Source organism: Staurois parvus, unplaced genomic scaffold (genome assembly GCF_062004578.1).
Source record: "Staurois parvus isolate SC_StPar_1 unplaced genomic scaffold, SC_StPar_1.0 ptg000123l, whole genome shotgun sequence".
Classification (NCBI taxonomy): domain Eukaryota; kingdom Metazoa; phylum Chordata; class Amphibia; order Anura; family Ranidae; genus Staurois; species Staurois parvus.
In genome coordinates, this window is record NW_028317919.1 from 339,159 (window position 1) to 411,247 (window position 72,089).

The following is a 72,089-nucleotide window of genomic DNA, read 5'->3' on the forward strand; positions in this document are numbered from 1 at the left end:
TAAAAACCGGACATATCGTCAGATTGGCCACAAGAAGGCGAACAGTTTGGTAGGTCTCGAATACATAGGAAAGCCGAAAAGTAGATCTTGTGAACCGTTCAGTGTATAATTTCATAATTCATATCTAATCAATTCTCAGACGTATCTGCCTAATAATCTACCCGCAGGTGGAATGTCACTTGTGCATAGGAAAAGTTATGAGCCAAAATATGAGTTATGGGAGATTTTGGCTCTAGTTGAGGTATCCGCCCATACCTACATGCCCTAAACGGGGTATTGGTCCTTGACTTCAGAGACACCCCCTGCTGGGGACTACAAAATAGGCTGTCAGGCCTAAGAGTGGAAGTTGAAGACGTCTCCCATTTTAACATCAATACCACCTGGGGAGACCCATGCCCTTTCGCTCTGAAACTTGGATCTGCTAACCCACCTCTCTCTGATATTGCTTTGCTGTGCTGTTAGTCTCTGTATATTTATATATATATATATATATATATATATATATATATATATATATATATATATATATATATATATATCTTAGTTACATCTTTTCTGTATATATGTTTATTGCACCTGTTTGACCTTTTAGTAATAAATCTTTCCTTCTGAAAGTGTTGAACTGTTTCTATAGCGCTTTATTGCAATTTACGAATTCCTGCCTCTAAAGAGACTGTGTTTGTTTAACTCTCTGCATAATCGGCCTGCCGTGACCGTATTATGCAGACGATTATCTCAACCATTATAGTGTTTTAGCTGATATTGCCGAGTTTCCTCTTTCTCTGTACAAAAAGGAGGTGGTGGCAGTGTGAAGGGTTAATTGCGTAATTAACCTGACCCAGTAACAATCGCTCAGGCTGCCGGTACATCGATTGTGGTCCAAATAGCTGGAAAATCGTTGTGCAGGGTGCAGCTGGGTGTGGCATTGTTACGCACGTGACATCGTGGTTTTAGATCGGCTAGTCCTTCGGTCACGAGTTTGGTGAGAAGGTCTGGGGTCTGACGCCGCGATCTTGACAACATGCAACCTCCAAAAAACAAAACAAAAAAAAACTCTCTAGCCATACACACCAAATTGAACATGTGCAGAGTGTCTTCTAGGACTGTGTACTATCAACATATGGATTTGGGACTGTGGAAGAAGGTGAGGATCAGAGAAGACAGTATCAAACTGCTTTTTTTACACAATGTGGAGGATTAACCCCTTAGGTTCCACAGTGAGTATAACAAGTATGGTTTACTGCATATACAGACTGATTTTATTGTAGTGGGTTTTGTAACACTTTAAGTTTGGTACCTTGTAAAAAAAGAGCTAACCAAACAGTGGTAGTTCTGTGGGTCAAAATAACAAACATAATTGTAGGGTAATAACTTTAATATCTAACTGTAGGCCAAAAGAAGTCTTGTGCTTTAAAACATCCAGTAGCTTTCTATACACTTAACTAAAGCTAGCATCCTAAGACTAGTCATTTTCGAAAAGTGTCCCTTTATTTGGTCTAACTGCACAGTAAAAAAAAAATAAAAAAAACTGAATTCTTACATGTACCTTGTTTTTTAAAAAAAAGTCTTCCACACATTCTTTTAAATGTGTTGCTCATGACCTGAATTTGTAACAAGAAATAATAAAAATAATCAAATAGATTTAGAATTTAAAAGGTTATAATGACATTTTCATTTCCTTTGCAAAAACAATTCATTTGCACTACTTGCACTATTTACTTTATAGCAACAGATGTTTTTAAATCCCAAAATAACTTCCAGTTTAAATCCGTAAAATATTTTCCATGTTCATTAAAAAAAACGGTGTGCAAATTCTAACCATGTTTTCTTACACAGAGAACACTTGCTGCTATGTGAGAAAACTGTGGTCTCTAGAGAGTCAGTCCTATAGTTTTGTAATCAGCTGTTTAGCATGCTCTAGATCTGACTCAACAGAGGGTGTGCTGGACTTCTGCAGAAAGACCACTGCTTCCCCACACAGTGCAAGGGTACTTCTGTACAGCATACTGGTAGGAGACAAGCGTTTCTACTCAGGTAATGTCTGTCTTGGCTGCAGCATCACTCTACTCTTTTCCTGCTTTCACAGGAGATACTGAGAGCAGCAGGAGCCATAGACTCCCACTTCTGTCAGTCATACTCCTGTGAGGAGGGAGTGATCAGTAAAAACGTGGCTCAGCCACTTGTTTTTATTGCCCCAAAACACAAGTGTAATCAAGGCTTAGAAAGGCAGCGTGTTACAACATTTTGTGGACTGAGTGTTGTCAGCCCTTCCCAGTGTCTTTTGCTAAACTACTCAACGCTTCCACTCTCAGATTTCTACAACATCAAGGTTTATCATTCTGTAGTTCAAGATAGGAACTAGGAATATTCTCTTTGAGATAATGCAAGAAGTGTGCAGAGGATGCAGGGCAGCTTACATACACTGATTTGGCACCCCTGGCCAACCTACTTGCAACATGTTAACATTAATCATTTAAAACATGATATAAATTAATAGCCAGATCAACATTTTTATTTTTGTTATTTTTATTATTATTGAAAAATGAAACACAAACAAAATGTAAAAAATGACCGTCCATTTTACAATAAAATTATTGTACAGGCATACATATAAAATGCATTTTTTTTTCTTCAGATTTCTCTCGCAGACTTCATAAAACAAAGATTCTCAGCTGTCTGTTACAGTCACTGATAAAATGCTTATGCCATTCAATTACAGTAATACAGAGTTAAAATATATTGTACTTCTGCCATTTTATCTTAAAACCACTGCTATTCCTGCATGTAGGGCGAGCTCTGCCGACATGACAGCTGAATGCGGTCCTCGTGATGAAGTGATCAGACACAGTCATAGTTCATGTAAACTAAAACCTTCATGTTCGAAGAACAACCATTGTTATAAGACCTGTAAGACAGAGAAAAATAACGTGCTTTGCTTTAGGAAACCAACAACTTTAATTAATAAATACATTTAAATTCATTTAAGAAAACAAGGATATTAAAGGCTTGCACTTAAGTTTAAGGTGATCATACTCTAATCAATCTGATTAGACAAACTCTTAGATGTACCGTCACCTATGTATGCAAAGGTCTACCAGTTTTATTATAAATGAAATTAATTGTTTAGGTTTGGTAGGTTTAAAAAATATTGTACAGAGATTGCACAATCAGATTGTATAATGTATGATCAGCTTTCACTCAGGTCAAATATGAAAGTGTTTCATTTAGTCTGGTTCAGGAGAGGCAGCCTTCCTTCTGCAGGGTTGTAACTTTAAATTCATTAGCCCTAAAACATGTTAATTATTGCACCAGCCTTTCTCAGTCATGTGTCAGTGCAACCTTAAGGTTCTTCCAGAGGTAGCTAGGAGTTGCTTAAACAGTGGTAACTGACCTCCTACTTTATGTCGCCTATATAGTTTTGGGGCTAATGTCACTTTGACCGAAATACCTCCGGGCGCAGAGAATGCTCTCCAGGATTTAGATACTGATGGCTTAGGAAGTCCACTAGCCATTTTTCCACACCTGGAATGTACACCATAGAAAGGGCCAGAACTTATTCTGATTATCCCAATCCATTCACACAGAAACAGAAATGCTTTGGGAAAGTGTTGTCTAGCTGAAAAATCTAACCGAAGGGCACCTGGTTCCTTAGACATTCACTTTGCCCAAATCAACAAAACTTGGCAAACTCCTATGGAAGCAATTAGGCTCACAGCCACACTAAACAGGAAAAAAAGAGGGTTTCAAATGTTATTTCCGCAGGGTCCTTAAACAAAAAAAAGTAACCCGCAGGACTGTAAGATGAGACACCATGGGGTCCACAACATGGACCATCCAATTTGTTTTTGAAGCTTTTACTTTCTTCCATCAGATATTGTTGCGTGAACCATTTTGGAGGTGCAAAAACCTTGTCCAGGTAAAGTCAATCCTCGTAAAATTCCTCTTCAGTATGAGGGTGTAGCAGAAAGGATTTGGCTCAGAGGGCTCCAGCAATGACAGTTCTTAAGGACCACCTCGGTGAGGGTTCCCAGGGGTCTTTTGGGCCTGAGAAATGTTTGAGGCTTCAGTTCTCTCCGGTGAGGATTTGCCCACCTCAGAGTAACCTATTTCCCAGACCCTCCCTCTTCCACTTCCTCCTCTTCCAAACCTTAGAAGGGTGGAAGGGGGAGTTCACAGAGCAGCTCCTGTGGAGGCAGAGATCTGGAATGCTTACATCCCCCTTTCTTAAATCATGAATATCTGCCAGATGTTCCAACACAGTGGACAAAGCAGAAGAAAGTTCTTGCTTGGATATGAAGATACCTGAGGAAGGAGCCCCTAAAGGAGTAAATGAAACACTGGATGCTCCTTGAGATCCAAAGCTGGTCTTTTTTGCCCCATGAAAGAACTTGAAGAGGGGAAGATTGACACCAGCACTATGACGGACTTCAATTCCCAAGTTAGGCTCCACCACAGCAGACTAAGGCCACAGGGTCCACTGTGTGTAGCAGCTTCCAGGTTGTTCCAGTTCTTCTTCCCGGGGTCTGCCAGGATTTACAAGAGTACCAAGAGCTCACTGGCTGAATGCAAATTTGCTAGAAGATGAAAACTGTACTACAAAAGGGAAAACTTTCTCTCCAGAGAGGCATGTCCATCATCTAAGGACACTACCAATGCTGGGAGTGGGAAACATTATGCAGGGTTGAATTAAACTTTGCTATTTGCCAATGTCCAATCACCTGAGAGTACAGCATAACCCACAATGGTCTGAGAATTAGCCATTTCCTGTGTTCTGTGATGTATAATTAAGAAAATATTTTTTCGTTTATCAGCATAAATTAGGTCTCATCCAGGCATTCATCTTCAGTCTCTTCATTGATAAGTGAAACAAAATGCAAACCCCACCTCCTCCCTATCCCCCCTTCTTGCAAAGCCCTCCTTCCATAAGTTCAAATAATTGTTAAGATAGCCTGCTACATGCATGAAACTGAAGATGTGGAAGGACCACAAGGAACATTAGCATTTCCCATTTTCTTTTAAGTGCATTTGCTGAGGGTAATACCTTTTATAGTCATCTATGGTACTCTATTACATTTCACTTATGTATGCTGAAGCTGTGAAGGTAGGTTGTTGGGTTTTCATATAAAATTATACTTGTTCTTTAAGAAATGTCAAAAGGAACCATTAAGATTTCTGACAGAAATACTGTGAGGTGCAGCACTGCTCTCTTTGGAACAGAAAAAGGTGGGGGCCATCTGTCAAGGGTACCCTGATGCTTAGAAAAGGGACTGCACTACAAATGAAATGACAGACCTCTGAATTCCCAACTGTCAGAAATTAACTGTGGTGGTTGTGAGCAATCTTTACTGAAATCTGGAACTGGTTAACATAAAACTAGCTAGGGAACAGGTACAGTTTCAATGTGCTGTCCTTGGTTGGCCCATCATGCTTGTCATGCAGTGTTTTACCTAGTACTGGAACATGTTACACCCTAAATACAGTAGTAAAGGATAACATATTCCTTAAAGCAGAAGTTCACCTTTGGATAAAAAATAAATAAATGCACATCTTTTTGCAGATAAATAATTTTGTGCATTTATTTATTCTTATTAGAAGCCTGTAAAGCATTGCACCTTCGATCAACAAATTGCAGGTGCAGTCTCAGGCTCCTGCAGACTAGCAGTATGGCTGTCTGCCCATACCTTGTACGGCTGCTGCATCAGTAACATGTTACATGTTACACCCTGAATACAGGTGTAACATGTACCATGTTAGGAAAGGTGAACTTTTCATCTTAAACACTTAAACCATCGGTGTTGCTAGCACTGGAAACCCAGGGAATGTGCCCTGTACCTCTTGTAGTGTGCCCTGGGTTCAAACAACGCATCAGCCCAACCCTACAGTATTTGTAGTTGCTGACTTTTAATTTTTTTTTTTTAACCAGCAAATTAACAATGACTTAATCTACCTCATCATAAAACAGCATACTTAATACCCGATAGGCACTGAAAGTGTCCTGTGCTGTATCTTTACACTCTCAAGAGTGAGATCTTACTGCCAAGAGAAATTTGATTTGCCAGGGTGGCATCTACAACCTTAGTTTTACAAATGCTGTGTTTTTAGTGATCTGCTGTTGCATTGACATGACAAAACTAGATCAACTCTTTCCGCCCCCAGCACAACATTAGGATATTATCCCGTTTTCGGTGATATGTGATATTGTTTGAAAATGTGGAGCTGTTGAAATCGCTAAATAGAACTGGCAAGCATTTATCTTCTATCTTTGCAATGGGAGAGCAACTAATGCATCATAGACTGTGTCTGAATTTTTCTTTAAAGTTACGTCCACCCCTTCCAACACATAATGCTAAACGACTTACATAGAATAGGAGACACTCGTATTGCATCATCATGGGAACTGACTTTTTTCCAGGTTAAAGAGACTGTAAAACTTTGAATGTTTTTAATTGAAATAATAAACATGTCATACTTACCTGCTCTGTGCAGTGGTTTTGCACAGAGCAGCCCAAATCTTCCTCTTCTGGGGAACCCCACCGCTGCATGCCCCCACAGGAAGCCGCTTCCTATGCGGGTGCTCATGCATGCTCGATCCTGAGCTGGGCTGTTTACATCTATTCAGACACACAGCCCGACTTGGACACATCCCCTGCTGTCTGCTCAGAAGTTTTAATTGAGAGCAGCAAGAGCCCATGACTCCTGCTGTTCTCAGCCCAGCCTGTGGGAGTCGGGAGAGGAAAGAAGAGGGAAGTATTTGGTGGGGGTGGGTGACTACGTTAATGCAGAGAAAAAAAACTTTACTTTTACAACCACTTCTGAAAAGTGGTCATACATACTGTAGGTCTATTTTTGTGATACATTATTTAAACAGTAAGATTTTCTCACGGGAATTATTGTTTTCTTCCAAAATTTCTATTAAATTATGTTATGTGGGCTGTTTAGATGCAAACAAAGCTATGTTTTGTGGGATGTATTGTATTCACACTGTCTGGACTGTAAGGAGACAGTTAAAATATATCAACATAGAGTTAATGAATGGTGCAACTTGCCAGACTATTACTTAACCACAAAATCATGGATTGTTAAACTAACTTTATAAGCAAGATCAAACAGGTCTGCAAATAACCTAACAACCTAACAATTACGTGCAGCCACTGCCAGGCCTGTATCCTAGCATGGTAGGTTACACATAGATTATATCAGTGATGATGCCAAGATCTGGCCTTCACTTTACACCTGAATGCCCTGTGCCCTGACCACAGTCTGTGTTTGTACTGAATGTGTTTAATTGAAACATGACCTACCTAACTAAATGGAACAGAATGTGAGGACTTGTATTAAGAAAGAAAACCAAGTCAACAGCAAGTCTACCCACATCTTCCTGACAGTAACAGAGAAGGGTCTAGGACATGTGCTGCTTTTATGATATAGTCTACTGACTCCACATCTTCCTTTTGGTTATGTGTGTGTGTAATATGTACAAAGTAAAAATGTTTCACAAAGCGTATATTAACTGAGAATAAGAGGTTTCAGTGCAGCTACATGGGCTTTCAAAGTGCAACTCCATCCAACACTTACTGAATAAGGTAAGGATGCTTAAGAACCTCTTCCAGGTTTTTATTTATGTATGTGTCCTTATTCTTGATATTTCCACTCACTTCCTAACCCGTGATTACACAGGGAGAGAGAAGAATATCCCAGGTAAGGGGTGTATTTCCTGGAATTTATTGAGGGACACAGGATTTGGACAAATGGGTTATACGGTCACATACAGGAGAATCTGGACACAAAATCTGGGCAAACAAAAAAGTGACCAGTCGGTATAAACATTCATAATCCAAGCATGCCTCAGTTTTGTAGAAAAGCAAAACTAGAAGTAAGATCAGACACCTGTGTCCTTCAATGAGTTCCAAGAAATGGATTGTAGGGTAAATGCAAAAAACAATATATGTCTCATCACTAAGAGGCACATGGTTCAGAGACAACTGGGGTGTCCAAAAGCTCAACTGAGAGGTGTCCAAAAGCTCAACAGTAACAAAAACAAATAGGTTCACATAACAAAAAATCCAAACTTAGGGCTGCCTGAAGCTCAAAGAACAGATGAATATCACAGCCAATATAGGTTGAAATGCAGGGCCAGCCAGAGAAAACAAAGTTTTGGAAAGGCTCTCCAGACAGGTACATCTTCTACAGGAATTGTTAATACTTTTTAAGACAGGATAATGCCAGGTCCATAGTAGGCTAAACTTTGGGTACTCACAAACTTGCTCTGCTGGATGCAGGAAAAGTTCAGAGAAGTTCAGAGGTGACCAGGTCACTGTAAGCGGATAGCAAAGACCAACCCAGGAAGATCCCAGTGCCACTTACGACAAGTAGCGGTACCAGGAGGTGTTTCTGAAGAGGAAGAAGGTATTTCTGAAGAAGAGTGTATCATCGCTCAGTCCTTCAGCATTGTTTTTTTTGATGTGAAACAACACAAAAAGGGATAACTAATGTAACTCCCGACGCTCGGCTCATATGTCATACTCTCAAAGTGAGTCTTTAAAGACAAGTTCACACCAGAGGATGTGTTAAGGCTCTGGACTCGAAAAGCATTCCACAGCTAATTAACACAGTACACTCAGGTCTGGAAAGTGCCACAATGCAGAGCCCGGTGCCCTAAGGTCACATTTTAGGCTAGCCCTGCAATTGTCCAGCCCAGTGAAGTCCAGGTATGGCCTCCAAAGCTACAGCTAAGGCTATACCTATTAGGATAGCTGCGTATAAAGATCAGCTAAAGCAGCAGGAGAAGGGGAAAAAAGGCATGCTGGTAATGGAAGAAGTTATATTGGCTGGTCACTGATTTTATTTCTGCCAGTGTCTACTGCAGCATACCTCAATTCTCTCTGAATCCTGAGTCCCTCAATGAGCAAGTAAGAAAACCTGACAGAGCTAACTATTCCCTGTTCTAATAAAAAAACCGCTTACACTTTAGGATGGTATTCCTGAGGCTCTATTCACATCTATTAGTTTTAGTTGTGTTGTGGGTGTGCTGCTTTGCAAAAAGTGTTGGTTTCAGCAATGCATGTAATCAGGGGCCTATAACACTCAGCAACAGCTATGTGCCACATATGGCAGATTAAGGCCTGGTGTGTATTGTTTACCTTTTACCACTGTAATATCCTTACCTAAAACATAGGCAGCTACTAATTTCTGATTCACACTTAAGTGGAGGTAGAGAGGCACCATAGATTCCATTTCACCCATAGTGGGCATCATCAGTGCAGCGATGCAAACCATGCCGAGGAAGATCATCAGCAGACTGGGCCCTGAGGAGGAGTTTCTGATATCTGAAACAATAAGGATAAAACTGGTCTATTGCTTTGTGCATTTTTTTTGTGGAGAGAGTTTAACACATTTGATTTCTTTACAAAATTCTCTAAAGAGAAACAGCATCCCTGCTGATATAAAATTACAATTAAATGATGTGCCACAGAATCTAAACATACTGATAGACCTGTATTAAGAGAAAGGACAGTTATTGTGGCCATAATCGGCATGATCACACCCTGATGTTAATGAGCCACTGCAATGCTTGGGTGAGGACTAGGTCATTTAGGGCTACCCTAGGAGGAATTAAAGTCACAAACAGAGATATGAAATTCTGAAACGTTTCTGATTATCTTTTAAAGCAATCTTGTTCCAGGACTGTGACTGAAAGTACTGAAACTAGGCAGCTAGCATTTTAAAAGAGCCAGCAAGGGCACCTCCCACACTTTTTCATGACAGTCATTTTAATAAGCATTCCTGATTCTTGGAGTGTTTGTGCTACTTCACCTGATACATTAAAGTGTCAATTATTTCATGAAGGAACATGTTAGCCATCTCCTGCCCGGCTTATTGCTACAAAAAAAAAAAAAACACGGCCGAGCAGGAGCACTGTTGTCCTGGGTGGACATATGATGTCCTCCAGATGTACACTTCCTGCACGCTGTGCTGAGGCTCAATCTGTCACCCATTGTATCCACCAGACAGCGGATGGCATCTGTACCTTGCGATTGCTGTGACCAATCACAGCAATCACATGTCAGTTGCACACAAAGAAAGGCTTTCATTCATAGCCATTCATTGTGTACTATTGTGATGATCTCTGTGATTGGTCACAGAGCCAATCACAGTGCATCTACACTATGTGATAGTGGTCGCCAGTCACAGTAGTACACACTGTCAATCTATGAATGGCTTTCATAAAAATGATTGCTTATAACAGCTATCATTACTGTTATAAGAAATCATAGTTTCAAAAAAAAAAAAAAAAAAAAATGATCACCTCCCCAGAGTAGTACAGCGTCACCATGGTAACACTGCACTGCTCTGGTCACGGTATGTAAAAAAAGAAAAAAAATATAAAAAAAAGAGATAAAAGTAGAAAGAAATATCAAAAAAGTATTACTTTTGTTTTACATTCACCAGTCAGTATCCCTGATCACCGCCACACCAGTCATATGACGATGCTGTACTGCTCTGGTGACAGTATGTAAAAAAAAACAGTGAAAAACTATTTTTTTTTGTAAACCTTCCTCTTGTAAAACAACCAATTCAGCTTAAAAAGAAATGAAAGGCAAAACATTTGTGTATAGATATAAAAAAAAAAATTATATGCACCTTTTTTTCCTTCTTTGTGATTACCTACCGTCTGTTCTCAGCTGCATAAGAGGTGGGGAGGAGAAACAGCAGCACGCTAATCTGGCCAGTGAATGGTTAAAGGGGGTGGGGGTGTGTGTGTGTAAATAGAAGTCTGATCATTGCAGGAGAGCAGGAAGAGCTCCCAGCTAGAAAACTGGCCACAGTGTGTTTTCTCGCCTAGTGTAGTCTGTTTTTAATAGGAAAGCAGAAGGATTGGCCGGAACACCAGGGATTTCATACAAAGAGAACAGGATACTTTTTCATACAAGTACATCCTAAAACAGGCACATATCCGGAATATGAAATGTAGGGTTTACATATTCTTTAATTTTGTAATTTTCAAAAAAATTGTAAAAAAATTACAACTTCCAAAACTTCACCATGACTCTCAGTACATACCTTGGTCTATCCACTTTCCAAAAAGTGGTCATTTGGGTGATATTTGTACTGTCCTGGCATTTTAGAACCTCAGGAAATTAGATGGGTAGTCAATACATCAGGACTGATTAATTTTCAAATATATTTTATGTACCATAGTTTATAGACTCTATAACTTTCCTACATGCAAAATATTATACACTGATTTGAGTTATTTTTACCAAAGAAATGTAGCAGCATACATTTCGGCCTGAATTTTTGAAGAAAGATTATGTTATTATAATAAAAAAAAAAATGTGGGTTTTTTTTCTACATTTTCAGTATTTTTTTTGTTTTTGTCCAAAAAAAATAAAATACCCATAGGTGAATGAATACCTCCAAAAAAAGCCCTATTTGTCTCAAAAATTATAAAAATTTAATTTAGGTACAGTGTTGCATGACTGCATAATTGCCATTTATTGTGTGACAGTGCTGAAATCTGAAAGTCGGCCTGGGCAGGTAGGGGGTGAGAGTGTGTGTTATTGAAGTGGTTAAGCATATTATATTTCACCATCATTTGTACCAGAAATAATGACAAAGAGCCAAATTAAAAAAAAAATTATAAAAACTGCAACAAAGAGAGTAGTCCTCATAATGGCCACAGCACGTGGGCTGAGCCAGGAACAAAGATCTCATAAACTGCATCCCCAGAAGATAAAAAAGCCAGGGGTTTAACTCCCCAGTATCTACCAAGAAGTAGGGTGGACTGACCCTTTAAAAGGCACTCAGGTACACGGAGAGTTTCTCAGTACTAATTTAGGTGAGAACAATAGGGTAATTCTATTAAATGTGTCTTAAAGTTAAATATATAAGGCACATAACTTCACTGACCTGGCTGGCAAGGTGCCTGCTCAAAGAAGACACTTTCTGCTAGATGCTCCTTGAACCTTTTTTCCTCCTCCTCTTTGTGCTGTTGCTCTTTAGCGGACGGAAGCAGCATTGCTATTACCTCTTTACGCCCCAGTGCTTTTCTCTGGCTTTGTTCGGACACCTGAAGGCGAAATTTATCGATAACCCCAAAGTGACTGGCTCGGACATCTTTGTGCCGGATAACACTAAAGCACAGAGGAAAGATTGTACAAAGGTTAGGAGAATGAATAGCATTTTGGTGGCAATCAGATTTTGTTAGTGTGTTTTTTTCAATATAGATACAAATACACAAGCAATACATAAAGACAAATACAATCCATTACAACTCCAGGTCATATAATATACACTAAAATGGTTTGGCAGGTCCACAGCCATTATTATAGACCTAAATCACCCATATACACAGAGTGAAAATCTAGAAGGCGTCGATTATGAGGAAAAAAGGCTTGTTTTTTTTTTATGTTTATTCAATCAAATCTTTAATGGAGGCAGTACAGGTTCACTTAAAGGTTTAGTGAGCAAGTCTTCATACAACAGTGCATTAGGCAGACTATTTCTTTCTTCCCCCCAGCCCGGACACCACCCCCCATTGATTTCTCCGTCACGTCCAACAACGCTACCATCAAACCCGCCCTGCAGGCCAGAGTACTGGGTGTCATTCTGGACTCCAACCTATCCTTCCAGCCCCAAGTCCAATCTTTAACAAACTCGTGCAGACTCCACCTCCGCAACATCGCCAAAATACGCACGTTCCTAACCCCAGAAACCACTAAACAGCTCATCCACTCCCTCATCATATCACGACTCGACTACTGCAACTCCCTCCTCACTGGCCTGCCTCACCGCTGGCTATCCCTGCTTCAGTCGATCCTGAATACGGCTGCCAGACTCATTCACCTTTCCAACCGCTCCATTTCCGCCACCCCCCTCTGCCAATCCCTCCACTGGCTTCCGATTGCGCAACGGATCAAATTCAAAATCCTAACGCTGACGTACAAAGCTGTCCACCATACTGCCCCGAACTACATCACTGACCTAATATCCAAGTACCGCCCAGCACGCACACTCCGCTCCTCACAAGACCTCCTTCTCTCTAGTTCCCTGGTCTCCTCCTCCCATGCCCGCCTCCAGGACTTCTCCAGGGTGTCACCCATCCTCTGGAACTCCCTGCCCCAACCCATCAGATTATCACCTACTCTCCTCTCCTTTAGGCGCACCCTGAAAACCCATCTCTTCAGGGAAGCCTACCCCACCCCCTGCTAACTTGCCGACCTCCTCCACTCTTCCTACCACTCCATCCCCCACAGCTATCTCCTCCTGTGCCACCACCCCCTTCCTCCTAGATTGTAAGCTCGAAAGAGCAGGGCCCTCAATCCTCTCATGTTTTGCATTGTATTGGTATTGTTCTGTCACATGTTCTGTCCCCCTTTGTAATGTACAGCGCTGAGCGAACTATTGGCGCTTTATAAATACTGTATAATAATAATAATAATGTTCCCTGCCAAACATTTCAGAGATGTGGAAGAAGCAGAAAGTGATCGCTGTGGGGAACCCTGAAGATTGACACTTCCAGGAGTGTCAGTTTCCCAATGGAGTTAAGAGGGCGAATTCTTAGATTAGAGAGCAGTGTTTAACCCCCTCATGCCTAAGGGTAAAACAAATCTAAATGCCTAAGCACAAATTTGCAACGTTGACATGTGTTAGTAAAACCATACATATCATCACAACTACTTTGTACATCCAAGTGAATTATACCTTGTTTTTTTTCAGGACAAATTGGGCTTTCATTTGGTGGTAAATGTTAATAGATATCTCCTGATTTTTTTTTATTATCAAAGGAAAACTGGCCCAAAATAATAAAAAAATATATATTTTTTAAATTTAGCTGTGTGTTTCTTGTTACTACCATAACCTACCACCAAAGAACAACCCAAAATAAATTTTCCAGCTCTTGATGATCGCAGTGATACCATATATGTGTATGTTATTTGTTGTTTGTACTCATAGTACAGCCCAGAAACAATAGTGTGCATTTTGTTTTGTTTTTTTAACCTAAAAACACACACTGACACCAACTGACATTGATACCAATTTTTTTTAAATCCTGACCTTTGACCCTGACTTTTTGACCCAAACACTTACCCTGGCACTGAACTAGATCAAACCTTGATGTAGGTATTTTTTAATTTTATTTTTAAATATTTATTTATCTTTTTTTTTTTAAGCAAACATTTTTTTCCCTCTATGCCAGGAGTTAGAGAGATAAAATGTATCTCTCTCCTCCATTCATAGAGAGAGAAAAGAAAAACACAAGGGGGCCGGGCTCTACAGTGACTGATCACTGTGACAGCCAATCAGAGGCTATCACAGCAATCATGTGACCTGGAATCGGGAGTCCCGGATCCCGATTGTTAGAACGGGACCAGGGCTCCCAGTGACACCGTGGTCTTTGCACTGGGAGCGCGCTACGCAGTGCGCTTCCAGCAGAAAGATAGGTACGCAAATATGCGGCCCCACAGAAAAAAGCCCAGTTCTGTGAGGCCGCATATTTGTGCTACGTCGGCGTCAAGGGGTTAAATGCCAGAGCACGCAAGGTAAGTATTTGTTTCTTCTTTTCAGGTATGTAATTGCTTGACCGTCTTTCATTATGTGCCAAGGTCACTTTCAACTATTTGAGAGTAATACTTACATGTCAACACAACACTGTGGCTTCACTGCGCCTGCAGCATCAACAACAGCGTACTTGTTTGGGGACGTACAGAGAACTGGAGGAGGAAGAAATAGCATGATTAGTTCATTTATTACAGATATTTAGCACTGACAAAAAATAAACAAATTAAAGAGAAACTATAGGCAAAACTTTATTTTTCATTTTGGATAGAACAAGGGAGGGTTATAATCCATGTCAAATGTTTTTTCACTATCTGTGTCCCATTGTGGAGATTTCTCCTCCTGTCCCATAGCCAAACAGGAAGTGAGAAAAAATTCCTTCAAATTAAGGGAATTCCTTGGGGGCCCCCAGGTCACCAGCATTAGTGTCCCCATTAGAAGATTTCCCCTCTATTACTTTCTGAGACAAGCCAAAATTTGGGATTTCCTTTTACTTTCAATGATAATGGTAAACAGAACAAATAGAGAGGGTGAATCTCCTTAATGAAGGCACAGACAGCAATAAAACTTGCCAGGTGTTCTAACCCCTCTGCACTCTATCCAAAACTAAAACTAATACTTTAAACATTTTGGAAAAAAAAAATCATTATTTTTATTGAAAAAAAAAAAATATCAGACATTGCACTGACAAAAATGAATTGCTTCCAAGTTCAATTAAACAATTCTGATAGAATCTGAAAAAAAATGATGCCTGAAAAGACAACATTACCCTGTCACTGCATGTGACATACAAGCTGATCAGATTTTATCCTAATCTTTAACTAGTTGCCGACCACAGATAGCCGAATGACGGCTACACTGCGGCCGGCCAGTTCTGAGTGGACGTCATATGACGTCCTCCCAGAACGCGCTTTCCTGCGCGCCCCAGGGGGCGCGCACCCGGCGATCTCCGTGATCGCTGTGTCCTACGGACACAGCTGATCACGTGATGTGGTAAAAGGCCAATCACAGCGGCCTTTTACCACGTGATCAGCGGTGTCCAATGACACGCTGATCAGAGGGAAATGCAAGTGCCGGTTCTCGGCTGCACTTTCCTCACGCTGTCAGATCGTGAGGAAAGTACTGCCGAGAACCGGCAGTTGTCAGAGCGGGGATCGGCACCGATCATCAGGGCACTGATGATCGGTGCCCAGCAGTGCCACCCGCAAGTTCCGCCCACCTGTGCCCAGCAGTGCGCCCACTAGCTCCGCCCACCTGTGCCCAGCAGATCACCCACCTGTGCCCAGCAGTGCACCCACCTGTGCCCAGCAGTGCACCCACCTGTGCCACTCTGCAGTGTCACACACCTGTGCCCAGAAGTGCCACCTACCTGTGCCCAGCAGTGCCACCCACCTGTGCCCACCCACCTGTGCCCACCAGTGCCACCCACCTGTGCCCACCCACCAGTGCTGCCCACCAGTGCCACCCACCAGTGCAGCCCAGCAGTGCTGCCAGTCAGTGCCACCAGTCAGTGCCCAGGGGTTGTGCCAGTCAGTGCCGCCAGTCAGTGCCCAGCAGTGATGCCAGTCAGTGCCGTCAGTACCCATCATCAGTGTCACCTATCAGTGCCGCCTATCAGTGCTGCATATTAGTGCCGCCTATCCGTGCCACCTCATTAGTACTGCCTATCAGTGCCCTTTAGTGCTGCCTCTCAGTGCCCATCAGTGCTGCCTCATCAACGCACATCAGTGAAGGAGAAAAAATACCTGTTTGAAAAATGTTATAATAGAAACAAAGAAACTTTTTTTTTTTCAAATTTTTTGCATATTTTTTTTTATTGCGCAAAAAGTAAAGCGCCCAGTGGCGATTAAATACCACCAAAAGAAAGCTCTATTTGTGAGAAAAAAATGATCAAAATTTCATATGGGTACAATGTTGCATGACCGCACAATTGTCAAAGTGCGGCAGCGCTGAAAGCTGAAAATTGGCCTGGTAAATAAGGGGGTATAAGTGCCTGGTAGGCAAGTGGTTAACCTGCCTTTCTTCCCATAAGGAGGTTCACTCTTTTTTGCCTTAGAAACGACAACACTGAAGTAAACAATGAGTGCTTGAGTGAGCTAATCCACAGCGTTCTCCCTACTCTGACATCTCTGCATTCCATTAGGAGCATGTTCATGGATCATGTGATGCTCATGCACGTGAGCACAAGTGCAAAAATATTTACTGACTCAAATCTGTTCTTCCAGCCAATGAAATGTGTAAGAGTAGCCATACACAGCCAGAAAGTTGTGACAAATATGAGCTTAAGACGTATTATTTTCCAGCAAGAAGCCAATCATAGAACATTCTACTTATTCTAACTTGCTGAGTGTTATAGTGATGGCTGCAAGAACAATAACTGCCAATCAGCTGCTAGCTTTTTTTTTTATTTAAAAAGCACTAAAAAAAAAGGGAGGTAAAAGAAGTATAGATATCCTGATATAAAAATTAGTAGTAATAAAATACAATATAATATTTTAGTGATTTTAATTACATTGTTTAACATAAGGAAAAGTTTAAAGTGACACAAAACTCTAGTTTAACCACTAGCCTACTGGGCACTTATACCCCCTTCCTGCCCAGGCCAATTTCCAGCTTTCAGCGCTGTCACACTTTGAATGACAATTGCGCGGTCATGCAACACTGTACCCTTATGAAATTTTTATCTTTTTTTTGAGACAGATAGAGCTTTCTTTTGGTGGTATTTAATCACCTCTGGGATTTTTATTTTTTCTTAAATAAAGAAAAACGTGACAGCTCGAGAGGAGAGAAATGCCGATAACCGGCATTTCCCTGTTTACATGTGATCAACTGTGACTGGACACAGTCGATCACATGACCGAGCCGACATCTTCAGCTCTTTCCGTGATCCGTGTCTGAGGGACACAGTGCACCGGCAATCGCCGCACTGCACATGCGCGGTGAGAATGGAAGGACGTCATATGACGTCCTATCAGAACGAGAGAACCACCTTGCGCCCGTCATTGTACTATATGGCGGGCGGAAGGTGGCTAAAGAGAAAAAAAATCTATTCAAGTATGTATGTATATGTAGCCCGGGTTCACACTGATGCGGTGCAAAATTTGCAACGTTTTCTGTGCGAATTCCACATCACACCACAATCGCACCCCATTCATGCAAACCGCTGAGGGTGTGTATGTTTCGTTAAGAACACCCCGAAGTCGGTCCTCAAAACGCGGTGCGATGTGCAGAATCGGATTGCATGGGTGTGAATACCCATGCAATCCGATTCTAGTGCGGACCAAAAAAAGGGTCCTGCACCTTTTCGGTGCGGTGCGATTTGAACCATCTAAAATGTATATCTCCAATCGCACCGCACATAGTTCACATGTGATTTGCACAGGAATGCGGTGTGGTTTCTGTGTGAATCACATGCGATATGCCGCACCGCATCAGTGTGAACCCAGCCTTAAAGTGTTAGTTCCCCTTTTCATTTTTTTCTGAAAAGGTGAGTTAACACCGTACATCTTTCCAACCCCTCTGAAAATAACAATTTAACCTAAAAATGTACTTTATTTTCCTTTTGGTGTATTCCAAATCTCCAAATTTCTTACTTTTGTTGCTTCAGTGATCCGACTTCCTGTTAGAGGGCAGCTACGTTCATTCTCCATGGTCCCATCATATGTTGGAATGCAGCCACCCTCTCCTGCTCTCTCCCCAAATAGATTATGGACTATGGAATGTATAGTGTGTGTAGAGTAGTGTACTTGACCCCAACTAACATGCACTCGTTTCAAACAAAAGGAAGTGAGGGGTAAAAGGAGAGGTTTGAGAACTCCCAGACAATGTTACAAGGAGACAGAACAACACAGTAAGGAATGATTTCATGAAAAATAGATTACAGGGCCATTAAGTAGTGAATGTGTAAGGATTAGTTTTAGAAAATAAATTTATCATTAAGGCTATGTTCACATCTGTGCGGGTGGTGCCAATGCGGATCCGCATGAAAATCCGTGCAACCGCACCACCCGCACAGAAAAATGCGGACCCACGGGCCGCCGCCCGCACTGGAAAATGCAACTGTACCGGGAACCGAGGTTCCCGTGCAGGCTGCGTTTTCGGAAGAAGTGCAAGGACTTCTTCCATACGGGGCACGGGAGTCCATTCAAATGAATGGGCTCTTGTGCCCGTCCAAAACGTGGCCCGCATGGCCGCATATATGTGAACTGGGGCTTAGTGTTACTTTAAATCATCTATTGCATAAAATGTTTGGCAACAGCAAGCTGACAAACAAGGGGTGTTATTCAAAAGAGATAACTCACCCCATTTAACGCCCACCCACCCAATGTCTGGCGGAGCTACGTAGTGGGATATGGAGTCCCTATAGAACTGTGCAGCGACGAAACTGCCTGACCACAGCCCAACCAGAAGGAGGCTTGCAGTGCAGATAAAACACTTGTGTGGCTGCAACTTCAGAAGCAACAATGAAGTACTTACAAAGCAAATGGCACAATTCAAACAGAATTCAAACAAAAGTGTGCGAGTGTGTGTATGTGAGTGTGTGTATGTGTGTGTGTGTATGTATGTATGTATGTATGTCTGTGTGTATGTGTGTGTGTGGGGGGGTTCTGGAGGCTTACAATAACTTCAAACTGCAGTACAGGTTTAATGATGAAATATTGGCAGTTTAGCATTTTTGGCTTCTTTAGACCCATTTTACTATACGTAAAATGAAAGATAAAAATAATAGGTTAACACGGACAACAGATCCACCCCAGTGTTTTTGCCAATCCCCCTGTTTTTCCGTAGGCTCACTCGTCCAACTACGCGGTCTTCTCCTTTCGGAAATCACTGTACCCTCCTATTCTTTAAACTGGGCACACTAACACTCAAGCTGTAGAAACAAATCCCATCTAGAACTGAAAACAAATACACCCCTCCTTTAACTCTTTCCATGCCATGATGTTGAATCTGCTATTTATTTTGCAGCTTACAGCCGCGTCAATGTGAAAGCTCATGAAAACATCTGCACAGACATCGGAGACGGCCGATCACACTTACCTTTAAACTTTAAGGCAAACTCATAGGGGTTGTATAACGTTAACACTTGCTTGTGTGTTGACTGATCATCGGCATAAAATATTAGTTCAGTCGGAAAGACAAACACAGGAAGGTTTCCTTCCACTAGTTCTGGCTGTCGTTTCTGTTGCTGCATTGGCACAGAGTCCGTATTTCCTCCTCAGCTCCTTTTGTCTCCTGGACTTTCAAGATTTCTTTTTTGGTGCTGGGAAGACCTCTAGTGCATCCTGTCAGATCTGCAGGAGTAAGAGAAACATCAGAACTGCAATCTCTCTTATTTCACACAGCAGATGCCATGTCACTCTACCACTGCCAAAAGCCTGGAACTCCAGTTACCAGACTAGCCTGATGAGCCATTCCAAGCAGTTTAACCCTTTCCTTGCTGCCCTCTCCGTATGCTGCTTAATTCCACTGTGATTTACAGAAAGCATTCAGCTATATAAACTGACCATCGCTAAGAAACTTTAAAGTGTATTTCCACTTGTGCGGTCAAATTTTAGAAATCCGCAACCCCTCTATGTTATATGTTCCCATTCACACAGCATGCCTAAAAATATATATATTTTTTAAATATTTCTTACATAGTTAGTCTGGCTGAAAAAAAGACAAACGTCCATCCAGTTCAACCATTAAAAAAAACAAAAAAACAAAGTTATAATGCTATACCCACAGTTGATCCAGGAAATCTTAGTTTCTTAGGAGAAGGTGTCATGGCTGACTGCAAGAATTTCTCAACAATTTTAGAGTGAGTCTGTCCCAATAGGAAGGCCAAGGACAGGATAAGCAACCTCTGTTTAGAGCTGAAGTTTACTTACGGATATTTTTGCACAGCTACATTGGTCAAACTTGTACCAATGTATGTGCCATACCTGTGGGATCCCCGTGGAAGCTGGAAATTACTATGGTAGGCACCACTAATACAGTGATCTCTACTAGCTTCCAAGTCCTGTGCCAAGTGGCTGATCTGCAGCTTAGTGAACACAGGAGGTCACTCACTTGGCATGGGCTCCATCTACAGAACAGTTTGGATTTTCTCAATGATTGCAAAGCTTTCTCTGATCAGACAAGGTGGAGAGGCAGGGTGACATCAGAGACCTTTCTGCTTTGCATAGTGCTCTCAGAATTAAACTGTTCTTAAAAACTCTTCCAGAAGAAGAGAGCATAGGAATGACCTTTTCAGTCTGCTGCACCTTTACTGTCCCCTTCAATGGCCTACAGTAAGTCCTTCACTAATATGTACTGACCAGGGGTGGACTTACAACTCATGGGGCCCCCGGGCAATAGGGGATCATGGGGCCCCTGTGTCCTTGCCCAAACTCAAAAAAGCCTATGAAAAAGGTACCAGGGGCATCTCATGGGGCCCCATGAGATGCCCCTGTTACCATTTTCATAGGCTATTTTGAATTTGGGCAAGGACAGATTTTTTAAGAACAGTTTAATTCTGAGAGCACTATGCAAAGCAGAAAGGTCTCTGATGTTACCCTGCCTCTCCATCTTGTCTCCACCCCGAGTTTCCAAATGGTCAGTCTACCCCTGGTACTGACTACATGCAGTATAGAAAACTGGGGTCAGCGACCTGGAAGTTGACTCTGGCAGAGGTACCCGTATTACATGGCTGGACAGAATTACAAATCCTTTGGTAGATGAAATATTTCACATGTATGTATTTCAACTGTGCTTTTAGTTTTCTGCTAGGAGTTCAGCTTTAAAGGGTTTGCAATGTTATACATAATAGTAGTGTAAAAAATAGCTGTTACATTATATACAGTAGTAATAAAGCAGATTAATGAAATAAAATGAATAATTTCATTATTTAAGAAATGTTATGGTATTTGATGCCAGTGCAGAAACACAACAGTGTCACCAATGCACCACCGGTATCAACAATAACAAAAAGGGGAGGCATAAAACAGCATATTTTTCAGCTAATCTAAATTTGTTTTTGTCTCTGTCCCAATAAAAAGATTTTGCATCACTTTCTTTCCCTGGGAAAATGAGGGGAAATCTTCCCAATTGGGACACCAATAAAAGCCTTAGATAGGTTTTAATTCTTACCCATGCTATCAAAAACAAAAAAAGTTTGGAGTCAGGCTTCAATGGCATCAGCAGCAATCTTGGATTAGAATCGCATTTTTTTTGCAGGCCGTATCATATATTTTTTATATGTGATATACAGCATCATGTAACCCAGCTCTTTTCCAGCTCATCTGCAGGGGAATATGTACAAAAACATGGTGTCGGCTATCTAGGGGGTGGTTCTGCCAATTACAGCCTGTTTCAAACCATTCCAGCCTGTGTCTATTGTTTGTGCTTAGAATTACAGGGAGGTGATGTCTCCATCAATCAGCATATACACAGTGTTCCAAATTATTATGCAAATTCTATTTAAGTGTCACAAAGATGAAATATTTTGTTTTTCAGTTTAACTCATGGATGGCATTGTGTGTCAGGGCTCTTTTGATCACTGAAAACAATCTCGGACACCTGTGATAATTAGATTGGTCGGTGAGCCCAACTTAAGGAAAAACTACTAAAGGAGGGTGTTCCACATTATTAAGCAGAGCACCATTTTCAAGCAATATGGGGAAGAAAAAGGATCTCTCTGCTGCCGAAAAGAGTGAAATAGTTCAATGCCTTGGACGAGGTATGAAAACATTAGATATTTCACGAAAACCTAAGCGTGATCATCGCACTATTAAGAGATTTGTGGCTGATTCAGAGCACAGATGGGTTCGTGCAGATAAAGGCACATTGAGGAAGATTTCTGCCAGATCCATGCATCGGATCAAGAGAGCAGCTGCTAAAATACCATTACATAGCAGCAAACAGATATTTGAAGCTGCTGGTGCCTCTGGAGTCCCACGGACATCAAGGTGTAGAGTCCTCCAGAGTCTTGCAACTGTGCATAAACTTTCTATTCGGCCACCAATAACCAATGCTCACAAGCAGAAATGGCTGCACTGGGCAGAAAAATACATGAAGACTAATTTTCAAACAGTCCTGTTCACTAATGAGTGCCATGCAACCCTGGATGGTCCAGATGGATAGAGTAGTGGATGGTTGGTGGATGGCCACCCTGTTCCAACAAGGCTGCGACGTCAGCAAGGCAGTGGTGGAGTCATGTTTTGGGCCAGAATCATGGGAACAGAGCTGATCAGCCCCTTTAGGGGCCCCCGAAGGTGTAAAGATGATCTCTGCAAAGTATCTGGAATTTATGACTGACCACTTTCTTCCCTGGTACAGAAGGAAGAACTATTCTTTCCATAATAAAATCATCTTCATGCATGACAATGCACCATCTCATGCTGCAAAGAATACCTCTGCATCAATGGCTGTTATGGGGATAAAAGGAGAGAAAGTCATGGTGTGGCCTCCATCCTCCCCTGACCTCAATCCTATTGAAAACCTTTGGAGTATCCTCAAGCAAACGATCTATGAGGGTGGGAGGAAGTTTACATCCAAACAGCAGCTCTGGGAGGCTATTCTGACATCTTGCAAACAAATTCAAGCAGAAACTGTCCAAAAACTCACAAGTTCAATGGATGTAAGACTTGTGAAGCTGCTATCAAATAAGGGGTCCTATGTTAAAATGTAACGTGACCTGTTAAAATGTTTAAAAAGTTAAAATGTTGTTAAAAGTTTGATTGAAATAGCTTTTGATTTCAGTAAATATTCTGCAAACACAACAAATGACAATTTTCAGTTCTTTACAACCTATAAAGTGTTTTAAAACTTACTGTGTGTAATAATTTGGAACAGTGCATTGGAAGTTTTTCATGTTTAAAAAAAATACTGTTATCATTAGGAGGTTTGTTCAATAAAATTTGAATTGTACTCTTAATAGTTGGTAACATGAGAATTATGCTGACTGTTATTTACATCAATTATTTAGGTAAATGAGAAAAATATCATTTGCATAATAATTTGGAACACGGTGTAATATCCCACCCTTATAGTGTTTAGCTGTTTAGTGGGCACAGAGGAGGAGAGAGGGAATGGGCTGTCATTCATTCGGATTGTACACACCCACATGTGTGACTCTACAGTAACATGGGATACACAGATTACAAAAAGGAGGAAATGAACTGCTTAGAAGGGAACTGAAACGAGAGCATGCTCAGTAGATGAGGCAATGACTAGTCTACACAATATCAAGCTGCAGCGGAGACACAGGCAAGGAGGGAGGGACAGTGAACAGCAGGATCAACCAGGTTTTTGCAAAATACAGAAAAACAGTCCCAGTGACTATGAACAACATGTAATAAAGCATGTACTGAAAGTTTATAATAAAGTGGGTTTAAAGTGTTACTAAACCCACAACAGTAAAATCAATCTGTATATGCAGTAAAGCATGCTTGTTATACTCACTGTGGAACCTAAGGTGTTAATCATCTGAATTTTGTAAAAAGGCCATTTGATCCAGACTTCTCTGCTCCTCCTTTTGTTCAAATGTCCACGTCTTATCTCCTGATATGAGAGGTCGAACCTGTAGCCATTCTGCACATGCTCAGTTTAATGTGTATTGCTACAGAAGTTTTTTTTGCCTTGGGAGAGTGCATGTGATCAGCACAGGGCCAATCAGCACTGTCCAGACAGAGGTTAGGGGTTTTGCATCCTCCTAGAGCAGAAAGAAAACTCCTCCTACAAGCTTTAACCAGTGCTCTGCTGAACACTGATAGCAGTCACAAGACTGCTTTAACTGCTGATGAGAAAAGGTATTTAACAGTTTATATTTAATAAAATAATTGCACTTCCATGTTCTGTGTACTGTGGAAGACCAGATATAGTGAATGCAGGGCCCTGGGTTTAGTAACACTTTAAAAGGCAATCTAATTTTAAATTTGTGTCCCAGTAAAGCCTGGACACTTTGGAAGATCTTCCATTCATTCATTTATTGTAGAAGGAAGTGTTTAATGGCAGCCTCCATATTTCTCTTATGGCAGGTATACTTAAAGGGTTATTTTTCAGGGTTAGGTTAGATGTTAAAGATTTATTAAAAGGACATTATAGGGAGGAACTGGTTAAAGCCATTCTGCCCCTAAAATGTATCTGTGCAATAAACATCACTTCTGGTATTGCGGATTTCCTGATCCCCCTGTCAGGAATGGACTGGCCAGCAATAGTGGGACTCATCTGCCTTATGAGCTGCAGTACCAGGGCTGGCCAGCGGGTGCTCCCAGCAATCAGAGACTCAACCTTGCAGCCAGTCAAACACCTGGAACTAATTATACTGGTGTATTTAAGGGACATTCAGACCTGCAGACTCTGCCTTGGTGTTGTGTTTTTCCTGGGCCCTGTATCTTGTTCCTGCTCCTGTTCCTGTTCCTGTCTTGTTGCTGACCCGGCTTGATTCTGACCTCTGCTGACTTCTCCTGTTCTGATCCCTGGCTTGTGACCCCGACCATTCTCTGCCTGACCCCCTGTACCTACCTGCCTGTTAGTTGCTGTACCCTGCTCGTGACCTGACTATTCTCCGCTTGCTCCCCCTGTACCTACCTGCCCGATTGATATTGACCCAGCCTGCCTGACGACGCTTGCACTATATGTACTGTTATCTGTGGGTGGTTTGGTTTGGTTCGTTTGCACTGTGTTATGTTTTAGTATTGCACTGCGTTTATGTTTGTATTGTTAGTGTTAATAAATTGTTTATAACTTATCTGAAGTCTGCATTTCCCTGCGTCAGTCACACACCTCTGGTCACACCCGGGAGCCCTGACACCCCCTCTGCATGCTGTGGTCCCTTCTATCGGCCCCTACTTTAATACAGGATACAGGGCACAATAGTAGCAGAGGGGTTAGTGGATCAAACCACTTAATGTAGGGGGGGTAGGAGAAGAAGAACCAGACACTTCCTTAAGTGTCAGATTCTGCAGGATCTCCAAATGGTGGTTTATTATCACTATTGCAGAAAAAAGTGGTGCAAGCAGCAGGAGACAGGAGTATTCAGCATCTTCTCTGCAGGGAGACTTTTATTGCACAGACACATTTTAGTGATAGAGTCACTAATTGTTTGGGGGATAGTACGCTTGTAAGAGGAAGGCGGAGGATCACAGGTGCCTACAGTTTAGGTTTGTTCTGGGCATCTAAATGTAACATACTTCACAACACAATAGAAACACAGACTACTGAGACTTACAAAGCAGATGGAAATAAACACATGAATAAAGAACAGACTGGTAATAGAAACAGATGTTTGTAACACTTCACTTACGTATTATATTCTGATTCTGCTCTGTGCTGGTAAACACAATAAAGGGTGATGTGAAGGAGGAATCTATTATATATACCTGGCAGTTATCCTGTTGTTATTGCACTGCCATAAAGATAGGTAAGTATACAGTACTCTTCCTAGGTTTACAAGGCTGTCCTACTACTCTTTGCTGCAGCTGTATTGTTCAGTGGGCCTGATTGTCATGTTATGTCAGCTGTTATCTTCTGAGCTTCTGGAAAACAGCACATATCTTTTTTTTTTTTAAGCAGATGCCTCCATTGTTTTAGACACATTCTGAAAATATCCTGGCAATAAACCTGATTAAAATAATTCCGAGACAGGCTAGCAGTGAATAATTATCACCAGCAAATTGAGTTAATTAATATGAACTTGCATTGTTTCTCATCCATAAAGTAGAGGGATAGAAGGGATTCCTCTGATGCCAACCCAAGATCGCCATCATGGATATAGCAGTGTCCCCCGGGAGCCAAACAAATAGCAAAGCATCAGATGAGACAGACAGCAAAATTCAGTAATACTGCCAACAGACAGATTTTTTTTCCCTATGGAAAGGGTCAATGGAAAATTAAGACCCACCTCTCTATCTGGCCAACAATAACTGAAGCACGCCACTGCCTGCGCTGATTGGTCAGCTGCTGACCAATCGGATGCCATCTAGCCCAAACTGTCATCGCTGCAAGGAGAGGAAAAAAAGCAGCGGGGATTTCAAATCCCCACTGCTTTCTCTCCTCTCCTACCACTGACACTCAGCATGGGATGCCTGCAGGATGTTTCCCGCACCGCTCTTGTGTGAACTGGGGCTAGGACAAGCCTGGGTTCACACAGGAGCAGTGGGGAAACCGCATGCGATTTGGACAGGCATTGCATTCCTGTTCAAATCGCAAGCTAATCTTTGCGCCCATTAATGCAAATTGCACCGCAAAGTATCGGTTAAGGGATTGGGAGTATTTTCACGTGTACGAGTAGTCATGAAAGTACTCAGTATCGGCACCAATGTCGATATCGGTATCGGTGCATCCCTAAATGTAACTATGTTCTTAGATTGTAAGCTCCAAGGAGCAGGGCCCTCTTGTATTGAACTGTATTGTTGCTGTATTGTCTCCCGTTATATTGTAAAGCGCTGAGAAAACTGTTGGCGCTATATAAATCCTGTATAATAATAATAATAATGTAAAAACATCCATACCTGGAATTCTTTACATTTTTTATGGATAGATAGTTCATAACTGGCAAACAAATATTCATGGAGTCTCATCCAGGTATGCCAAAGTACAGAAATAGGTTCATGTTGAATGAACACATTACTCTTTCTTGAGATGCTAAACAGCAATGGCCCCCCATTAATAGAAGTACTGGTCTTTATAATATGGGCTTGAATACATGAGTGAGATCTCACAGAGAACTTCATTCATGTTTTCTCTGCCCTGCTTGGTTATACCAGTAAAGGGCTGCTGAGATGGAACTACACCACTGTTCCAGTCTAAGCCACTATAAGCAGTTGTGAAATGCTGGGTGTCACTTTCTGAATATGCTCTCTGAGGTCCTGCTCTATTCTTCCCCAGATACGGCACTACAATTGCAGAAGCTGTTCTGCATGATTATACACAGTATGATAACGAAGTAAATATCAGTGTTTTCTACTGCACTGTTTTACACACAGTGGGGTTGCTTTATTTTCACTTTCAAAATTATTTTTCACTTACCTTAAAAAATTAGATAAAAAAGTGAATTTTCACTATGAAAAGAACACCTAATCATGTTCAAGAAGAATAAAAAAAACATTCACCAAGCTAAGTCAATGTTTTGAGGGCCATGTAAATTTTCTCTTTACAATGAGAATTTTACCTTAGCATAGTAAATAAGGTGAATTCTCCATCCACATAATTGGGTATTCTTTGAAAAAGTAGATTCTTACTTTGTTTCACTTCATTTACTAGATATGTGAAATTCATTTAAGTGAATAGGGTCTACTGCCTTATTAAATCAGGGTCACTGTCTCAAGAAAGCTATAGTAAGGGACGGAGGGTTGGGGGGGGGGGGGGGAGTGCAACATCATCCTAGGCAAAGAATGAGGACGTGGGAAAAAGTACCTGCGGAAAAACGTACTTGCTACCCAAAAAATATAAACTATTAAAAGTGTATCAGAGTAGGAGGGGTTAAAATAATGGCATTTATCAATTATAAGTGAAGGTCTGCTTGCTCAAGAAAATAAAAATGGTGTGACAGTCAGCTGCATGTTAGAGCATTTCTAAGTTGACTACATCATGGACATGGGCTGTGTGAAGTGTGGTATTCTATTGACAATCTCTGATGATGAGCAAAATGCTTTTCTCTACATACACAAAATCCTGATGATGTTATTAGAAAATGTATATACATAGGGGTTGATTTGTAAAGAAATTGCATAGCCAGGTGTCCAGTCAAACTACCTGTCAAACATTCATTTTGTGAAAATGGGGCAAAAAAACCCAAAGTAAACAGACTATAACCTGTGCTGTTCAAATGTAAATCTTTCATTTTCAATGGAAAATAACACATTTGGCCCCTAGATAGAGCCAAGGATCATAAGAATTTCCTGTAACACTTAGAACCACCTAGGAGCCCAATGTGGTATTTTCTGTTTAAAATCAATGTCTTACATTCGAACAGGGCAGGGTGTAGTCTATTTACATTTTTCTTTTTGCCTTGTTTTCACAGAACAAATGTACATACATTTGGACCCGGATCCACTTTAAAAATAAATCACAGCACAGGTTGACTTTAATTGGTAATCTAATACAACACAGCACTGTATGTATCCAAAAGTCTTTTGTCGTCTCTATTTGGGAAATCCAGCTGATTTCGGTACAGTACACAATTTCATGCAGTCAGTTATGGCTTCTCTATAAAAAATCTATTTCTTTTATATTGCATTTATTTGAACACATTTGTCTTATCACCCTTTGTACTTAATGTAAATTAAATGTGACAAGATTTAACGTAAGTAGATAGACAAAGTCTGTTTGAGATGTATTTATGACATTAATATGAGACAATATACTGTGTTTTTTATGTAGTGACTGGCATCTCCCAGACTCAAGAGCCAATCATAAATACTGTTGTAAATAAACAATATGGCCTTCCTTCTATAGAAAACATAGTTCATGTCCTTAAGTCAGGGATTTTGCAGTAGGTCATAGATGGTGTACCTTGGAATAGATGTTTGATTCAAAGATTGCAGTTCTAAACCCTTTATTGGGGGTATTAAATCAGTGACTGCATAGTGCACAAATTATATGGCTCTCTTGTCACCAGCTCTTGCAACAGACTGATAAAACGCTCACTGGATAGCTGCTCTGACCCATTCTTTCGATAATGAATGACTAGCTGTGCAGAAGCAAAATAAATAACTTCCATTAAAAGTGGAAACACAAAGTTCTTTCAGCATGAGTCTCTCTGAAGTAAACAGTGTATTTGTGACAGGGAGGACTGTCAAGTAAATTGTTTTCCTCATACCACGTTGTCCTCACAAACTCCTCAATCACTGTGAAACATTCAAATGCTTAAAGCTGAAGTTCAGCATTTCCTCCACACATTTCATTCTCTACATGTGACATAACCTGAGATTCTTTATTTTTATGACTCTTACTGGCCCTGCTTTTTTTTTTTCAGATTCACAGTAAATGTAAACCCTAACAATGTACTTCTTTTAACAATGAAAATGGTACCGCTCAAATGACCCCCCCCAAAGCCTTTGTCAGTCGGATCAGCATAGATAAGACTGGTGCAAGATATATAGGACAAGCTTGTCAGGCTCTAGTAGACTTCAACAAAATGGTGGCCGACTCCCTGTTGCACCAACATAAATGAGATGGGTAAAAGATGGCTTCAGCTCGTTTACCTGTAGAGAACGATGCATTTCGCCCGTCTTGGGGCTTTATTGTAGGATACTCGATGATTAAGCCCCAAAAAGGGTGAACCGCATCTATGGAGTTCTCTACAGGTGGACAGGAGATGTAGCCATCTTTTACCCATCTCATACATATTAATGCAACAGGGAGTCGGTGTCTGTGTGCAGACGGCCACCATTTTGTTGAAATGTATTTCTCTTATTTGCTCCCTTTTGTTCTGTTAAATATGGTGGGGGGGGGGTGGGTATTGGGAGGGGAGGGGTGGGGAGTGGGATGGGAAGGGTGTAATAGGGGAAGGTGGGTAGGAGGGAACAGGGAGGGGTATTAAAGTCAACACTCTGCATAAGGAAGGGAAGTACAAGGGAATTGGTGGAAAAGAGGAAATTGAGGAGAAAAAAAGAGATACAAGAAGTATGGAAGATTTACGGTTTATAACGTATAATGTAAATGGGTTGAATTGTCCTGGGAAGAGATTTAAGCTAATCAAGGAGTTGAAACAGAGAAGCTTCAGTGGTCTTTTTGCAGGAGACACATCTTGAGATTAAGTCAAATATTAAGTTGAACTCTAGAAATTGCCCAATATGGTATTACGCAGATTCCCCCATTAAGAGAGCTAAGGGAGTAGCAATACGGTTTTCAAAAAACATGAGGCTGGAGCTGGAGGAGAGAGAAATAGATCCTGAGGGGAGATTTGTGTTTTTGAGATTGCAAGAGATGGAATGTACAATTGCGAATATTTATTACCCAAATAAGAGACCAGAGTTTGAAAGGTATTTTGAGCAAACTGATGGCCTTTAAAAAGGGACGTTTGATAGTGGCAGGGGACCTGAATTTCTGTATGAATCCACAAATGGACACAACCTCTTCTGCGCAGCGAGAGGGAGGTAGGTCTCTGAGAACTTTAAAGAAGGTGATGCATGAGTGCCAACTGGTGGATATTTGGAGAGTAATACATGGGAAAGAGAGAGACTATAACTTCTTCTCTAATGCACACGAGATGTACTCGAGATTAGACTATATATTGGTTGATCATCAACTTATAGAGATGGTGGCTAAAGTAGAAATAGAGGCAATGTCTCTCTCAGACCATGCCCCTGTTACATTGAAATTAGGGTGGAGGAGGCGGTCGAAGGGTGGTATAGGATGGAAGTTGAACGAGGCTCTTCTCCTGCATCAGGAGATTGATCAGAAGATTAGGGAAGAGATTGAAAGATTTTTTCAGGAGAATGAGACAGGGGAAGTGTCGCTGGCTACAGTAAGAAAATCCCATAAGGCCTACATAAGAGGTATATTAATCGCGTCCGGGCAAAAAAGAAAAGGGAAAGAAGAGAGAAACTTACTGGGTTATTTAAAGAAATATTTGACCTGGAGCAGATACATAAAAATAGAATAACAAAAGAGATAAGACAGAAGGTAATAAAAAAGAAAGAAGAACTAGAGATACTGATGGAAGAGGAGAGGAGAAGAGTTTTTAATAAAGTGGCAAGTGAGAGGTATAGATGGGGAGATAGACCAGGAAAATATTTAATGAGAGCCTTGAGGAAAAAGAAAAACAGGAATTATATAGAAAAAATAAGAAACCCCAAGGGAGAAATGGTTTATTCTACTAAAGAGATCACCAAGGTGTTCAAGGAATACTATAACAAGCTGTATAATATAACTTCCCAGGATTCAGTAAATAAAAGTGGAAATTCGAGTAGAGAAAAAAGAAGGATATATCTAAAAAACGCAGGACTATCGAAGTTAAGTGAAGATCAACTGAATTCCCTTGATTTAGAAATTATGCAGGAGGAAATAAAAATAGCATTAAAAAGTACCATGACGGGGAAAAGCCCAGGCCCAGATGGTTATACTGTGAGGTACTATAAAAAATATAGTAAATTGTTAATACCTAAATTGAAGAAATATATGAACGTCCTGGGGGGGGGAGATGGAGATGAGGCGAGAATCTGTACAGGCCCACGTGGTGCTTATTCAAAAGGAAGGGAAGGATGCTTCTCAGTGCTCTAGCTATAGACCAATCCCACTTTTAAACCTGGACACTAAGTTATATGCAAAGGTTTTAGCAAACAGACTGAAAGATTTAATGCCAGAATGGATCCAGGGGGACCAGGTGGGGTTTGTACCAGGAAGAGAGGGTAGAGACAATGGGGTGAGAACTTTGTTGCTTATCCAGAAAGTTAGGAAGGGGAAAACTCCAACGGTGGTGCTTTCAATCGATGCTGAAAAGGCATTCGATAGAGTAGATTGGAGTTTCATGATGGACACTCTGGAGACTCTAGGACTGGGAGATGGAATGAGAGAGTGGATAGGAAAATTGTATAGAGAGCCCTCCGTGGATAATTTGGTTAACGGAGAGAGGTCGGAACCTATTAGGATGTCAAATGGAACAAGACAGGGATGCCCACTGTCCCCATTGTTGTATGTATTGTCATTGGAACCTCTACTGGTAACAATTAGAAAAACTATGGACATAAAAGGAATACAGATAGGAGGAATTGAACATAAAGTGGCAGCCTTTGCGGATGACCTGTTGCTCTATGTGGGAAACCCTAGGATAACACTCCCAAATTTAATGAAGAGCTTAAAAGATTATGGGGAGCTATCAAATTTGAAAATCAACCCAACAAAAACTGAGATCTTAAATGTAAATCTTCCAAATAGTGAAAAAGAAAAGATACAAAAAGAATTCCCTTTTATATGGAAAGATAGAGAGATAAAATACCTAGGGGTTAAACTCACTGCTTCATATATGAATTTGTATAAATCAAATTATATCTCACTTTTAAATGAGATTAAGGAGGAATTAAAGAAATTGTAAGGAGGTAACCCGTCTTGGATAGGGCGCATAAATCTGATAAAAATGGTAATAGTACCTAAAATCCTGTATAAATTCCAGATGATCCCAATTAAACTTCCAGAGGTTTTTTTCAAGGTAATTAAAAAGATGTTAACTAGATATATATGGAAAAATAAAAAACCTAGAATATCTTATGATTTGTTGAGTAGAAATAAAGAGAAGGGAGGATTGGGAGTGCCAGATATTAAGAGGTATTATAGAGCAGTAGTTCTAGCAAGAATTTATGACTGGACACACAATCCAGAGGGGAAAAGATGGGTCAAGATTAAAAATGAATTAAGCGGAGTTAACTTGAGTAAAATCATATGGGTACCAGCACAATATAGAGGATTAAAAGATACCACGAGTGTTTATACATTACATTTTTTAAAGGTTTGGGATAAACTGCACATTATGAAATGGGATTTTAATTCACAATTAATGTCACTGAGGAACACTGAGTTTTTCCCTCCAGGTAGGGAAGAGAGCATAGGAAAATGGTTTAAAAAGGAGGATATTCAATTGAGGGATGTTATGGAAGGGCAGGAATTAAGAACACTTAAGGATTTGAAAAAGGACAAAAGGGAACTTTTTATTAAGATAGATGAGTGGAGATACCACCAATTGAAACACTTTGTCTGGAATCTTCTGAAACCTTTGAGATTGAGAAAGGATTGGAATTTGTTTGAGAGGCTGTTGGAATCACTTGGAGATGGGAAATGGGGCACGGCAAAAGTTTATAAAATTCTCACTGAGTTAGACACACACGCAAAGCCGATGTATATAGTAAAATGGGAAAGGGATTTGGGAATAGAGATAGATGAAGACAAACAAAGGAAAATATATAGACTAACACATGAGAATATAAGCATGAGACAGGTGGAGGTAAATTATAAGTGTTTAACAAGATGGCACATTGCACCGAACGTTGAATATAAGATGAGTGGGGAGAATACACTGGAGTGTTGGCGGGGGTGTGGAAAGATAGGTACGTTATATCACATATGGTGGGAGTGCCCAAAGATTCAAGGTTTTTGGGAGACAATGGTTCATTTGATTGGGATAATTTCTGGGATAAATAGGATTGGATCCAGAGTTGTGTCTATTACATAGTACAGAGCTATCAGTGAACAAATACAAGGATTCGGGTATATGGTATTATCTGAATGCGGCAAAGGGTCTGATACCTAAGTTTTGGCATAGCTCAGAGGTGCCGAGAGAAGAGGATTGGGTGGAAAGTGTGCACCAGATATGTAGGATGGAGAAACTGTATTATATGCAAGAAGACAAGATGGGGTTATATTATAGGAGGTGGGGAAAATGGGAAGATTTTGTGTCCAAGGTGAAATATATGAAGCAGTAGAGTGGGATATGTGAAAGTACTTAAGAAAAGATGTAATGGAGAAATGCAGAGTGGGTGGTTTTATGGGTGGGGGGGGCAGGTTTTTAGGGTGGGTGGGGGTATTAGATAGGCGGTGGGGGGGCAATGGGAATAAAGATAGAAAGGGATATAAATTGTGGATTTGTATGTTATATGAGAGTAATGATGGAACATGTATTTTATATGGAAATTTAATAAATATTTAAATAAATTAAAAAAAAAGAAAGTTTTACATTGTTGGCATTCCCTCCTCTGCTATGAGGGCTCATGCACATTCTTACGTGTTTTCCCATCCAAAAAGTAGAGAATCAGATTAAATTGAAAGCTGTATATGTAAGAAATCGAACAGATTAAAGGCTACATTTTTTTTTACCTTAATTCATTATATGCATCAAGGTAAAAAAAACATCCAGTATCAGCCTCCACCCCAAAATACTTGCCTGGCTCCTCTTTTCATCCAGTGCTGCGCCTGAAAGCAGCATCACTGCTCTCTCTCCCTCTCTCTCACAGGCACAGAGGCAGCAGCGGAAGACATTGGCTCCTGCTGCTGGCAATCAAATCCTGTAAGAAGGGAGCTTGTTTAAGGACATACACAGCAAGCAAAGGAGCCAAGATCGCTTTTAATAATTTGGGGTTTAAATTTGGAATATACATCCCCCGCCTATAAACATGCATTCAATCAGAAGAAAACATACTTGGCTAGATGTTTTCTTTTTAAATTCAGTGTCACTTTAAGTGTGATTCCAAACTTACTGCCTCATAATGCACTATGAATGATAAACTTTAAACATAGCAACTTCAAGGTAGGGAGTCCAAACTGTGATACTGTGACATTAGCCGCACTCAGGATACTGCATCTCTAGTAGTATTGTCATCTTTTGGGAGATTTTTTCTATTGAGCATAAAATGAATAAATACTGTCTATTATTCAGGCGGAGCATGGGTGAGAGGGCACTTCAAAGCAGGAGGCTGATCAAAGATGTGGTTTCCAGTTCTGGTGGTCCTGTGAACAGGCTGGTAGCACTGGTCTTGCTGTACATGGCAGCTGGTCAAAGACCATGGAAGTAGGAGTGCCGAATACCAGTAATAAAAAGATGCCGTCCATTGAGAGCCATGCCATGGCCAAAACGTCTGCATGCATACGCGGGAGTGATGACATTGCAGCTCGGTTAATCAGATGGCCGCAGATCGCGAACCCAGAAGGAAGATCGGGTGAAGATGGAAGCCTCAGGGAACTGTGTCACTGCTCCACTGGAAGGCTTCGTTTTCATGTAAATCTTTCATAACGTGCTAGTATAAGATGCATACTAGCATATTATGCTCTTAACTTGCAGAGAGAAGATTTTTTAGATTTTTTTTTTTTTTGCAGTTTATTACTGCTTTAAGCATTGCAGGGAAATATGGGCACTCATTTTCCAAGCTGAAAGTCAGTATTTGTAGGTTGAAAGCCTAAACTTCAGGAGTTCCAAGGGCAATCTGGTAACAAAAAAGTAGTTGCCTGCTCTGTCTTGATTTACTAAAGTGACAGGTTTATTTTAAGACTTTGAAAAATATTCTTCCTCAAGTGGCAGCTCTACAGCTCTAGTAAGACTAATTTTCTACCAAATACCTGATTATTTAAGGTACCTGGGGACATGCATAAAAGTGGAGCAGGAGGTAAAATTAGCTTTGAAATATGATGAATGTTCTCGCCTATTCACAGTCCAATGTTTCATTAATACTACACTCTTGTTTAGGAAGATATGGATAACTAAAATCAAATCTGTAGTATTTTTAAAGTTCTGTAGATATAGAATAATAGGACAGTCATAGCAGATTGAAAACTCCTCCTCTAACCAGTGCTCGGCTGGAGACTGATAGAAGTCACAAGATTGCTCTAACTGCTGATGAGAAAAAGTATTTAACAGTTTATATTTACCAAAATAATTTCATTTCAATGTTCTGTGTACTGTGGGAGACCCGATATAGTGAATGCAGTGTCCTGGCTTTAGTAACACTTTAATAAGTGATTAAACAGTACTGACTGGCATATTCAAGGCTTTGGATAACTTTATATATCCTTTTCCATCTTTATAAAGTTCATTATCTTGTTATGCAGGTCTTTTGACAGATCTTTTCTGCTCCCCATGGCTCAGTATCTAGCCTGCTCAGTGCATCCACGTCAAACTCATTGACTATTTATACACAGACACTAATAGCAATTGAAAAAGCCACATATGTCTAAATGTAACCTTAAATTGTCATTTTAACCTGTGTGTGTCACCTTGTATGTGTGTACCAAGGTCAAACATTCCAGGGTATATAAACTTTTGATCATGGCCATATGGGTGATTTCTGTTATCATTATGATTTAAAAAGGAGCCAAACAACTATGTGTTAATAATTGGTTACGTATGATCACTACCCTTAAATAAAAAACATTTTTTTTGGCATGATCAGTCATATTTTCAATATCAATGCTAAAAGTTCACAATTTCTGCCATGGTATGCAAATTTTTAAGCATAACTGTATACGTTCTGCTGCATTTATATCTGGACCTACTGGTCACACTAGCAGGTGATTTTCACTGAACATATTGTATCTTCTAACTTTACATATTCTTTCTTCATGTACTCAGCTTGGCTTGTTCAGGTTTGCAGCAGGTTCACTTTCAGGTATATATTCTCATAAATGTGTGTTAGTGCTATACAAATTGTATTTTTATGCAGCATTTATAATTGAATGGGGAAAGCCAATTTTCCTCATTACGTATTCAGGTTATGCTTCCTGCTTTGAAGTGTTGCATGGTTGTATTTTACGATTCATCTATCTACCTGCTCAAGACTGATTGAAAATAATACACACACTGTAACCTGTCCTACAATTGATTTTATCTCAGCAGTTTTACACTAGGCTATTGCCTGTGCTACCTAAAATAAAGAAGAGAAGCATTGGATAGTTGTACTTTGGGCCCAGGGCTGCTTCACTTACTGCCTGCCCCACAATTAGTACAGGCATTTGTGTTTTGTTTCTGACGTAGGTTTGTGAAACCTTTCTATAGAATTTGTTATGCTTTTTTTTTCTTTAATTGTAATTGAAGTGCACAAAAGTGACACTGCAGTGACATGCGGTGCTTACCTGTGTGCTGTGGTAAAATTCTACATGACATTTTACTGCAGCTCATTGCACTGCTTCTCCAGGCTGTGTGGCAGTGGGAATGGGGTACATAGAAAACAACAGTTTTCTATGTGCCCTAGCAGTGACTGCACTATGTGTGAACAAGCCCTTAGGGAAACCTAAAGACTTTCTTGTTTATGGCAGGAAATCAGTTCCATTTGGTGAGTGAGGAGTGTGCCTTGTGGGACACGGTGTATTGAAGCACATTGTTTTATGTTTGGAGTACATGGTAATTAAGGATTATACACATTATTTGGCTGTTATAGACTTTTTTTGAATATTAATTTAATTGTTATGGACTTTATTTAAAGCATGATGTATTGTGTAGAGACATTTTAGCTTGTTGGTGCAAGTGCTGTTTTTCCTTTTTTTCATTTATTTTTAACAAATTTGTGTTTGGAATAGCAGCTGCACATTGATATTGAGTTGTGGCTCAGGGCGCGGGTGTATATATATTTTTATTGCAGTGACTGGTCACCTAGAGAAGAAAAAGATGCCTTCTGACTGTGAGAAGGAAGCCCACTGATCTTATTTATAGCATGCATGGAAAAATAAGGGAACGCTTTTAAAAACGTACATCTATCAGTTTAAGGCCAATTCACAAGTACATCAGCCTTTGCTACCCTGAGGTGGGCTGCTTTTCAAAGGGCATTTTACGTGTGGTGAGAAGGCGATATATCTGCTTGATTTAACTCTGTAAACACTACATCACCGCAGCACAACCACGTGCACTGAATACAGTTGTGGGCTGGCCGCAGCGTGGTACTCTAGGTCTCTATAGGTAGAATTCGGTACTCTGCTGTTTAATTTTTGCTGCAGCCCGTACATGTGTTCAGCCTTAAGCAGCTGCATATCTGTGTGCACGTTAGCAGTCAGGGGTGGTAAAATTGGATCTCAACCACTTGGATTTATCGTCCCCTGGTGAACGAGCACTTAAAAAACTTTGCTGCGCCTGCAGTTCAGCTGTAAAGTCAATGGAATTTTGCTGACCTGCCTTTGACGAAGGTTCCAAATGCACATCAAAAGCAGGAAAACAACACCCATTAGCATGAAAGCTGTCAATTTTGAAAAAAGCCACAACACACAGAGCCACAGTTCCTATAGCAAACAGAGAAGGAGATTATCTTACCTGCTAATACAATGTATTCCATTCCATGATTCAGCCTGTTAAATATCAGTGGAACTTAATTATCAGCAGCATTCTGGCTATTAAAATCCTTGTCTACATGAATCATTCTGCAGATATCAAGAAGAGCTTACATTCCTGATGGCAGACAATATTCAAACAAGTCATCCCTAGTGTAACCAGTCACTCTAGTCCATAAAGATGTTTGTTTTATGCTGCATAGCAGTAAGGCTGAATTATTAGAGGAATCATTTTTCACCCTAGCCAAATTTTCAATGTTATTATACCACATTTTTATACAGAAGAGTGTATGTACCTATCCTGAGATATCAGCTAAAGTCTACAGGAAAAGTCTCCTGGCTATCCCCACAGCTCCATCTATCCTGTAATGGGTGGAGGTCAGCAGTAGTAACAAATGGGAGCTGCAGAGGACCCAGGAAACTGACAATCCCAAAAGTGTCTGTTTCACTGCAGACTTCAGCAGAAGATTTCTCAGGATTAGAAATGGTCCTTAAAGTGTTCTAGTAGACTTAACTAAAAGGACTAAAGATTCAGTCTCAAAAAAAATATAAAAAAAATAAAGATTTGTCTCAGGATCAGAGCGGCATATATGACAATTTAGGGCTCATGTACACAGGGCATTTGGAAAACTCTTCTGAATGATGGAAACTGACTGCTGGAAAACGTAGGTTAAAAAACATAATTTTAGCCGCGTTTGCATACCGCGTTTATGTTTAGAAACATTTTTAAAAGATAACCTCAGGAGACCTTCCCAAATGCCCAGAATGCACTGAAAAATAGTAAAAAATTAACTATTTTAGACATTTTGAAAGGAATAGAGAGAGCAGTATGTGTTGAGATTACCTGTCTTTTCTGGTTGTATTCATTATGGATCCCATCATGAGCATAATGCAGCACGTTCTATCATTTTTTTCTTCACACAAAACCTGGAACTGACTGCGCTGATGTACTAGGTCTATTTGAATACATGGAAAATGCTTTGCATGCATTTCTGATGATGAAAAAAGGCTCTGGACAGCATCTGCACATGGAACAGTTAAACGCTTATAAACGTGATTAACCACGTTTACAAGCGTTTGGCATTCAAAACGCCATTAAAATCTACAAGTTTGGTGCGTTCAAAAAAATTACTGTAAACTCAACTGCCTGTAAACGACTATGTGTACATGGACACATAGGAAAACATTAGGGAGAATTCAGGGGCTGCTGAAAAAAGTGTTGTACAGCTCCTGGATGTCAGTTTATCAGCTGCAGTGTACATGAGCCCTTAGACATGCTATGGAGAAAAACAACTCCATAGGAATCTTAATTCATTAAAGTGTGAGCAAACCCAGGTAATTTTGCTTGGATTCGTCCAAATCATCACATAATTTTCATACCTTGTACACAGGATGAGAAAATTGGATGAAAAAACACTTTCTGAGCGATTGTCCGATAATCTGATCACAAGTACACAGCTTTGGAGAGTCAATCATGAGAGCTCATGCGAAAATATTTGAAGGGACAAGCACGAAAAATGTTCTTGTAAGATAACAGAAGAAACGCTTTTCGTGTAATTAGTATAATATTTGTACAAAAAAAAATCAAGTGACCAATCAGAACCAAAAGAATACATTACAGCCTGATACAATACATTACATTACTGCCGAAGTTATACTCTGTCTTACGAGAATTTTCATAACTTTAGTAACCTATTCATTTTCGGTATGAGACTAGCATGTAAAAAAAAAAACAGACGATCATTTGTCCATTAGCCTCATTTTTGTATACAGTATAGTATTTATAAACCAAAAAATGTGTAGTTGGCAAATGTTATACTTGCAAATACCAGCAAATGTTGGACAGTAGAAAGCATTAACATGTGTGTGACAAAATCCTGGAGAATATTTTGATCAAGCTGATTGGAACAGATGCAAATAGTTCTTATTAGAGATGTTCCTTAAAATGCAAATTCAGCATTTACACACAGCAGATAAAAAAATTGTTATATCCATCTATAGAAGGAACACAAAATATGGGGATAATATACAAAAGCTGAAAAAATACAGCAGGAGCTTAAGTGGAACAACTATCCATTGCAACCAACCAATCAAGTTGTGTCTCTCCATAAGGAGAGGAATCTGACTGGTAGATACATATAACTGTTTTCTCCGGTTTTCTTTGCTCACTTTGTGTAATATAACCTCCCCAGATATCATAAATGATTCATCTGGTCTATATGAATTCTTTAAAGGAATCATGTCATGAGAAATACATATAGGCTGCCATTGCTAACCTCTCCTCCGACAAATGGTATCTGCCTGGCCGTCATAGCTATACTTTGGCTTCAATACATTGTAAATCACTTTTCTGGAACAAGTATACTGTAAACATTGTAGATGAGGTGTTCTGTCTTCACTAAGATGTCATTTAGTGCATGCGTGTTCCTACTCTATAAAGTCAGGCATGTTTTCAGATGTGGACCAACAACAGGCACCATATTTTTCTTGTGACAGCTTACTTTAAGTGATGTAAACCTTTATTTTTTTCTAAATAACAAACATGTTTTATTTAGCTGTTCCACGCAGTGGTTTTGCACAGAGCAGCCCTGATTCTCCTTTTCTTAGGTACCCTGCCGAAGCTCTTAGCTCCCCTCCCCCAAGAGTGTTTCCATAACAAGCCACTTGCAGTGGTTTTTCACAGAGCAGGCCGGATCCTCCTCAGTACCCCACTGGAGCTTCTGGCCACTCCCTCCTTTTGGATGCCCCCACAGCAAGCAGATTGCTATGGAGCACCTGAGCATGCAAAATCCCCAGTCACTGATCTGTGTGTCCATTCGCACATGGAGCTGCGGCTCGGCCCCACCCCCTCTCTTTTCTCATTGATTCACTGGCTGTGATTGATAGCAACGGGAGCCAATGGCTCCTGCTGCTGTCACAGACAATGAGAAGTCCTGGCTGAGGACTCCAGTGCACATCGCTGGATGAGGGGGATGCTACACAGAGAAGGTTTTTTTTACCTTCATGCATAGAAAACCTTGAGCCTCTACAACCACTTTAATGTCAAGGCACTCTATAACTTTGGCTGCATACAGACCTAACCAGTATTAGGGCTTCATGTACACGAGCAGCTCCTAAACTTGAGTTTAGGAGCTTTTGACATTTTTTTTGCCAAAGCTCCTAAACTCAACTCCATAAAAGCCTATGTGTCCATGTACATGTTCAGGAGTTGCCACGTCTAGGTGAGGTTAAACGTCCCTCTCCTGAACGTGACCACTGACCACGTTTTTGCCATGATTTGCGTTTTCCCGCAGCCGACGGTCAGGGTAACCTCGTGTACATGAAGCCTTATACAGTGACTAGATGTATGGACACTAACTTCTGTAGTTTTAAAAACCCAAGAGCTTTGGAATCACATATAGTATATTTTACAACATGATTGTATTTTCTACCAATGCAATAGTTTTGTGTTGTTCAGCAGAAAGTTTGGCTTTGGATAGGGTGTATGGGGGTTAGTCACCCGTCAGTTCTTCATGGCTATCAGTGTTACAAAGTACAGTTACAACTAACATGTCAAGGATTAAAAATAAATGAATGACAAACTTCAACAGCCCATACAAGTTTTCTTTCCTCAGGCCATGCTGCAGAAAATGTTTCAGTCATTTGATACATGAAATCAGCTGCTAAATATTTTAAAATCTATATAGGGTACTGTAGTATTTCTGCAGGCCTTAGCACAGGCATGTCCAAAGTCCGGCCCGCGGGCCATTTACGGCTCGGGGGTCGGTTTAATACGGCCCTCCCTGCTCTGTGTAATGTGGCCCTCCCTTCTATGGCAGACAGTCTTCTGCTTGAGAGCAGAGGGCAGTGCGCATGCCTGACTGCGGCACGTTCTCCCTGGTCTGTGTAAATGCGGCTGTCGCACGGCCCTCCCTTCTGTGGCAGACAGTCTTCTGTTTGAGAGCAGTGCGCATGCGTGACTGCGCTGCGCTGGGAGCGACAGAGGGCGGTGACGTCAGGGCCGGGCTTCCAGCGTGAAGTGTGTTTCTTTTCCCCTCCCGGCTGCCGAGCAGAGACTTCAGCTCCAGCTACCTTTTTCACCCTTCACAATAGTGCGGGTAAGTTTTTTTTAAATTTGTTGTCAATACATTGTGAAAACTCAGCTGTCAGTTGATCTTAATGTTATGAAATGAAAAGTATGTAGTTTGCAATTAACTTAGCATAAAATAATTTATTTGCATTTATTGTAATGGTTCAAAGAATGTTCGGAAAAATGTTTGGCCCTCCACCATGTTCACTTCATCCAATCTGGCCCTCTTTGAAAAAAGTTTGGACACCCCTGCCTTAGCAAGACTACACAGCCCAATGCAGAGCTGGACATGGCGGCACTTGACCAGAAAGGATGACATGAGATGAATTCATTAAAGGACAATGGAATGGTACACATACTTGCCATGTCACAATGCCTCTACTGTGCATCCTGGGAGCCCCTGAACCTTCACAACCCAGAGTAGGCTGAATGACATACATGTACGTGATACAGCCTGCTCGTGTTGCCCGCCCTCAGTATATGTACATTTTGGGGGGGAGGGGGGGCAGCAACTAATTAGATGCCTCTCTATAGACCACAGGTGTCAAACTGGCGGCCCTCTAGCTGTTGGGAAACTACAAATCCCAGGAGGCATTGCAAGATTGACAGATAAGCGGAGTTCCAGCCAAAAGGGGAAGTTCCGCTTTAAAGATTGGTCCCCCGCTCCCCATTAAGAATTGGCACCTTTGGGGGGGGGGGGGGTGAACGGGTACCTGAATTTGACAGGTTCCCGCTCCCACTTCTGCTGCGATCGCCTAGGTGATCTGAAACGGAAGTTGTCCTCCCTCCCACCCTCCCCGAAGTCTTGTGGGACACGTGACAGGTCCCAGAAGATGACGGGGCCATTCAGGAAGCGCAGCGCCACTCACGCATGTGCAACGGGCATCCAGCTGTGAAGCCACAAGCTGTCACAGCCAGGTGCCCACACTGAAGATGCCGGCGCCTGGAATACAGGACGGCTGATGAAATGGGCTGCGGCAGGGGCAACGCGGGATCGTGGGCAGGTGAGTGGCTGTTTTTTAAGAGCCAGCAGCTACAGTTTTTGCAGCTGCTGACTTTTATTTTTTTACAGAGTGAGTGGAATTCCGCTTTACAAGCATGACTCCCAAAGACAGAGGCATGGTGGGACTTGTAGTTTTGCAACAGCTGGAGGGCTGCCAGTTTGACACCCCTGCTATTGACAGAAGCTTTTAGAGATGCTTTGGGTTGCGCTGGGCAAAATGCCTTGTTCCCTATCATGGGAGTTTCTGCTGAAAAAAAGTGTAGCATATAGTACTTAATGTAGCGCAGCACGGTGCAACACATTCCACTGCATTGCACTGCACTGCAGCCAATAGAACTGAATAAAATGTGCCATTATAATAAAGCTCTAACAACAACAAAAATGTTCCAGAGCACGTCGCCGTTTAGAGCTCATCAGTGTTGTTGTCTTCACATTGCATACCAGCGGATGTGCAGTATTACACGTTGCTGGTGTGAGCAAGTCCTTAGTCACCAGCAGATGTTTGTATTTTCTATGTCTAAGCTGTCTTTCAAGCTGTGATGTTTTGATTAGGTTGTGGTTCTATTTTCTCAACAGACGTGTAAAAGCCAGTATGACGGTGCATTGCACAACAGTCGTCCGACCAGCCCTCCCCTGCCATTTACAGGCTCAGCTCCACGTGGCTAGTCACGTGAGCGTGTTTACAGAACAGGCCCGCAGTCAGGCACAGGGTTATAATGTCACAGCCTCAGCACTCACCCTGATGTTTGTCTGACAAGCCAATCACTGAGCTGACTTGGCTGCAAACCGTGCTGACGTCTGTGAAATCTTAGGCCTACAAGCAAACCTTGCAAGATGGGGCCCGCCCAGCTACAGAGAGACAAAAGGGTCCTGTCCCACATCAGAGAACAAAGGCACAGCAGATGCTGCCATATTTCTGTCTCTATAAGCCTTTCAAAATGGCTGTGCAGCTGCTCTCCTTGTGTCATACATACACCAATGGCTTCATTGTGTTCATTGCAAATGTCTGGCAAACCTCTTTCCTGATCAAACTGATACATATAGCACAATTTATACAGAAATCTATTACAAAGCATGCACATGGGGCGTCTTAATAACGCTGGTAACGTTAGCTGTGTAAAGACATGTTAAAAATGGGAGTTTTTCAGCGTTTTTGTATTAGCGTTTAGCGGCTTTTTTGTGTTTGCGGTTTTAGAGGTTGTTATTACTCAAAAAAAGTCCAAAAATGCTGGTTTGCCGCAATTTACAGTGTTTTCCCGCGTTTTTCAGCGTTAGAGCATTTTTACAGCGAAAAAACTCTACTAGAAACGCTCTGGTTCTGGGGGGTTTTCCAGCCAAAAAACGACCCTGCCAAAAAAACACTGATTACAGACTATGTGTGCATGGACACATAGGATAACATGCTGGGGACACCTAGGATTTACTGGCTGTAGAAAAAAATGCCAAAAGGCAAAAACAGCCGCTGTAAAAACATCCAGTGTGCATGAGGATGAAATATTAAATATACTGTATTATTTTCATACTGAAATAAACATAGTCTATAGAGCTAGAGCCATTCATAATCACATTATTATTTCCATATATGCCTGAAAAAAATATTATACATGTGTGTGTGTGTCCGTGTCCCTGCATTTATTTACGTTACCCTTGGGCTGGCCCGGGAATAATTGCTGGCAAAATTAATGGAACTGGACAACGTCTCAGTGCCTGCAAAGACCCCAACTTTCAAAATAATGGATAATCTATAATATTTCTTTTTGATACACTTTGCAACCAAAACTGTGAATCTGCTATATGAATACAAATTAATGATGTACACCGACTGAGATAAATCCAATGTTCAAGCCTAAGTGATTCTAAAGGTTGTATTTTTTTTAAATAACAAACATGTTATACTTATCTGCTCTGTGCAATCGTTTTGCACAGAGCATCCCTGAACCTCTTCTTTGCAGGTCCAGGCTCCTCTCCTTGCCGAGTGCTTCAAATAGCAAGCCTCTTGCTATGGGGGAACTTGAGCAGGTTTGCTCCATTCACACACACACAGAGTGTGGATCAGCCCTGCTCTCTCCTCACTGGTTGTAATTGACAGCAGCAGGAGCCAATGGCTTTTGCTGTTGTGTGAGCCAGTGAGGATAAGAAGACCCCAGACAGCTGCCGCTCTCATGCACATCGCTAGATCAAGATGGAGCTCAAGTATGTATAAGGGGGAGGCTGGAAAGGGAGCTGAACCCAGAAGCTTTTTTACTTTAATGTATAGTATGCATTAAGGTAAAAAACCTTCTGTCTTTAGAACCATTTTAACACCGAGGATTGGTATGGGTGTATTCATAAAAAAAATTGCAGAACTGCTCATCCAAAAAAAACTGCATGTGTCTTTGTTTTGTGTGCATGGGGGAAAGTTGAATGTTATCAGGCTACTTTTCTCTCCAGGCTGAATGTTTTTCATTCATAAAGAACAGAAAATACCACATTATGGCTACTAGACAGTGCTGAAGATCATAATAAATATGTATTTTCTGTAATTGTTATCTCCATCTAGTGGCCATACTGTAGTATTTTCCTCATCCACTCTCTTTATGAATCAATACCATTCAACCTGGAAAGAAAATAGTCTAGTAACATTTTACCCACCAATCATACAGGACACATGTACAAGCATTTTTTTTTTATAAATACACCACTAGTAGTTTGTGTTTTCCAATATTTAAGCAATATACAGCTTCATGTATAATGCATACCAATGAGTTTATCTGCAGTTTGCAACTGTAGGCCAAAACTAAATTCAGTGGTGTGATGACCTACAACTTTCTGACAATATATTCCCAAATCTATGTACCTATTTTCTCTTGTGATATGCAGTAATGCTGGTTACCTATTTACTGAGCTTCATTGATAACTAGCAAGGATTGTTTCAGACTATGTCAATTTATTTACTATATTGTTGTTCCTGTTGTCTTGTATACAAATTGTTGGACAGGGTCCTAAATGATCAAAATACAGCCTGCAGTTGCCCAAAACGACCAATCAAAAAATGATCTCTTAATAATCTGACCACAGAATGCACTTATCCAGCTCACTCTTCTTTACATTGTCTTCATTCTTTATATGTTAGATGTCTGTATTATTTGGGGTGCATATAGATAAAAAATGTGTTTCCTTGTAATTACATCTGTATAAAACATAATAAATTATTTTAACTACAGAAGGCGCATTGCTCCTTCTCTTAGGCTTAATAGATAAATTATTTAAAAACAGAAACTCAATATAAATAGTAGGTCCCAACACAGTTAAACGTAATAAAAATAAATTAAAATTAGACTCATCCACATTTGATCAAAAGGTTGCTTCCTGTGTTACATAATATTGTTATGCTTTTCCTTAGAGACAATTCATCCATGGGGAAATGGTCATATGGTATTTTAAATGTATTAATATCTTACTGGCAGTGATGTCATTAACATGAATAACTGCTACATTGTTGCCAATTATTATTTATCCTCATTCTCTTTTTTACTACATTCCTATGTTTACATATGTATCTATTATTTTTTTTAGATATGTGTTAGGCCTCATTTACACTTAAGCTGAGCGTCTTTGGTTGGTTTTGGGGTTTTTTTTGTTTTTTTTAGGGGTTTTTGCACACGTTTAAGGCTTGAACATTTTTTTAATCTTATTTTTAGCCAATGAAAGCTACTAGGCAAGAAAACTAGAGAAAATGTGTATAGCTGCTCTTATTCAAGTCTATTGGGGCCAAAATGCAAGACTCCTCAAACGAAGCTCATGTATTATGTCCAGAGACAAGCAACACTACGCTCAGGTGTGATCAGACACCATTGGATTTAAAGTGTTACTAAACACACAACAGTAAAATCAGTCTGTATATGCAGTAAAGCATGCTTGTTATACTCACTGTGGAACCTAATGGGTTAATCCACTGCATTTTGTAAAAACGCTGTTTGATCCTTCCCTTCTTCCAGTGTCCCCCTCTTATCTCCTGATAAGACATATTGTGTGGAGTCACTCTGGACATGCTCAGTTTGGTGTATATTGCTAGAAAGGTTTTTTTTTTCTTGGGAGAGTGCATGTGATCAGCACAGGGCCAATCAGCTCTGTCCAGACAGAGATCATGGGTCCTGCATCCTCCTAGAGAGGAATGAAAACTCTTCCTACAAGCTTTAACATGTGCTTGGCTGGACACTGATAGAAGTCACAAGACTGCTCTAACTGCTGATGACAAAAGGTATTTAGCAGTTTATATTTACTAAAATAATTGCATTTCCATGTTCTGTGTACTGTGGGAGACCAGATAGAGTGAATGCAGGGGGACCCTGGGTTTAGTAACACTTTAAACACTTCCAGTGAAGCTTCAAACTGTGCTTCAAATTGTTCAGGTGTGAACAGGGCCCTAGTGTGTATTACTACAAATATCAAATACTGCTCCAAGGTGATCCACTCTTGCCCACATCAAACACTGGGTGCACCTCCAACGCATTGCTGAAGACACAATATTCAAATTCGAAGACTCCAAAGACATGCTGGTAGGTTCAAACAATAAAGGATATGGGGTAGTCCCGCAAATACAAATGAGTATAAATAGTTGAGGTGACTTTGATATCCGTGTAGAGGTGGTAATGAAATGCGCACTCACCGGACGCGCATATTAAATGCGCCTTGTGTATAATTATCCTGCTGCCAGGTGATGGGTGGTCTTCCCTCTATCGGATCCTAGGTAAGTTGTCCTTCTCCTTAAAAGGTCCCCCTATATGGTCCTGTGCTCACCCCCATCTTCTCCGCCGCCCAGGACCGGAGTAGCCCACGCACTCCTGATGTCACCACGTTCAACTCCCCCCAGCCGGTGCGCGTCACTTCCGTCACCAGAAAACGGTCAGCCCCTCCGCTGCCTCACTGGGCAGCGGAGGGGCTGACCACTGGGCAGCGGAGGGGCTGACCATTTTCTGGTGACGGAAGTGACGCGCACCGGCTGGGGGGAGTTGAACGTGGTGACATAAGGAGTGTGTGGGCTCCTCCGGTCCTGGGCGGCGGAGAAAATGGCAGTGAGCACAGGACCATATAGGGGGACCTTTTAAGGAGAAGGACAACTTACCTAGGATCCGATAGAGGGAAGACCACCCATCACCTGGCAGCAGGATAATTATACACAAGGAGCATTTAATATGCGCGTCTGGTGAGTGCGCATTTCATTACCACCTCTACACGGATATCAAAGTCACCTCAACTATTTATACTCATTTGTATTTGCGGGACTACCCCATATCCTTTATTGTTTGATCCACCAAGGACTTCTGCATACATATTGTTTACAAGCGCTGCACCTTTCACATATATTGTCTTTTCCATAGGTCATTGGTACCTATCTTGTGCGTAGCAGCTTGTTGATTTTTACTAAGGCGCTTTTTACTACTTCTTGTACATTATGCTGGTAGGTTAATTGGCTCCTGTCTAAACTGGCCCTAGTATGTGTATATATGAATGTGAGTTAGGGACCTTATGTAGTACATCCTTGAGGGTTAGGGACTGATATACTGATGTGAATGTACAATATATATATGTAAAGCACTGTGTAAATTGATAGCACTATATAAGTATCTGTAATAAATAATAATAAAAAAAATAGAAAATGCTTAATCATGAAGTCACTCTAGGGATAAACATTTGCTAGAGTGAAACACCTAAAGTCTCGATCATAGAGTCACTTTGTGAATAAGCACTTTCTAGCATACATTAGAAGTCTCACTCCTCTTATTGTGAAGAATTGCAAAGCTAAATAAATAAGTTGATTTTATTGGAGTGTGGCCATCCATTATATTAGTATTTTTTATTATTGTTACTACCATGATCCGAGTACCTTTCATATTCAACATGTTTTGGAATGACATAAAAAAATATCCTTATGATCTCCAAGATACGCCCATTCCTAACCTCGGAAACCACGAAGCAACTTACCCTTGTTATATCTCGCCTTGACTATTGTAACTCCCTCCTCATTGGCCTAACGAATCGCAGGCTATCCCCTCTTCAGTCTATCATGAATGCTGCTGCCAGAATCATCCACCTTACTAACCGTTCTGTATCTGCCACCCCTCTCTGCCAATCCCTCCACTGGCTTCCCATTGCCCAACGGATAAAATTCAAAACACTAACAATAACATATAAAGCCATTTATAACTCTGTCCCAAATTACATCACCGATCTTGTCTCCAAATATCACCCAAACCGTCCTCTCCGCTCCTCGCAAGACCTCCTACTCTCTAGCTCCCTTGTCTCCTCCTCCCATGCTCGTCTCCAGGACTTCTCCAGAGCTTCCCCCATCCTCTGGAACTCTCTACCCCAATTTATCATACTATCGCCTACTCTCACAAAAAGAAAACATGCAGCGCTAAGGTATTAAGATCTGTCTCACAATGCAATGTGACCACCTAAATAGGTATAAACGCAGCTAACTGCATTTATACCTATTTAGGTGGTCACATTGCATTGTGAGACAGATCTTAATACCTTAGCGCTGCATGTTTTCTTTTTGTGACTGTTACCCCACGAGGCGTTTTGGAGGTTTGCCTTTCACATGCCATCTGCTTTTATATTTTGTTTTAAAACTATCCAGCGCTCGTTTTACCCCTTTTTTTGTATAGCCTACTCTGCTCACTTTTAGGCGATCTCTGAAAACCTATCTCTTCAGGGAAGCCTATCCTGCCCTAAGCTAATACTGGAATCTTCTACTCTTCCAACCAGTCCATCCCCCACAGTTACTACCTTTTGTACCACTAGCCCCTCCCTCCTAGATTGTAAGCTCCAAGGAGCAGGGCCCTCAAATCCCTCTTGTATTGAACTGTATTGTTGCTGTATTGTCTCCCGTTATATTGTAAAGCGCTGAGCAAACTGTTGGCGCTATATAAATCCTGTATAATAATAAATAATGGCCAAAAATGTATAGTCATTGATGATAGTCCTAATCATGATTTCTCCACAATATTTTAAGGCTTAAGTGTATTACTTGTAATCTATTCATGCTGCTGCATTTTTCATTTGGTGCTACACTTTTTTTAATTTTTACAGAGAGATTTTGCATCCCTTGAGAAAATGCATTTTCTGAAAACAGGACTTTTAAAAAACAAATTAACCGTGCAGATGTGAACTGTGTCCTATAGGGACATAGAATATAGGAAGGCAACCCTTTCTGTAAAATACCATAACATCAGTCTCCTCCTCCACAACACTTATCTCCCAGTAAATATATTAAGACCAATACAAACAATAAGTCTCTCCTCTTTGTCAGTGCTTGTGATCATATATATATACTGCAGTATACAGTGTTCATGAAATCAGACCTGGAGAAAAAAAGTTGTCCATGGTGACCAGTCAGATTTCACATACAGGACAAGTGCTTTACAAAAACCCCTAACACAACTAATATCATATTCACAAGACGCAGCCTATCTAATGGCTTGTATACACTTGCTGACAAACAGTGGTAAAAATAGGTGGCTGAGCAACAGTTTTAATGCCCCCCCCCCCCCATAAGCTACAAAGGCAGACAGATGGGACTGAACACATTCCACAACTAAAATTATAATTAAACCTCCAGGAGTGTACGGCGGGCAGTACTGCCACCAAAGTGACCCATATATGCAGTCCCAGTCAGGTTGATGGCCCCCTTGTCAGATCTTTACAATCTGGCACCAATGCCACCGGTCTCAGTAATGAAAGGCTGGTTCTCTAAACCAGTCTTTATCAACCATTTCAACACAGAGGAACCTTGAAAAAAAACTTTAAAGCTTCAGGGAACCCCTGGTAATAATTACTATATTTACAACTCGTCATACAGTAGTGTGATGATCATTGGGAAGAATGCTCCTTACATTTGTGGTCATTGGGAAGAATTACCCCCTTACAGATAGCTAAAAAGATAAATGGTGTCAGTGGGATCTGAGAAGCAAAAATTGCAGATTATTCTAGCAATCCCTAGCAACCTCTGGAGGAAACCTAGGGTTCCATGGAACTCTGGTTGAGAAACCCTGTTCTAAACAAATGGTATGGGGGCCCTGGGGGAAGGGGGGCTTTGAACAGGTTAAAGGTTAGGGATGTTGCTAAACTCTGGCACCCATGGCACATGTCCCATGCCTTCTACTGAGTGCACCATGTCTTCTACTGAGTGCCCTGTGTCTTCAACTGAGTGTCCCAGGTATTTACTGGGTGCCCTGTGTCTTCTACCGAATGCCCCGTGGCTTCTCCTGAATGCCCCGTGTCTTTTCCTGAATGGCCCATGTCTTCTCCTGAGTGCCCCATGTCTTCTACTGAGTGCCCCATGTCTTCTACTGAGTGCACCATGTCTTCTACTGAGTGCACCATGTCTTCTACTGAGTGCACCATGTCTTCTACTGAGTGCACCATGTCTTCTACTGAGTGCACCATGTCTTCTACTGAGTGCACCATGTCTTCTACTGAGTGCACCATGTCGTCTACTGAGTGCCCCATGTCTTCTACTGAGTGCCCCATGTCTTCTACTGAGTGCCCCATGTCTTCTACTGAATGCCCCATGTCTTCTACTGAATGCCCCATGTCTTCTACTGAGTGTGCCATGTCTGGTCTTGGATGCCCCATGTCTTCTACTAAGTTAGATTGTACGCCCCTTGAGGGTTAGGGACTGATGTGAATGTACGATATATATGTAAAGCGCTGCGTAAATTGACAGCGCTATATAAGTACCTGAAATTAATAAATAAATAAGTGCGCCATGTCATCTCCTGGAAGCCCCATGTCTTTTCCTGAATGCCCCGTGTCTTCAACCGAGTGCCCCGTGTCTTCTACCGAGTGCCCTGTGTCTTCCCCTGGATGCCCCATGCCTTCTATTGAGTGTCCCATGTCATCCCCTGGATGCCCCATGCCTTCTATTGAGTGTCCCATGTCTTCCCCTGGATGCCCCATGCCTTCTATTGAGTGCCCCTGTCTTCCCCTGGATGCCCCATGCCTTCTATTGAGTGCCCCTGTCTTCCCCTGGATGCCCCATGCCTTCTATTGAGTGTCCCATGTCTTCCCCTGGATGCCCCATGCCTTCTATTGAGTGTCCCATGTCTTCTCCTGGATGCCCCATGTTTTCTACTGGGCGCCCCGTGCCTTTTAGTGAGTACCTGGGGTATCCTTTCAGATATTGGAGATGATACATTCCATACCTATGAAAGTTTTGGAACATTGTATATTTTATCATCATAATGTAACATACAGCTTTTAGACCAATGAATGTTGATCACTATAGTCTTAGATGTGACCCAAGGTGATCATGATGATATCCCACCATCTCCTGATCTATTGGGACCCTACAAATGCTCCCATACAAGGACTATGTGTGATTTGGTGTTTACTAAATATGATCATCACACCGGTGACCCCACTTGGCCCATGTCTGCTTTGTTGTGCTATGTGTTATTGTAGTGAATGGGGGCCCATGCAGTCCCTGTAGGTGGGATGCGTCCATTCCTGGGCTCCGGCAGCATTGTGGGTCGGTGTAGGTAGGACAAAGCTCGGTGTCCGTCCTCCATACACGTGTGATCAGCTGGAGGAGGATGGCTGTACACAGTGCTAATCTGTGGCTGTGCAGAGTCAGGAGTCCATGTCAGTGCGGATCACACACTGTGTACTCTGCTCGGTATTCGGCTCAGTGGCGGCGATCGTGTCTCCCCTCCCCCCCCGGGCTGCTGTGTCCCTCCGATCCCTCCTCCTCCTCCCCCCGGTCCCTCCGTGTACCTTCTCTCCGCCGCCTCTCCGTCCCTTTGTCAGCTGCCTCTGGCCGCAGTGCCGCCCCGGAGCCACAGTGCTGACGTCACAGCTCCTGCTGCGGATGCTGAGCTTCTGCTGCCGCCTCTGTCAGCGGAACACACAGTCCAGCCGGCTCCGTCCTCGTCAGACGGATCACAGTAGCTGGGGTGAGAGGCCTCCGCTTCACCGGACTACAGAACAGAGCCGGGGACATGGGGGGTTCTATGGGGCAGCAGTGTCCTTCCTGCCATCTACTCCGCACCCCGCTGCCGGACACTGCGATCCATCCTCCTGACCCACCGTCCTTCACTGACCACCTGCTTATACCTCCTCACCTGCCCGACACAAACCACTCATAACTTTTCACACACAGCTCATCACCCTCTCTTTGGGCCAGCCTTCCTCTACCATAGACCTCCAGAGGAAGAGGGGGTTCCATGGAACTCCAGAGGGTTCCTCCAGGATGAGGGGGTTCCATAGAACACTTGAGGGTTCTCGAAAGGATGAGGGGGTTCCATGGAACTCCAGAAGGTTCCTTTAGAAGGTAAGGGGGGTTCCATGGAACTCTAGTGGGTTCCTCTTCTTCAGAGGATGAGGGGCTTCCATTGAACACCAGAGGTTTCCTCCAGAGGATGAGAGGGTTCCATGGAACTCCAGAGGGTTCTTCCAGAGGATGGGGGTGTTATATAAACACCAGAGGGTTCCTCCAAAGGATGAGTGGTTCTATGGAACGCCAGAGAGTTCCTCCAAAGGATGAGGGGTTCTATGGAACACCAGAGGGTTCCTCAAGAGGATGAGGGGGTTCCATTGAACTCCAGAAGGTTCCTTTAGAAGGTAAGGGGGGTTCCATGGAACTCTAGTGGGTTCCTCTAGTTCAGAGGATGAGGGGCTTCCATTGAACACCAGAGGGTTCCTCCAGAGGATGAGAGGGTTCCATGGAACTCCAGAGGCTTCATCCAGAGGATGGGGGTGTTATATAAACACCAGAGGGTTCCTCCAAAGGATGAGGGGTTCTATGGAACACCAGAGGGTTCCTCAAGAGGATGAGGGGGTTCCATTGAACTCCAGAAGGTTCCTCCAGAGAATGAGGGGGTTCCATGGAACTCCAGAGGGTTCTTCCAGAGGATGAGGGGGTTCCATGGAACACTAGAGGGTTCTTCAAGAGGATGAGGGGTTCCATGGAACACCAAAGGGTTCCTCAAGAGGATGAGGGGATTCCATGGAACCTCAGAGGGTTCTTCCAGAGGATGAGGGGGTTCCATGGAACACCAGAGGGTTCTCCCAGAGGATGAGGGCTTCCATGGAACACCAGAGGATGAGGGGGTTCCATGGAACACCAGAGGGTCCCTCCAAAGGATGAGGGGGTAACTCCACAGTCACAGTGCACCCCATTACCTTGTGCTGCTGCTGGGAAGAAGTTGGGGGTGGAGCAGGGAAGCAGAAAGGGCAGGGTCTGGAGGATGGCTGAATTCAGCTGCCAAAGTCTGCTGAATGCTGAGACAAGGGTTGGCAGAGACAAGGTGGTGCTGCAGCTGCACAGAAAAGAGCAGGATCTGTAGAAGTTCTGTCCTCTCTGCTGCCGACTACTGGCACAAGGTGGTGGTGGAGACAAGGGGGGGGGGGGGGGGGGGGGTACCGCAGCTGCAGGAGAGATGCGTGGGCTGGATTTGACCCACGGCCTTGTTTTTGACATGTGCTCCAGAGGATGAGGGGGTTCCATGGAACACCAGAGGTTTCCGCTAAAGGATAAGAGGGTTCTATGGAACTCCAAAGGATGAGGGGGTTCCATGGAACTCCAGAGAGTTTCTGCAGAGGATGAGGGGGGTTCCATGGAACTCCAGAGGATAAGGGGTTCCATGGAACTCCAGAGGATAAGGGGTTCCATGGAACACCAGAGGGTTCCTCCAGTAGATGAGGGGGTTCCACAGAACTCCAGAGGATGAGGGGGTTCCATGGAACACTAGAAGGTTCCTGCAGAGGATGAGGGGGTTCCATGGAACTCCAGAGGATGATGTGTTCCATAGAACACCAGAGGGTTCCTCCAGCAGATGAGGGGGTTCCATGGAACTCCAACGGATGAGGGGGTTCCATGGAACTCCAGAGGGTGAGGGGGTTCCATGGAACTCCAGAGGGTGAGGGGGTTCCATGGAGCTGCAGAAGGTTCTTCTAGAGGATGAGAGGGTTCTTCCAGAGGATGAGGGATTCCATGGAACACCAGAGGGTTCTTCCAGCAGATGAGGAGGTTCCACAGAACTCCAGTGGATGGGGGGGTTCCATGGAACTCCAGAGGGTGAGAGGGTTCCATGGAGCTGCAGAAGTTTCTTCTAGAGGATGAGAGGGTTCTTCCAGAGGATGAGGGATTCCATGGAACACCAGAGGGTTCCTGCAGAGGATGAGGGGGTTCCAAGAGCAATGCACCATTTTTGCCTCTCAGATAATTTACCACTGACATCAAGGTTTGTTTTAGCCATCTGTGAGGCCTCATTCACATGAAGCCAATGTTATGTACACCCATGCGAAGAGCCGTCTGTACCTACCTAGGTGGCACAGGTGCAGGCAGCCTGTTCAATTCAGTGACAGGTGGAGAGCTGCACAGATCTCCAAGAACATCCACAAGTGTAAATCCTTGTGGGACTGATGCACAAATTGGAATGTAGAACTCAGGGAAGTGCTTAGAGATCCATGCACCCTTTCAATGATTTAAACAGGCTTCCTGTGGGGAACAATGCAGCCTCCCAGGCGAGAATGACGCCTCAGTGGGGGGATTCTTCCCACAGCCCATCATGTTACAATCAGTATTTTTTGCTACAAAATTGCTAGAAACATTACATTTTTTTTTAAAGAGGCTCTACAGAATAAATTGGTGGGTTTTGCAATGTCTTCTGTCACACAGTATTTGCGCATCAGTTTTTCACAGGCAATTTTTTTTTTTAAATACACTTTTTTGAATTTTAACGCAAAAAAAAAACAATACATAACCTAATTTTTTAAATAAAATATAAAAGATGTTATGTTGAGTAAATAGATACCAAACATTTCAAAACAATGTAAATTCAACTATTCATAGGCAACACTTTAAAAGCGTTTACAGGTTACCACTTTAGAATTATTGCCCAGGATCTGATGTTCGCAGTGATACCTCACATGTGTGGATCGATTGCTATTTGCATGTGCGCGGGACCAATGCGCGCATTTGCCTTTCCACGGGAGAACCGAGGCACTTTAATTTTTTGTATTAATTATTAATTTTTTTTACACTGCTGCTTTAAAAGTACTTAATAGCATTTTGAACACCAAGATCAGTGTTTTTGAATGCTTTTATTTTTTTAAAAATGGCGGCGTTTACGTCCAAGTGAACCTGAAGTGGTGTTGTCACTTCCAGTTTACTATAACGGAGAGCCAATCAAAGCCAATCCCGGCTTGGTTCAGCTGTCCGTCCAGCCAACGAATGCGCCGGCGGATCGCTCAGGTCTCCCAGTGGAACGGGAGAGCCTGAGCAAGTCGCAGAAGGCAGCGTGGGGGAGGGGAACATCCTCTCCCGCTGCCTGTAATAGCAATCGAGCAGCTAGGTAGCTGCTCCAATTGCTATTACAAGAAAGCCAGCTTTAGAAAAAGATACCAGGGAGATGCCTACAGCTGCTGTTAAGCACCAAAAGTCTAGTGACATACAGGTACGCTGCTGAACGGAAATATTTAAAGAGGTCAAGAAGGTTATCATAGGGTGTTGTGCTCTATGACTACAGTTATATCAAACAGAAGTGTTCAGCATGTAGAATGAATCCCAACTGGACTGGATTATAATGTACATTCACACCATATCATTCTGTGTACTGTGCTGTTCATTACCTATTCCACACCTCATGATTCTGTATTTTGTGCTATACATTCTCCATTCCACATCTCATTATTTTGTATACTTTGCTGTAAATGCCCTATTCCACACCACCTCATTCTGTAGACCATGATGTACATTTCCTACTCCTCACCGTCTTATTCTGTATTCTGGGCTGTACTGTCTTCATTTCACACTCCATCATTTTGTTCTCAGTACTGTACACTCCCTGTTCCATACAACCTCATTGTGTGCTGTACATCACCTATTCCACACCTCATGATTCTGTATATTGTGCTGTACATTCCCTTTTCCACACAGCCTCACTTCATACTCTGTACTGTTTCATACCTTATCAATCTATACTTCATACTGTGCATTCCCTATTTCACACTCCCTTATACTGTACACTGTGCTATATATTCCGTATTCCAAACCACATCATTATATACAATGTGCTATACATTCCCCATTTCACAGTGCTTCGTTTTGTATGCTGGACTGTCCTTTCCATATTCCACCACTTTATTCTGTACCCTGTACTGTACATTTCCTATTCAACACCGCCTCATTTTGTACTCTGTTTTGTACACTGCCTATTGCAGGCGTATTATGTTTTACTCTGTACTGTACACTCCCTATTCCACACTGCCTCATGCAATACTCTGTACTGTTCTTTCCCTATTCCATATCGCCTCATCCTGTACTCTGCATGTATATTCTCTATTCCACACCACCCCATTCTGTACCCTGTGCTGTACATTCCCTATTCCACACTGCCTCATTCTGTAGCCTGTGCTGTACATTCCCTATTCCACACAACCTCATTCTGTACTGTGTACTTCTGTACTGTGCATTTCATATTCCACACTGCCTCATTCTGTACTCTGCACTTGTTACGGATCCGCCAGGTGGTGCCTCTGGCAGCCCACTAGACGGAATCACCCGGAGCGTGGAGTCTAAGTCCCGGTCTGCGTTTTCACCAGGGCCCCTGATGGTGGGGATGGACTTGGAGCAGAACCAGGACCAGGTCATGACCTCCGAGCAATACCACCACTGGCAGAGGGAGCCTCCGGGGATGAGCATAAACCAGAAGAGAGCCAGATGTGAGGAGGCCGGCAGGACCAGGCAGGATAAACCGGCGGTTGTCACCGTGGGGAATGGCGAGGTACAGAGACGGCAGGCAGAGAGTGGTCAGGTCACACGCAGGGTCAGTATCGAAGTCAGTCCGCAGAATGGTCAAACAAGCCGGGGGTCGGGATAGGAGAAGGCAGCGTAGTCAGGGGCAATCCGGGTCAAACTCAGGAGAAGGCAGCGTAGTCAGATAATCCGGGTCAGAGCTGGAGCAGGCAGAAGATCAAACAATCCGGGTCTATAATCACAGGGCACAGGAAACTTCAGGTAACAGGTCAGACCTTGCGGCAATTTGTGACAGTGCAGGGCATCTTTAAATATCGCACTCTGCACTGTCATTGGCCGCCCAGGACGCACCCCTGGGCTGTCATTGGCCACCCAAGGCACGCCCGCGGCTCCTACTGCGCATGCGCGGCATCCTGTCAGCCATGGCCCGCCGGGACCTGGTGCTTGTGTCCCAGCATGAGCCGCCGCTAGTGCGCGTGCGCCGGGGACAGAGCCGCGGCGGTCCCTGACATTGCCCCCCCCATGGGCACCCTCCGGGAGCCCCACTGATCTCTCCACCGCGGGTGGCTACGAAAGAATTCCCGGATGAGCCTGGGGGCGTGAACATTCTGGATGGGTTCCCATGAGTTCTCCTCAGGGCCATAACCCTTCCATTTTATCAAAAACTGCGTCTGGCCTCCCCTCCTTCGGCAACTGAGAATCGTTTCTACTTTGTACTCTTCTTGCTTACCTATGGTGACTGCCTCAGGGGGTCTGGATTCTCGATGCGGGAAGGGGTCCGGTTCGGCTGGTTTCAGAAGAGACACATGAAACACCGGGTGAATCCTGAAGGTCTCCGGCAGCTCGAGTTCGTAAGCCACCTCGTTGACTCGCTTGATTTGGAACGGGCCAACAAATTTCGGTCCCAATTTCCTTGATGGACACTGCATCTTCAAGTTGGCAGTAGCCAGCCAAACCCGATCTCCAGGTTGAAGCGTCAGTTCCCCTCTTCTCTTCCTGTCAAATGCCTTCTTGCTGTCCTCCTGGGCTTTCGTGATGGCCTCCTGAACTGTTTTGTTATTGGTCGAAAGGAAATTTAGGATGTCTTGAGATGCAGGTACTGAGCTTTCTGGCATTAGATCAGGAAGAAATGTAGGATGATAACCATAATTGGTGAAGAACGGGGATTGCCCCGTAGCGGAGTTGTTCGAGTTGTTGTAGGCAAACTCCGCTGACGGTAACAGCGTCAGCCAGTCGTCCTGTAGGTAGGACGTGTAGCATCTGAGGTATTGCTCCAATACTTGGTCCTCTCTGTTTGCCCATTGGTCTGGGGATGGTAAGCGGACGAGAGTGACAACTTGATTCCCAATGCTTCACACAAGGCTTTCCAAAACCTTGAAGTGAACTGAGCTCCCCGATCTGACACTATATCCTCGGGAACTCCATGTAGTCTTACTATTTCTTTGATAAAAATTCGTGCAGTTTCCGGCGCTGATGGTGTCCTTTCCAGGGGTACGAAATGGGCCATCTTAGAGAAGTGATCAACAATCACAAATATGGCAGTGTGGCCTTGAGATGGTGGGAGTTCGACAATGAAGTCCATGGCTATCATTTGCCAGGCCCTCTTTGGAACTGGCAACGGGCGCAACAATCCCCAGGCCTTGCTTCTGGAGGGTTTATTCCTCTGGCAAGTAGCACAAGTCTGAACGTAGTGCTCGCAGTCCTTGACCATGTTTGGCCACCAGAACGAGCGCTGCAGAAGTTCCAGGGTCTTCGTAATTCCGAAATGGCCCGCCTTCAGATGGTCGTGGCAGTGGCCCAGGACCACGGTTTGGACTCCTTCGGGTACTACGATCCGACCCTCCTTCCACAATAACCCTTTGCGGTTCAGGAGAGATGTCCCAGGCGGTGCTGGTAGTCCCACGGAAGCGTCAAGAAGTTTGGAGCGTAGTTCCGTCTGTAGGACGAGGAAGTTTCCGGATGGTAAGATCGTGTCAGGTTTCGGTGTATCATCGGGGTCCTCAAACATGCGGGACAGCGCGTCCGGCTTCGTGTTCTTAGAGCCAGGTCGATACGTGATGTGGAAGGTAAACCAGGAAAAGAAAAGAGCCCATCTCGCCTGGCGTGGCTTCAGTCGTCTGGCCGTCCTCAAGTACTCCAAGTTTTTGTGATCGGTATATATCAGGATGGGGTGTGTAGCTCCTTCCAGCAGGTACCGCCATTCTTCCAGGGCGGTCTTTATGACCAGGAGCTCCCGATCTCCGATGTCATAGTTTCGCTCGGCAGGTGTCAATTTCCTGGAGAAGAACGCTACAGGATGTAGTAGCTCCTTGGTGCCGTTCCTTTGGGACAGGACCGCTCCCACCGCGTTTTCTGAGGCGTCTACTTCCAAAACGTATGGGAGAGAAGAATCGGGGTGACTGAGAATCGGAGCAGAGATAAAAAGTTTCTTGAGTATTTCAAAAGCGGTTTGTGCTTCGGTAGACCACTTAAAGCGGATGCCCTGTTTAGTCAGTTGCGTGATTGGGGAGACCAGACCGGAGAAGTTCTTGATAAACTTTCTATAAAAGTTCGCAAACCCGATAAAACGCTGAACGCACTTCTTATCGGTGGGTATCGGCCAATCCAGGATTGCCATGACTTTCCGGGGGTCCATCGCGACCCCCGCGGGGGAGAGAACCAGTCCCAAGAACGTGATCTTATGCTGTTCAAAACAGCATTTGTCTCCTTTGGCGTATAGCCTGTGTTGGCGTAAACGTTCCAACACCCGCATCACGTGATTTCGATGAGCCTCCAGTGAGGGAGAGAAGATTAGGATGTCGTCCATGAAGATATCAAAGAAACACGTCATTTATAAAATGTTGGAAGGTGGCCGGAGCGTTACAGAGCCCGAACGGCATGACCAGGTACTCGAAGTGACCGAATCGCGTACGGAAAGCCGTCTTCCATTCATCACCTTCCCTGATACGAACTAGATTGTAGGCCCCCCATAAGTCTAGCTTAGTGAAAACCATAGCGGACCTTAATCTCTGGAGGAGCTCGGGAACCAGGGGTAACGGGTAGCGGTTTTTCACCGTGATCCTATTCAGGTCGTGGTAGTCTATGCAGGGCCGCAGTGTTTTGTCCTTCTTCTCTACAAAGAATAACCCGGCCCCGGCTGGGGACGTGGAAGGGCGAATAAACCCTTCCGAAGATTTTCGTCTATATACTCCCTCAGAACTCCTGACTCAAGCTCCAATAAAGGGAAAATACGGCCGAACGAAATTTCAGATCCGGGTAGGAGGTCTATGGGACAGTCATAAGATCGGTGTGGGGGAAGTGTGTCTGCCCCTCGCTTACTAAACACGTCTAGAAAGTCGTGATAGGCCGGGGGAATAACCTGGGACAGGTCTGTATCACCATCCATGCATAGGAGTAATTGGGGGGCCACGGACCCTGAGACGTGGCAACGTTTCAGACAATATGAGGACCAAAACTGAACGGTTCCCTTCTCCCAGTCAATCTGGGGATTATGGGCTCGCAGCCAAGGAAGCCCCAGAATGACTGGGAAAAGGGGGGACGCAATGGCGTCCAGACGGAGAAACTCTTGGTGATGGTCAGCCATCGAGGTGAAAATAGAGGGTGTCTCCTGATCCACCACTCCAGATTTTAAGCTAGTCCCATCTGCCAGGAAGATGTTCAGCACCCTTTCCTTGGTCTGGAGAGGGATCCCTTGCTGGTGAGCAAACGTGAGATCGATAAAGCAGCTACATGCCCCCGAATCTATGATAGCTGTCACCGTCAAGGTTCTTCCGGGGAGCTGTAAAGACACAGGTATTGCCAGATAACTTGACTGATCACCCCTTTCTGCAGATAAAGGAAAAAAACTAGAAGTGGACTTACACTTTTTTGCAGGACAGGAGCGCACCCGGTGGCCAGCTTCTCCGCAGTACAGACAGAGGTTCTGTGATCGTTTTCTCTGGCGTTCTTCGGCCGATAATGTGGACCGGGCCAGTCCCAGTTGCATGGGTTCCGAAGTGTCCCCAGGTTCCGAGCTCCGGGTAGTGCTTCCTGGGGGCAGGAATAATCCCCTCGATGGTACCCAAGCCGCCCTTTGACCCTGGCTGCTCCGTTCAAGCCTGCGTTCTCTCAGTCTGCGGTCAATTTGTATGGCCAGCTCGATTAGCTTCTCTAGGGAGTCAGGTAGGCCTACCCGTGCTAACTCGTCTTTGAGTGACTCAGATAGCCTGATGCGAAATTGGTGACATAATGCCGCATCGTTCCATCGGGTGTCCCCCATCCAGCGCCTGAATTCAGACGCGTACTCCTCGGCTGACCGGCGACCCTGCCGCAGAGAGTACAGGGTAGGCTCTGCGGAAGCAGCTCGCTGAGGGTCGTTATATAGAATAGCCATGGCTCTAAAAAATTCAGTCACGGAATCAAGATGGGGGTCGCGATTTTCCATCAGACAATGAGCCCAATCCTGGGGCTCATCCTGAAGGAGAGAGACTATAAACCCCACCTTGACGGTCTTGGTGGTGAACGTGCGGGACTGTAAGTCAAAAAACAAGATGCACGCATTCCGGAAGGCCCTGAAGCGGCTTCGGTCTCCACGGAAGCGTTCTGGTAAGGGAACGCGGGGTTCGGGAGTAGGGGGTGCGGCCCCTGCTCCGGGAGCTGGGGTAGCAGGTGATTCCCCAGGAGAAGCCACGGGACTCGGGCTCTGTGCCGGGGATGTAAGGGTGACTAACATCTCCATGCGGTCCTCAAGATGGGTGCAACGAGTATGAAATGTCTGGACTGCTTGGGTTAGAGTTGCCAGATGCTGGCAGATATCCTCTAGGGAGGCCGGGCCTCTTCCTGACTCTGTCATGGCCGCAAGGTACTGTTACGGATCCGCCAGGTGGTGCCTCTAATTTTGGTGCCTCTGGCAGCCCACTAGACGGAATCACCCGGAGCGTGGAGTCTAAGTCCCGGTCTGCGTTTTCACCAGGGCCCCTGATGGTGAGGATGGACTTGGAGCAGAACCAGGACCAGGTCACGACCTCCGAGCAATACCACCAGTGGCAGAGGGAGCCTCCGGGGATGAGTGTAAACTAGAAGAGAGCCAGATGTGAGGAGGCCAACAGGACCAGGCAGGATAAACCGGCGGTTGTCACCGTGGGGAATGGCGAGGTACAGAGACGGCAGGCAGAGAGTGGTCAGGTCACACGCAGGGTCAGTATCGAAGTCAGTCCGCAGAATGGTCAAACAAGCCGGGGGTCGGGATAGGAGAAGGCAGCGTAGTCAGGGGCAATCCGGGTCAAACTCAGGAGAAGGCAGCGTAGTCAGATAATCCGGGTCAGAGCTGGAGCAGGCAGAAGGTCAAACAATCCGGGTCTATAATCACAGGGCACAGGAAACTTCAGGTAACAGGTCAGACCTTGCGGCAATTTGTGACAGTGCAGGGCATCTTTAAATATCGCGCCCTGCATTGTCATTGGCTGCCCAGGACGCGCCCCCGGGCTGTCATTGGCCGCCCAAGGCGCGCCCGCGGCTCCTACTGCGCATGCGCGGCATCCTGTCAGCCGCAGCCCGCTGGGACCTGGTGCTTGTGCTCCGGCGTGAGCCGCCGCTAGTGCGCGTGCGCTGGGGACGGAGCTGCGGCGGTCCCTGACAGCACTGTGCATTCCCTTTCCACACTGCCTCATTCTGTACTCTGCACTGTGCATTCCCTTTCCACACCACCTCATTCTGTACCCTGTGCTGTACATTCCCTATTCCACACCACCTTATTCTGTACTCTGTACTGTGCATTCCATATTCCACACTGCCTCATTCTGTACTCTGTGCTGTACATTCCCTATTCCACACCACCTTATTCTGTACCCTGTAATGTACATTCCCTGTTCCACACCACCTCATTCTGTACCCTGTAATGTACATTCCCTGTTCCACACTACTTCATTCTGTATTGTATATTTTCTTTTTTATTCCACATCAATCTGTACACTATGCTAGACATTCTCACTTTACTGCTGTAGATAGAAAGATTACTTTTAGCGCAGGTGCATTGGAGTGCTATGCATCTGTTGCGATAACATGCGCTGGTGAGCATGGGCCCTTATAATTTATTCATGTTGCCAGAACTCTCAGTGCAGTGTACAGTCACAATAGTTTATTTTCTGTTACAAGAGATCACATTCCACTGTACAGATCATTCACCTGTTACCAGAAATAGTGCACTGTACAGATAATGAATTTGTTAATAGAGAGATCACTTCATTTTACAGTTCAATCATCTGTTAATGGAGAGCTTACTGCACTAAACAGATCATATATCAGTTACCAGTCTACTGGCGAAATCACTGCACAGTTCATTCCTCTGTCTACTGGAGAAATCACTGCACCGTACAGGTCATGTATCTATTTTGCAGAGATCATTGTGCGGTGTAGATCATTCATCTGTCCCCAGAAAGCTCACCACACATACATTTCATTTATCTATCACCACAGAGCTTTTTTCATTGTACAGCTCATTACTCTGACACAGAAGAGCTCAAGGCACAGTACCATTCATTCATCTGTCACTGCAGAGCTCAGTGCTTTATATACAGTAGTATATCTCAGTAATCTGTCACTAGATAGCTCAGTGCACTGTATATCTAAGTAATCTGTCACCATATAGCTCAGTGAACTATATATCTAAGTAATCTGTCACTGCAGAGCTCAGTGCACCATATATCTCAGCAATCAGTCACTGCAGAGCTCAGTGCACTAAGTATCTCAGTAATCAGTCACTGCAGAGCTCAGTGCACTATGCGTCTCAGTAATCTGTCACTGCAGAGCTTAGTGCACTATGTAACTCAGTAATCTGTCACTGCAGAGCTCAGTGCACTATATGTCTCAGTAATCCGTCACTGCAGAGCTCAGTGCACCATATATCTCAGCAATCTGTCACTGCAGAGCTCAGTGCACTATATGTCTCAGTAATCTGTCACTGCAGAGTTTAGTGCACTATGTATCTCAGTAATCTGTCACTGCAGAGATCAGTGCACAATTATGTCTCAGTAATCTGTCACTGCAGAGCTCAGTGCACTATGTATCTCAGTAATCTGTCACTGCAGAGCTCAGTGCACTATGTATCTCAGTAATCTGTCACTGCAGAGCTCAGTGCATTATGTATCTCAGTAATCTGTCACTGCAGAGCGCAGTGCACTATATGTCTGAGTAATCTGTCACTGCAGAGTTTAGTGCACTATGTATCTCAGTAATCTGTCACTGCAGAGATCAGTGCACTATATGTCTCAGTAATCTGTCACTGCAGAGCTCAGTGCACTATGTATCTCAGTAATCTGTCACTGCAGAGCTCAGTACACTATGCATCTCAGTAATCTGTCACTGCAAAACTCAGTGCACTATATGTCTCAGTAATCTGTCACTGCAGAGTTTATTGCACTATGTATCTCAGTAATCTGTCACTGCAGAGCTCAGTGCACTATATGTCTCAGTAATCTGTCACTGCAGAGTTTAGTGCACTATGTATCTCAGTAATCTGTCACTGCAGAGCTCAGTGCACTATATGTCTCAGTAATATGTCACTGCAGAGCTCAGTGCACTATGTATCTCAGTAATCTGTCACTGCAGAGCTCAGTACACTATGCATCTCAGTAATCTGTCACTGCAAAACTCAGTGCACTATATGTCTCAGTAATCTGTCACTGCAGAGCTCAGTGCACTATATGTCTCAGTAATCCGTCACTGCAGAGCTCAGTGCACTATATGTCTCAGTAATCTGTCACTGCAGAGTTTAGTGCACTATGTATCTCAGTAATCTGTCACTGCAGAGATCAGTGCACAATTATGTCTCAGTAATCTGTCACTGCAGAGCTCAGTGCACTATGTATCTCAGTAATCTGTCACTGCAGAGCTCAGTGCACTATGTATCTCAGTAATCTGTCACTGCAGAGCTCAGTGCATTATGTATCTCAGTAATCTGTCACTGCAGAGCGCAGTGCACTATATGTCTGAGTAATCTGTCACTGCAGAGTTTAGTGCACTATGTATCTCAGTAATCTGTCACTGCAGAGATCAGTGCACTATATGTCTCAGTAATCTGTCACTGCAGAGCTCAGTGCACTATGTATCTCAGTAATCTGTCACTGCAGAGCTCAGTACACTATGCATCTCAGTAATCTGTCACTGCAAAACTCAGTGCACTATATGTCTCAGTAATCTGTCACTGCAGAGTTTATTGCACTATGTATCTCAGTAATCTGTCACTGCAGAGCTCAGTGCACTATATGTCTCAGTAATCTGTCACTGCAGAGTTTAGTGCACTATGTATCTCAGTAATCTGTCACTGCAGAGCTCAGTGCACTATATGTCTCAGTAATATGTCACTGCAGAGCTCAGTGCACTATGTATCTCAGTAATCTGTCACTGCAGAGCTCAGTACACTATGCATCTCAGTAATCTGTCACTGCAAAACTCAGTGCACTATATGTCTCAGTAATCTGTCACTGCAGAGCTCAGTGCACTATATGTCTCAGTAATATGTCACTGCAGAGCTCAGTGCACCATATATTTCAGCAATCTGTCACTGCAGAGCTCAGTGCACTAAGTATCTCAGTAATAAGTCACTGCAGAGCTCAGTGCACTATGCGTCTCAGTAATCTGTCACTGCAGAGCTTAGTTCACTATCTATCTCAGTAATCTGTCACTGCAGAGCTCAGTGCACTATATGTCTCAGTAATCTGTCACTGCAGAGCTCAGTGCACTATGTATCTCAGTAATCTGTCACTGCAGAGCTCAGTGCACTATGTATCTCAGTAATCTGTCACTGCAGAGCTCAGTGCACTATATGTCTCAGTAATCTGTCACTGCAGAGTTTAGTGCACTATGTATCTCAGTAATCTGTCACTGCAGAGCTCAGTACACTATACGTCTCAGTAATCTGTCACTGCAGAGCTCAGTGCACTATATGTCTCAGTAATCTGTCACTGCAGAGTTTAGTGCACTATGTATCTCAGTAATCTGTCACTGCAGAGCTCAGTGCACTAAGTATCTCAGTAATCAGTCACTGCAGAGCTCAGTGCACTATATGTCTCAGTAATCTGTCACTGCAGAGCTCAGTGCACTAAGTATCTCAGTATTCAGTCACTGCAGAGCTCAATGCACTATGTGTCTCAGTAATCTGCCACTGCAGAGCTTAGTGCACTATGTATCTCAGTAATCTGTCACTGCAGAGCTCAGTGCACTATATGTCTCTGTAATCTGTCACTGCAGAGCTCAGTGCACTATGTATCTCAGTAATCTGTCACTGCAGAGCTCAGTGCATTATGTATCTCAGTAATCTGTCACTGCAGAGCTCAGTGCACTATATGTCTCGGTAATCTGTCACTGCAGAGCTCAGTGCACTATATGTCTCAGTAATCTGTCACTGCAGAGTTTAGTGCACTATGTATCTCAGTAATCTGTCACTGCAGAGCTCAGTACACTATGCATCTCAGTAATCTGTCACTGCAGAGCTCAGTGCACTATATGTCTCAGTAATCTGTCACTGCAGAGTTTAGTGCACTATGTATCTCAGTAATCTGTCACTGCAGAGCTCAGTACACTATGTATCTCAGTAATCTGTCACTGCAGAGCTCAGTACACTATGTATCTCAGTAATCTGTCACTGCAGAGCTCAGTGCACTGTGTATCTCAGTAATCTGTCACTGCAGAGCTCTCTAGAGAGCTGATTTATTAGTGTCATTTTTACATCTGTCACTGTAGAGCTACCTATACTTTATAGTTCATTAATCTATTACCAGATAACACACTTGATTGTATAATGCATTTGATTTGAGATGAATTGACTGTACAGTGTCCTGTACTTTTAATTCACCTGTAACCAGAGAGTTTAGCACACTGTTTTGTTCATTCGAATGTCAGCAGAGAACTCACTGTATTTTCCTGTTCATTCATTTGTGACCAGATTGCTGCTTGTACTCTCCTGTTTATTTATCTGTCACAGCTCAGCTTGCCCTTTCCCTCCATCTTTCACCTGAAAGCTCAGTATAATGTCCTTTTCATTTATCTGTTACCAGAGAGCTGAGTGTACTGTCCTGTTCATTCATCTGCCACCAAACAGCTCAGTGAACTGTCCTTTTCATTCATCTGTCACAAAAGAGCTGAGTGTACTGTCCTGTTCAGTCATCTGTCATTGGAAAGATGTATTGTCCAGTTCATTCATTCAGCTGTTACCAAATAGTTAATTTTACTGCCCTGTTCATTCATCTGACACCAAATAACTCAGTGTACAGCTCTGATCTGTCACCAGGGAGAGATAAGTGTACTATCCTGTTCATTCTTCTGTCATCAAATAGTTCAGTATACTGTCCCGTTCATTTATCTGTCGCCAGAGATCTGTGTGTGCAGTCCGGTTCATTCATCTGTAACCAAAGTGCTTAGAGTACTGTTATTTTAATCCATCTCTCAATAACTTAGTGTACTGCTCTGTTCATCAATCTTTCATCATAATGCTCAGTATAATGTAATGTTCATTCATTTTTTCAAGAGCTCAGCTTACTGTACTGTTCATTCATCTGTCACCAGAGAACTTAACATACTGTCCTCTTCAGTCATCTGTCACCAAGTAGTTGAATGTACCATCCTGTTTTGTCATATTTCTCCAGAGATCTCCGATACCTGTGCTGTTTATTCACCTATCACCAGAGAGCTCAGATAACTTTACTGTTTATTTACCTGTTACCAGAGAGTTCAGATAATTGTACTTTTCATACACCTGTCACCAGAGAGCTCATATAACTGTACTGTTTATTCATCTGTCACCAAAAAGCTCAGATAAGTGTACTGTTCATTCACCTGTCATCAGAGAGCTCAGATAATTGAGCTTTTCATTCACTAGTCACCAGAGAGCTCAGATAATTGTACTGTTCATTCACCTGACACCAGAGAGCTCAGATAAATGTATTCTTCATTCATCTGTCACCAGAGAGCTCAGATAATTGTACTCTTCATTCACCTGTCACCAGAAAGCTCAAATAATTATACTGTTTATTCACTAGTAGCTGCATCCAAGCCTTACATCACCAAGTGCAATGCAAAGCATCGGATGCAGTGGTGTAAAGAATGCCGCCTCTGGACTCTAGAGCAGTGGAGACGTGTTCTTTGGAGTGACGATTTACTCTTCTCTGTCTGGCAATCCGATGGACATATCTGGGTTTGGCGGTTGCCAGGAGAATGGTACTTGCCTGACTGCATTGTGCCAAGTGTATATTTTGGTGGAGGGGGGATTATGGTGTGGGGTTGTTTTCTCAGGGGTTGCCTTGGCCCCTTCGTTCCAGTGAAGGGAACTCTTAAGGCGTCAAGATACCAAGACATTTTGGACAATTTCATACTCCCAACTTTGTGGGAACACTTTGGGGATGGCCCCTTCCTCTTCCAACATGACTGCGCACCAGTGCACAAAGCAAGGTCCATAAAGACATGGAGGAGCGAGTTTGGGGTGGAGAAACATGACTGGCCTGCACAGAGTCCTGACCTCAACCCGATAGAACACCTTTGGGATGAATTAGAGCGGAGACTGCGAGCCAGTCCTTCACGTCCAACATCAGTGCCTGACCTCACAAATGCACTTCTGGAAGAATGGTCAAACATTCCCATAGACACACTCCTAAACCTTGTGGACAGCCTTCCCAGAAGAGTTAAAGCTGTTATAGCTGCAATGGGTGGGCCAACTCAATATTGAACGCAGTGGACTAAGAATGGGATGCCATTAAAGTTCATGTGTGTGTAAAGACAGGAGTCCTAATACTTTTGGTGTGCGTGTGTAAGATCAAAGCTCTGCATAACTTACAGGATCAAATACAGAACCAGCACACATAAATATATAAAGGCAGCACACAACAGGAACATGTGACTATTGGTCCACAGTAGCTATTTCAGGAAAGTAGGTAAATGCATCAATAGGTTATATTTGTGTTTTTATTAACAATATATTTTAACATAATATGACGCTCCCCCATAGAAAGGAGTCCTTTTTACAACTAAGTTTGTTTTTCTTGTATATTATTTTCAGATGCTTTTGTATCTTTTCTTAGCTGTTATTCAACAGTTTTAGTTTTATATTTAAACAATAAAGACATCTCTGACATCTGTTTTTTTTCTCAGAGCCTTTTAAATGGGTAGGCAAACTTTGGAGAGGTGGAGATCTACCTGAAGAACATGAAAGAGATCAAAGATCATTGGGGTTTGGTGCCCTTTTGTTAATTAATTAGCAAGGCCTCACTAAATAGGAAGGACCACATGAGGAAAACTTAGAAAAATATAAAAAGACAAATGTCACTGTAAAACTATAAACATAGCCTACCTTAAAAGTCAGCTTCAGTGAGAAACTCATTTACTGTCATTCACAATTTTTCATATTTGAAGAGTAATTGGTCACTCTCACAAGTCTAATACAGGAGTCCATCATGAAGGCAGAACAACTGCTACTGTAGGCTGACTTGCTCAACTAGTTTCAGGCCCAACTGTAGGGAAATGTACAGAGGTCAGTAGTATGTAGGGCAGTGTACAGAGGTCAGTAGTATGTAGGGCAGTGTACAGGGGTCAGTAGAACGTATTGCAGTGTTCAGACGTTAGTAGTAGGTAGGGCAGTATACAGAGTCCAGTAGGATGCACCGCAGTGTGCAGAGGTCAGTAGTATGTAGGACAGTGTACAGAGGTCAGTAGTATGTAGGGAAGTGTACAGAGGTCAGTAGTATGTGGGGAAGTGTACAGAGGTCAGTAGTAGGTAGGGCAGTATACAGAGTCCAGTAGGATGCACCACAGTGTGCAGAGGTCAGTAGTATGTAGGACAGTGTACAGATGTCAGTAGTATGTAGGGAAGTGTACAGAGGTCAGCAGTACGTGGGAAAGTGTACAGAGGTCAGTAGTAGGTAGGGCAGTGTACAGAGGTCAGTAGTAGGTAAGGCAGTGTACAGAGGTCAGTAGTATGTAGGGAAGTGTACATAGATTATGTCAGTAGTATGTAGGGCAGTGTACAGAGGTCAGTAGTATGTAGGGAAGTGTACAGAGGTCATTAGTATGTAGGGAAGTGTACAGAGGTCAGTAGTATGTGGGGAAGTGTACAGAGGTCAGTAGTATGTGGGGAAGTGTACAGAGGTCAGTAGTAGATAGGGCAGTGTACAGAGATGAATAGCAGTAGGCAGGGCAGTGTACAGAGGTCAGTAGTATGTGGGGAAGTGTACAGAGGTCAGTAGTATGTAGGGAAGTGTACAGAGGTCAGTAGTAGGTAGGGCAGTGTATAGAGATGAATAGCAGTAGGCAGGGAAGTGTATAGAGGTCAGTAGTAGATAGGGCAGGGTAAAGACGTTAGTAGCATGTACTGTAGTGAACAGATGTCAGTAGTACGCAGTCTAGTATACAGAGGTCAGTAGGATGTAAGGCAGTCTGTAGAGGTCAGTAGTAGGTAGGCGGAATACAGGAGTCAGCAGTTTGTTGGGCAGATTTAGGGGTCAGTACTGCAGAGGACAGGGTCCGTAGGGCATAGGATTCGGTCAGTAGGGAAGTGGATGGGAGCAATAGGGCAGTGGATGGTATCAGTAGAGCAGTAGATGGGGTAAGTAGGGCAGAAGACCTCGTCAGTGGAGCAGTGGATTGTGTCAGAAGGGAAGTGGATGAGGTCAGTAATGCAGTGGGCAGTGACAGTAGAGCAATGCAAGGTGTTGGTAGGGCAATGGACAGTGTCAGTAGAGGAGTGGATGGTGTCGGTAGGGTAATGGAACGTGACAGGCAATACAGCAATGGTCAGTGTCAACTGTGCAGTGGACAGTGCCAGTAGGGCAGTAAATGGGGTCAGTCAGTAGGGCAGTGATATGTGTGTAAAGGGTAACAAGAGGGCAGAAACTTCCCTCACATGCTGAGAAGAGAAATGCCAGCGACACACCACTCTTTTTTCTCCCAACACATTGATCCCCGCTGGTCCTCCTTTCTCATCCAACCCATGTGGTGTCACACACAAGCGCCTGGGATGGACATGAGAGAAGGGCCAGCCAGGATCATTG

The 72,089-nt window shown here is 43.0% G+C and overlaps 1 protein-coding gene across 1 annotated transcript; it reads right to left on the reverse strand.

Moving 5' to 3' along the window:
• Window positions 1–2,504: 2,504 nt before the first annotated feature.
• Window positions 2,505–53,247, reverse strand: MOSPD1 (motile sperm domain containing 1). The gene is made up of 6 exons (XM_089672219.1): window positions 53,094–53,247; window positions 19,600–19,853; window positions 14,639–14,714; window positions 11,911–12,134; window positions 9,165–9,326; window positions 2,505–2,905 (listed from the first exon to the last, which is right to left on the reverse strand). Exons 2-6 carry the CDS (start codon window positions 19,751–19,753, stop codon window positions 2,874–2,876), a joined length of 648 nt encoding a protein of 215 aa, XP_089528345.1. The 5' UTR covers window positions 19,754–19,853; window positions 53,094–53,247; the 3' UTR covers window positions 2,505–2,873.
• Between the last annotated feature and the right edge of the window lie 18,842 nt (window positions 53,248–72,089).

What these genes read in the sequence shown, in the direction of transcription:
- MOSPD1 (XM_089672219.1), bottom strand. Translation starts at nt 19,753, where the DNA reads ATGCAGCAACAGAAACGACAGCCAGAACTAGTGGAAGGAAACCTTCCT. An exon ending in CCACAGTGTTGTGTTGACAT is followed by an intron (nt 12,135 to 14,638) that starts GTAAGTATTACT and finishes TCTGTGCTTTAG; the next exon opens with TGTTATCCGGCACAAAGATG. An exon ending in AGTAGCTGCCTATGTTTTAG is followed by an intron (nt 2,906 to 9,164) that starts GTAAGGATATTA and finishes TCTGTCTTACAG; the next exon opens with GTCTTATAACAATGGTTGTT.